The sequence below is a fragment of the Tupaia chinensis genome, unplaced genomic scaffold (genome assembly GCF_000334495.1).
Source record: "Tupaia chinensis unplaced genomic scaffold, TupChi_1.0 Scaffold000702_1, whole genome shotgun sequence".
Taxonomy (NCBI): Eukaryota; Metazoa; Chordata; class Mammalia; order Scandentia; family Tupaiidae; genus Tupaia; species Tupaia belangeri.
The window spans coordinates 2870077-2930867 of record NW_006160225.1 but is presented as its reverse complement, the minus strand read 5'-3'; the positions used below and the strand labels follow the sequence as shown (position 1 = coordinate 2930867).

The window sequence follows — 60791 nt, the reverse complement described above, 5'->3', positions numbered from 1 at the left end:
GACTACATGGGAATCTAGCAACATAGCCATTACGCTAACTGCTGGTCCCCTCCTCTGTACGTTTCATCAACAGTTTTATAGTGTGAGATTTTATGTTTAGATCTTTGATCCATTTTGAGTTGATTTTGGTTAATGGTGAGAGATAGGATCCAGTTTCATTCTTCTGCAGGTGGATCTCTAGTTTTCCCAGCACCACTTGCTGAAGAAAATAATTTTCCCATTGGATTAACTTGTGCTCTTAGTCAAAAATCAGTTGGCTGTATGTTTTGGGCTTTATATTTGGGTTCGCCATTCTGGTCCATTGATCTACATGCCTGTTTTTTACCACTACCATGCAGTTCGGATTATCACAATTTTGTACTACATTTGGAATCAGACAGTGAGATGCTTCCTACTTTTTTTTTTTCACAGAATTGCTTTGGTAATATAGGGCCTTTTATGACTCCCAACAAATTTTATGATCATTTTTTTCTATTTCTTTAAAGAATAGCTCTGGTAATTTTGCATAAGATTGCATCAAATTTGCACATTAATTTAGATATAGTGGACAGTTATTCTGACTATGCTAATTTTCCAATCTAGCAACATGGAATGTCTTTCCACATTTTTATATCATTTCCAATTTTTAAAAAATTTTTCATAGTTTTCCTTGTAGAGATGTTATACTTCTTTGGTTAGATTTATATTTAGGTATCTTATGTTTTGTGGCTCTTGTAAATGGGATTGTATTCCTCAGTTCTACCTCAGTCTGTTCATTGTTGCTGTATAGAAATGCTATTGATTTCTGAACATTGATTTTGTATCATACCACTTTACTGTATTCATGTATCACTTTCTGGATTTTTGTGGATTTTTTGGGGTTTCCTATGTATATAATCATGTCATCTGCAAATAGACATAATTTCACTTCTTTCTCTATTTTAATGTCTTTTATTTATTCTCTTTCCTGATTGCATTGGTTATACTTCTAGTACTATATTGAAGTGGGTAGCCTTGTCTTGCTCCAGTTTTATTATCATTCAGTACAGAATTAGCTGTAGGTTTGTCATATATGCCTTTTATTGTGTTGAGAAAAGTCCCTTCTATACCAATTTTGCTGACAGTCTTAATCATGAAGGGATGTTGTATTTTATCTAATACTTTAGTAGTTTTCAAAGGAAGAATATTTCAACAAAAGTAAATTTGCCTATGTGGATTACAAGGGAAAGGAAGCCCAAGAGTCCTAATTCGAATATCTGTAGTTCTCCACTAGCTTCCAGAGGCATAAGTTTCCTGAGCATTCCAGCTCTTCATTTATCTTTTATTGACTTTTAGTTTTGGTTATATGGTGTGTGTACTCACCAGGGATAGACAGAGAGAGAGAGAGGAAGAAAGAGAGAGAAAGTAAGAAATCAATCCCCAGGGGTACTGATGGCACCACAATCCCTTCTCTAGTTTCCTCTTGGGATTTTGGGTACACACATGGGATCTAACCCTTTAACTTCCACATTACCTCCTGACTTACCAGCTCTTCTGTTAAATATTTGTTTTCTGTGCTAAAAATTGTGAGACTGGGTTATATATTTGTCCTAATTGTCAGCATTAATATTTTAGTAGTTTTTTGTTTTATTATTATTATTATTTTTGTAGAGGTTTTTGCTATAGGGCGCGTGCGCTCGTCAGACAGACAGAGAGAGACATAGAGACAGAAAGCGAGAAATCACCCCCCAGAGGGGATGGTCACGCCACAAACCCTTCTCCTCTATTCTCCTCTTGGGATCTTGGGCACGCACGCACACGCGCCCGGCGTGAGTTTTAAGCCACTGAGTCCGGGACGTGAACCGCAGTCGACTACGTGGGAATCCAGAGACATAGCCATTACGTTAACTGCTGGTTCCCTGTTTGTTTTAGTTTTTTAAAACTTGCCACTTTTACTAGGTTGGTAAACCATAAAACTACTGACTACTTAAAATTAAATATCATAAAATTAAATATAGTTTATGCCACAAGTGACAGTAGAATACTTCACTTCATTCTTGTGGTTGATTTATGACATTTTTAAAGAACTAAATGCCTGCCATTGCTCTATGTGATATGCAAGCATTAACCCAGATACTTTGCAGCGCAATGCAGTGAATTTTATTTTTTTATCACTAGTTTACAGATTGAATAAACTAAAACACTGAAGAAGAAGAATTTCACACAGCCTCACACATGCTAAGTAATGGCACAAGAACTTAAATGAAGACATTCTAGTTCTAGAGTCTATTCTCTTAAGTACTATGCTTTCAAATTATTTTTTAAAATTTGCAGTATGATATGTTATATACATTTTTACATTTTTAAGCAACTTTAATCATGGTCTGTTTTTTTTTTATTTCAAAAAATATTTAAGGACCATAAGTATGTCTTGTTGTTAGATCTGTAGCAATAATATTAGGAAATTTTTAAATGTATTAGTAGCTATCCATTCAATTACTTTATTTGTTGCACTTGTGTATTGAAAAAAACTGAGTGATTAAGCATGATAACATGAAAAACCTGGAAATTAATTAATTTGTGGGCAAATTACTTCCTTTTTTACTCTAACCAAATTACATTTTTAGATATTGGTCATATCCCTAGTTCTTAACTTCTTCCTTTCTCTGTTCTTTTTATCCAGTCCACCTCATTCATCCCATGGGCTTTACTTGTTTGGCTGCATTCAGAGCACAATTGGTGCTCACATGAAGTTAGTAACTATTATTTTTCTGTGGCTACTATAACAAATTACAGCAAAGTAGGTGGCTTGAAACAATTTGAATGTATTCTCTCCCATTTCCAGACACCGGGAGTAAGATACTGGTAGGAATCAAGTTGTCAGCTGTGTTGAGCTCCCTCTGGAGAGAATCCATGCCTGGCCTCTCCTGACCTCTGGGTTCAGCTTGTGCTCACGTCACACCATGCTCTGCCCCTGCCTTCACATCCTCCTTTCCCATGTGTGTCAGTCAGATCTCCTTCCATCTCACTCTTAGAAGGACACTCATGATTTCACTTAGGGCTCACCAGGATTAGTGAAGACAATCACTTTATCTCAAAATCCTCATTTGATCACATCTTAAAAACCCCATTTTTTTAAAACAAGTAACATTTAAGGGATTAGGGCTTGACATATTTGCAAAATCTTATTTAGTTTATTGTAGTAACAAAGAAGAAATTGTGAGAGGATCAACATTTTTTTTTTCTTCTAAACAGAAAGATTGAATTTATGGGGACCAGCATTTGGCATAATGGCTATGTCGCTGGATTCTCACATAGTAGACCGCAGTTCAAGTCCCAGACCTGGTGACTTAAACTCATACTGGGCATGTGTGTGTGCACTCCCAAGATCTCAAGAGGAGAATGGAGGAGAAGGGACTGCAGCATAGTCATCCCCCAATCTCTCTCTCTCTCTTTCTTGCGAGTGCACATGCTCTATAGCAAAAACTTCTCCAAAAAAAAGAAAAGACTGGATTTATGAATATAGGTGTAGTGTCTAAGCGTTTCTTACCTCTATCAAAATAAAGTATTCAAATAAAATTAGTATTACCATTACTTGGCTACTCTTGGCTGTCTGGATAGATAAAATATATATGTTAACATGAATATACTTTTTGGTTAATCATTTATTTCCATAGTATTTAGGTTTTCATTTATTCAGCCAAACATTTTAAACTGTGATAAAAAGGAGAACATATAACATAGTTTACCATCTTAACAACTTTTCCGTGTGCAGTTCATGGGTATTAATACACTCATATTGTTGAGTAGCAGCTAGCTCTCTAGAACTTTTTCATACTGCAAAACTAATGCTCTATTTCCATTAAACACTAATCCGCTCCCTCACCCCCTACTCTGGGCAACTACTTTCCCACTTCCTATTTCTATGATATTGACTACTTTAGATACTTTATATGAGTAGAATAATACAGTATTTGTCCTTATGTGACTTGCTTATTTTTATTAGCATAACATACTCAAAGTTCATTCATGTTATAACACGAGACAGAAATTCTTTCTTTCTTTCTTTTTTCTTTAAAAGGCTGGGGACCAGCAGTTAGAGTAATAGCTATGTCACTGGACTCCCATGTAGTCGACCACGGTTCGCATCCCAGACCCGGTGGCTTACACTCATGCCCGGTGGGTGTGCGTGCGTGCCCAAGATTTTGACAGGAGAATGGAGGAGAAGGGATTGCGACGTGGCCATCCCCCCTGGGGGGTGATTTCTTGCTTTCTATCTCTCTGTCTCTTTCTGTCTGTCTGGCGAGTGCACACACCCTATAGTAAAAAAAAACTCTCAAAAAGAAAAAAAAAAAAACGCTGGATAATATCCCATTGTATTTACAAACTAGATTTTCTTTGTTAATCCATTGCTAGATATTTGGCATGCTTCACTGTTTGGCTATTGTATTAATAAATAATGTTATAATTAACACTGATGTGCAAATATTTCTTTGAGATCTGGCTTTTGGTAATTTTGAATATATAAAAGAAATAGAATTTCTGGATCATATGATTATTCTATGTTTAGTTTTTTTAATTAACTAATTTATTTATTTTTACATTTTTCTCACATTTACTGTACATATCAAAAAATTTTTATTCATACTCCATAGTTCTTGACAGTTAATAAACAAGTTCAAAAATTTCAAAAACCTTGGGGCCAGCAGGTGGCGTGGTAGTTAAGGGTATTGGACTCCTACATGGTGGCAATGGTTTGAGTCCTGGACCTGGGTGGGTGGCGTGTGCTCTCTCTCTCTCTCTCTCTCTCTCTCTCTCTCTCTCTCTCTCTCTCTCTCCCCCTGTCCCCGATCAAATTAAAATAAATAAATAAAATTAAATAAAAATAATTTTTAAAAAAGAATACTTCTTATCTTTTAAAAAATTTTCAGAAAACTGAATTTTAAAGATAACTTTCAAAATATTTGTTATATTTCGTTTGTGACTATAACAACAGAAAAAGTATGTTTTTAAATATTTTTGAGAAAATATTTACAAATCAACTATTCAAACTGTCATAAAGCAAACACCCAGCACACAATTCACATATGAACTTTATCAGCTCAGCCCTGCCTACCAAGTATTCTGTAATATACCATCTCATCTGCTAGCAAAGATCAGTCTCTTTTTCTTCCTTCAAAGTCTTCCTCAAGGTAATCCTCTGGTTGTGGCTCCTCTTTTGCAATCTCTACTGATTACAGTGCTGGACTGGACAAATCCAGGTTATTTTATGGTATGAATTCTTTTATATGGCTTCTCTAATCCTCTCTGCCAAGCAGAACTGTTTATGGTGCCAAGAGATCTTTCTAAGAGCTTCTGTTGGTTTTCTTGAGATATACCTTAGTTCTCTAGTTTTTTGGTTATATCTTCAGATATGGAATTCCAGTCAAATCTGTTAATAATGAGTATTTCCAATTTCAAGGCAACAAGTAAAATTGAACTTATGCAAATAATCCTTCTGCCACAAAATAAGAGTATTCACAAATATTTTCCAATTCAAGAGAAATCAAAAGTGAGAAATGTTTATGCTTTAATTTAAATAAACAAATAAATAAAACATTTTAAATCAATGAACCTATCAACAGCTCAAAAGAAAGCAAAAGTCCTTAAATCTGTAAAATAAAGCATAGTAAAAAAAACAAAATCAGTAATCTTTTAGTCAAAAGTCATAAAATTCTATTTCACTAGTTCATTCTCATGTAATCAATCTTTCTTCTGTTGAATTTGAAGTGTTACTGTGGTTCGATCTTTCTGTTTAAATCCTGGAAATTAACATTCGAGATATATATATAGAGAGAGAGAGAGAGTGAGAGAGAGAGAGAGAGAGAGAGAAGTTTTTGCTATAGGGCACATGCGCTCGCCAGACAGACAGAGAGAGACAGAGAGACAGAAAGCGAGAAATCACCCCCCAGGAGGGATGGTCACGCTGCAATCTCTTCTCCTCCATCTTCCTCCTCCTCTCGGGATCTTGGGCACGCACGCACATGCGCCCGGCGTGAGTTTTAAGCCACCGGGTCCGGGACGCGAACCGCGGTCGACTACATGGGAATCCAGTGACATAGCCATTACACTAACTGCTGGTCCCAACATTCAATGTTAATATTGATATTTCCGGACTTGGCCCTAGCATTTTCTTAGTTGCTCTTTGTTCTCTTATTTCTATCTGTGTGTCTGAAGAGCTGGTCTGGTGTTGGTAAAATCTTTCAGGTTTTGTTTATCTGAGAATGTTCTTTTCCTTTCTTCTCATATGTAGGATAATCTTGCCAGATATAGTATTCTTGGTTGAAATTGGTTTTCACTTAACACTGAATATTTTTCCCCATTCTTTCTTCGTTTATATTGTTTCCTATGAGAGATCTGATGTTAGCCTAATGGGGTATCTTTGTAAGTAACCTGACATTTCTCTCTTGCCAATTTTAGTATCTCATCTATGTGGATTTGGCCAGTCTGGCTATGATGTGTCTTGGAGAAGATCTTGGGTTGATTCTATTACAGGTCCTTTATATTTCTTGGGTCTGTATATTAGAATGACTCACTAGATTTGGAAAGATTTCTTCTAGGATTTCAAGGAATAGATTATCAATGCCCTTATTAGTTTCTTTACCTGCTGGGATACCAATTATCTGGCTGTTTGGGCACTTAATGCTAGCTAGTATTTCTTGTATATTATTCTCATTATTTTGGAGTTATTTTCTCAGTCTTTTTGGTGATTTTTCTAGGTCAGAGGTTATGTCTTCAGTGTCTGAGATTTTATTTTCTGCATGGTTTAATCTGCTTTTAATACTTTCAAGGGAGGTTTTGGTTTCCTATATTACAGACTTCATCTCAACAAGCTCCATTTGATTCTTTTTTATGGTGTGCATCTCCTCTTTCAGATCGTGCAAGAGCTTCCTCACCTCCTGGAACTCGTCGTCTCTTCTCTCTTGTACTGTCTGGAGTTCGCTGTCGCTCACCTCTAGCATTTCATTTAGTTTTGTCTCTATGAATATTCTTAATTCTTTATTGAACATTTCCAGGAGTTCCATTATACTCTCTATGGATGATGAAGGGTTTGTATTTTTCCCTTGGGGGAGAGATAGTTTCTTGGTTTCTCTTATTTCTTGTGCCTCTGTGGTTGTTTCTGATCATCTGATGGATTATATAATTCTTCCTACTTTATTTTTTTTGAGATTACTTATTTAACATATTGGTCATTCATTCAGTTATTTTAATTTGACCGGAGAGAGAGAGAGAGAGAAAGTGAGAAAGAAAGCCACCAGCTATGGGACTCAAATAGCGGTCTGCCATGTGGGAGTGATCAGTGCCTTAACCACTGTGCTCCCTGCTGGTCCCTCTTCCTACTTTATTGGAGCTAATTATGAGCATTCAGAGGTGTGCGGGAGTTTTTTAATTTTTTTTACTACTACTTTCCATAATGACGGTATCATTTGACATTTCCATAAGGTTTCCAATTGTATGGATCCTGATCAACAATGATATTGGTATTTTTGCTTTGTTTCATTTTGTTTTGTGACCATCCTAATCAATGTGAGATGAAATCTGATTATAATGTTAATTGTACTTCTCTTGTGATTAAAGAAGTTAAGAATAAACATTTTTTAAATTTATGAATATTTGGAACAATAAAGATGAATGTTTTTCACTTTTGTATATTAATGTTTAATTAGCTTTGAGTTTAGAAAAGTCATGTACTTATTGCTGATATCATTGGCTGCTGACCATTTGTATATCTTCTTTAGAGGACTATATACTTGAGTACTTTGGTTAATTTTTTAATCCATTATTTATCTTGTCCATAATCTCAAGAAGTTTATCATATGTCTTGGGTATTAACCTCTTATAAGGTAAATGACTAGAAATTATATTTTTCCATTCTTTTTTTTCCTATAGGGTGCGTGCTCTTGCCAGAAAGACAGAGAGAGACAGAGAGACAGAAAGCAAAAAATCATGCCCCCCAGGAAAGATGGCCACGCCGCAATCCCTTCTTCTCCATTCTCCTCTCGAGATCTTGGACATGCATGCACACGCGCCTGGTGTGAGTTTAAGCCACCGTGTCTGAGACTTGAACCACGGTTGACTACATGGGACTCCAGTGACATAGCCATTATGCCAATTGCTGGTCCCAATTTCTTCCATTCTATATACCTTTTCCTTTCATTGTTTTCTTTAATGTACAGACTTTATTTTTTTAAGTTGGATTTCTTCCCATTCACTTATTTTTTCTCTTATGGTTTGTGCTTTTGATTTCATAGCCAAAAAATATCATTATTAAATCCAATGTTCTAGATTTACAGATTTCTTCTATCAGTTTTATAGTTGTCTGTCTTACATTAATAGTTACAATTTATTCTCAATTAACTTTTTAAAGTTTGCCCTAGGGCATGTGTACTTTCTGGAGAGGGACAGAGACAGAGAGGGAGAGGGAAAAAAGAAAGCATACCTAAAGTGAATAGCCACACCACAATTCCTTCTTTTCCATTCTCCTCACTGGATTTTGGTCCTGTATGCACTCATGCCCGACATGTTTTCCAAGCCACCAGGCCTAGCACTCAAACCATTCAGTCATCCATGTAAGATCTATCTGCTTTAGTCACCATGGCACTGGCTGACCCTGAATTAATTTTGGTATATGGTGTAATATAAGGATTCAAGCCCTTATTTTGGATGTGTATATCCAGTTTTTCCAACACCTGGTTGAAGAGACTGTCCTTTCTCCATCAGATGTTCTTAGCAGCCATGTTAAAGATCACTTGACCATAGGCCTAGTTGTAGTGACATTTCTTACTAAAACAATGTGCTCTGTAGGGTAGCTCCACATGGGAGATAGGGCATTGATCATGGTATATCCAAAAGTCTAAGTATGATGATATGTAGTTGTAGTCCTCACGACCCAGGAGACTGAGACAGGAGGATCACGGTCTGTACAACAAAGCAAAACCTCATCTAGAAAGCCAGACATGATGATGCTTGTATTCCCAGCTGAGAGTGTGAGGCAGGAGGATCATGACACAGTGAGATCCTATCCAAAAATATCATTTTATCACATATATGAGGGTTTATTTACTGGCTCTATCATATCCCATTAGTGTCTATGACTGTCTTTATGCTGGAACCACATCGTTTTGATTATCGAAGTTTCGTAATACATTTGGAAATCAGGAAGTACAAGGCTTCCAACTTTTTCTTATTTTCAAGATTTTATTGACTATTTGGGACAAGTTGCATATAAGTTTTAAGATTTTTTTTTCTATTTCTGCAAAAAAATGATATTAGGATTTTAATAGGGGACATTTTGACATACTAATCTTTCCTTCTTTTTTTTTTAATTTTAAGGGAGAGATTTTTTCTATAGGGCATATGTGCTTACCGGAGAAACAGAGAGACAGTGAAAAATCACCCTTCCAGGGAATTGGACTTACCACAATCCCTTCTTCTCCATTCTCTTCTTGGGATTTTGGGCATGAACGCACATACACCAGTGTGAGTTTGAAACACTGAGTTTGGGACTCACATCATGGTCAACTATGTGGGAGCCCAACGACAACCATTAAATTTTCTGTTGGACCCTGAAAATATTAATTGTTCAATTCAGGAATACAGGCATCTATTTATTTGCATCTTCCTTTTTAAAGCAATATTTTATAGTCTCTGAAGAGTGTCTTTTCTACTTAGTTAAGTTTATTTTTAATAATTTTATCTATTTTGATGGTATTATAAATGATATTGGTTTATTTTTATTTTTATGTTGGTTATTATTCGTGTATAGAAAGACAACTAACTGTTGCGAGTTGACTTTGTATCCTGGACCTTGAATAGTTCACTAAGTTTCATAGTTTTTTAATGGTGTATTTAGGAATTTTTTGTATATTATATTATGTATTATATCAATTGAATTCATTTTACTTTTTTTGTCAGTTTGAATGTATTTTATTTCTTTTCTTGCCCAATTGCTCTGGCTAGGACAGTTGTACTATGTTGAATGGAAGTGGTAAAAATAAGCATCCTTGCCTTATTCCTGATGATCTTAGAGGAATAGCTTTTAGTCTTTCTGCATTGAGTACAATGTTTTTCACATGCTTTTCATGCATGTGTTTTATTATGTTGAGGTAATTTTCTTCTATTCCTGGATTGTTAAGTGTTTCTATTTCAAGAGAATGTTGAATGTTGTTTGTCAAACGCTTTTTCTTTATCAATTGAGATAAGTATGGGCTTTTTGCCCTTTGTTCAGTTTATGTAATATACTAAATTGATTCATTTTTGCATGTGAAACCATCTTTCGATTCTAAATATAAATCCAATTTGGTTATTGTGTATAATCCTTCTAACATGACGTTGTATTTGGTTTGCTAGTTTTTTCTTTAGAGTTTTTGCATCAATATTTATCACAAAAATTGACCTGTATTTATATCTTTGCCTTTCTTCATATCAGGATAGTGTAGCCCTCACAGAAAGAGTATGAAGGAAATCAGTGCTAATTCTTCTTTAACTATTTTTGTACTTTCCTCATGAAGTCACATAGCCCTGATTTTTCTTTTCCTTTTTGTTTTTGTTTTTGCCACAGGGTGCATGCACTCACCAGAGTGAGACAGAGAGGAGGAAAGTGAGAAATCAACCCACAGAGGTGATGGCCACACCACAATCCTTTCTCTTCCATTCTCCTTTTTGGGATCATGGGCCTGTATGTGCATGAGGTTAGCCTGACTTTCAAGTCTCCAGGTTTAGGGCTCAAACTGTGGTCTACTATGTGGGACTCGGATACTTTAACTATCATGACACCCGCAGGCCCTTGGTTCTGATTTTTAAAACAATTTTAACTTTAATTTGATTACTGATTCAGTCTTCTTACTAGTTTTATATTTGTTCAAATTATTTATGTTGTCATCATTTAGATTTTGCAGGTTCAATGATTTTTAAAAGTTGAGCATTCCATTTAGGTTATTTTATATGTGTGCATACAATTATTATAGTATTTTCCTATAATCTTTTAAAAATTTATTTGGCACTAGTTATAATGTTTCAATTTTACTTTTTTTTTTTTTTGAGAGGTTTTTGCTATAGGGCACGTGTGCTCGCCAGACAGAGAGAGACAGAGAGACGGAAAGCAAGAAATCACCCCCCAGGGGGGATGGCCATGCCGCAACCCCTTCTCCTCCATTCTCCTCTCGGGATCTTGGGCACGCACGCACACGCACCCGGCGTGAGTTTAAGCCACTGGGTCCGGGACTCGAACCGCAGTCGACTACATGGAAGTCCAGAGACATAGCCATTACACCAACTGCTGGTCCTTCAATTTTACTTTTAATTTAAGTATTTGAGTATTGTCTTTTTTCCTTTTTTCAATTCAGCAATTTTCCAATTTTGTTGATCTTTTCAAAAGCTAATTCTTTATGTTTACAAAGTTTTTTCCTATTTTTTATTTATCTCCACTCTAATCTTTACTATTTTCTACATTTTGCTAACTTTTGTTTTAGTTTATTATTTTTCTTGTTCTTTTGAGAATCAAGTAAAATTGTTGATTAATAACTTTCTTCTTAATGTAGGTTTTATTGCTATAAATTTACCTCTTAGTCTTGCTCTTCCCGTGCCCCACAAATTTTTGTATGTTATGTTGTTCTTGTCCAAAGACATTTTCTAAATTCCTCTGTGATTTTGGCACATTGGTAGTTTAAGAGTGAGTTGATTAACTTTTACATACATGTGAACGTCCCTGCTTTCTTCCTTTTTTTTCTTTCTTTTTCTTTTTTTTTTTTTGAGAGGTTTTTGCTATAGGGCGCATGCACTAACCAGAGAGGCAGAGAGACATAAAGCGAGAAATCACCCCCCAGAGGAGATGGCCACGCATCCTCAATTCTCCTCTTGGGATCTTGGGCATGCACACACACATGCCCAGCATGAATTTAAGCCACTGGGTCCAGAACTTGAACAGCAGTTGAACTACATGGGAGTCCAGCAACATAGCCATTATGCTAACTGCTGGTCTCTCTGTTACTGATCTCTAATTTCATTCCATTATGGCAGAAATGATACTTTGTATAATTTCAGTACTATTAAATTTAAAGTGGTTATTTTGTATTCCTTGTCTGGTGATCGGTTTATAGAGGCCTAATTTGTTCCTTTGACTGTGCTATATTTCCCTTTTTCTTTGTCTGCTCAGTTTTCTTCTCTTGAAACTTGAGAATTTTAAGTAAAATAGATATATATCTCCCAGTGTTTATTGTCTAATTTTGTACAGGAAGGACACTTTCCAGTCAGCTCAGCTAGATATTCTGCATGCCTCTTAAACTTTTTCTGGTGATTTTTCTTCTCTGGGTTTGTGCATATTATCTCCTAGTTGAAGAGATTTTACTTGTTCTATCCAAAATAGTCCTTAATATTTGTCTGTGATATTGTAGGTATTCTGATTATACTCAAATCAGAGTCATTTTCTTTGTTCTGAGTTTTCTATAAATTCTAACTCTTTTCTGTTGACGTTTAGATTAAGGCAAGATGGTAATCAGTCAATCAAATAGCCCTGTGAAAAGTCAGAGCACTAAGTATACATTCCATTCTTTTCTTACCTTCCCCTGATTGTACCACACTGTGCTAAGGGCAAAGGCTATACAGAGTACATGCTTCAGACTTTTCTTCCAGAGTCAGTGTGGTTCTTCTTGGTTCTATCTCACTTGAGGTATAGAGAACTCTTACCTAACTTCTGGGGTTTTTCACCCAGACAATTGGTCCATGTATTGCCATTTCAGTTGTCTCCATGTGGGGACAAGGGTTTATCATGTCCTGTTACCCCATCTTCTCAATGTCATTCTCCTAACATTCTTGGGTTTGAAGCCTGTGTATGTCAAGCCATGTTCTTCAAGTTGAAGACACAAGTTCAAATGACATAATTGTATCCTTCAGGTCCAAATACTAATCAAGAAAATGGAAATAAATTCAAATTGCACTACAGTGTGTTCTGTATAATGATACAGATGGAAACTTGATAAACAGTACTATTGTAGTGAAAAATGTCAGATTAAGTAACTAAGGTTTTTCAGCAAAGAAAATTATTAGACCTGAGTCTGAAATGCTCAGCATATCATTCTCAGTTTATGGATGGTACATAATATAGAAGGTAACATATAAAAAGTGAGATAGGCATTAAGTTGTATTTGACATTTTAGAAACAGTAGTTCATATTAGCCTGTGGATTGAAATTTGCTTGCATACATAAACATGGGCCAGTTGTTAGCAATAAAATAAGATAAAATAATTAGACTCGTCTTTTCTCAGTCAAGAAGAAGAGATAGTAGGTAGAGACTTGATTTTTAAAAATAAGAAATTAATGGAGTAAAGAGATTAAAAATGTAAGAGGTGATGAAATGAAAGAGTTCATCTTAAATTAGTGATAGGAACAAGGAGTTTTGTATTTCTATTTTTGACTAGCTAATCAAAAGTTACGTAGACAGTATGGGTAATATCACTACAGAAGCAGGTTTAGCAAAAAATGATAAGAAACTTTCAAGTGAAATTGTCTGAGGAGCATCAGGATATATGGATCTGTAGCTCAACCTGTGCTGGAAGTATATTTTAGATGTCTTCTATATATCACCAGGACTAGAGCCAAGAGCATGGGAAAAAATTACAGCCTGAACGTGCATCATCAGAAATCTGTCACAGATGGAACCCTGACACTAGGCCCTATAGAAAGAGAAACTAGAAGGAGGAACCAAAACGGTTGTCAAAAATATTTTTATAAATGAAAAACTGATTTCTTCTTATAAAACAAAAGACCTACAAAGAGAGACAGGTTCTCTGGTGCGGTGACAATGTGCTGCTCAAGAGAAGCTGGACCCACAGGGCAAAGACGGTTCAGATTTTGAGTCCGGTTAGCCCTGAAGCATACCCAGCATACGGGACAGGCAGGAGGAGTGGAGGATGGGGGTCACAGCGTGACCAAATTCTGTGGAAGTTGTTCCACTCTCTTCATTTTTTCCTGTTTCTCTCTCTCTCTCTCATGCATGCATGTGCTTTACCCTGAATTTTAAAAACTAAATAAATAAATAAAAGGAGAGAGTACGCAACAGGGCCATAAAACATAGTGGCTAGAAGGAAGACTAGTAATAACTTGGTTATAGAAATTCTGCAACCTAACCTGAATATACCAGAAGTATATTCTTAAATAAGGAGAGGATAAGCGGTAGAACGGTGAAGGTTAGAAATCACAGAAGTTTAAAAGAAGCTTGGCTGTGTTGTCTAGGCTAGTGATTGGTCTACAGAGGTCTCATAATGTTTCTGCATATGCTCTCAGAAGTATTCAATGTAATCTTCAGACTTCTTTTTTAATATTTATTTATTTAATCCCACTTATTATTATTATTTTTTAATTTGACCAGAGAGAGACCGAGAAAACGAGAAAAGGAAAGTGTAAAAACAAACCACCCAGTTCAGGGGTTTGAACCACCATCAGCCATAAGGAAATCCAGCACATTTAACCACCACACCACCTACCAGCTTCAGACAATTGTAAATACATTCCTGCAAAATACAGGACTAGCAGGACATAAGACTAAACATATGAGTGTCTGCACATCGTCTACCATAAGTCTATTCATATTACAGTTACTTTCACTTTGTGTAAAATAAATGCCTTTTTTGGTTTTTCAATTCCATGGCATGGCCCCTTTGACTCTCAGCCTTTTGAGAAAATATAGAAAATACAAGACAAAGTGAAGTGTTTGTCCTTAAGAATTCCTTATAAAGGAATGAGATGGATCCCATATATATATATTCATCTGGGAAGGCATGATGTATTGATGTATTTTTTTCTGTTTTTCTATTCAAAAACATATCATGACTTTTCTGACAACCCAATAGTGTGTTTATATATATATATATATATTTCACACACACACACACACAGAGTCTGGCCCAGCTATGTCGGTGTGCCCTGCTAAGATGCTATGTATGCTCACAGGCTGGGGCTACATGGGAAGGCCAGATATGATCCATGACCCAACCTAATAGCCAGTTATGGTGACATATACCTGCAACCCCAGTGATCTGGAAAGGCTGGGGCAAGAGGATCACAACAGCAAAATTCTGAGGGGGGATAAAAAGGAGCAAACCATAGTAAAACAGCAATTATAAGTTCCATTTTATACTGAAAAGTTCATGGTTGCTACACTGAAATAAGGAACTAATAGAGAAGATAAGAGAATATAAGAAAAGTCAAAGAAAACTGAGAGATTGTCGGAAATGAGGGGAAGACACAACATTTATAGTTTAATTCAACAGCTACAAAAGTTAAAAAGAACAGATAGTAAAATTATAAAACTGTCCAGGATATCCTTAAAATAAAAGTGGGTACCTAAAAGGTATATCCTGAGTGATCCGAAGAAGAAAAAAAGGGTTAACCCAAGTTCCATGTTGTTAACAAGCAGGCCTGAACTTAGGAGAGGCACTTCATTATTATCAAAGTGTATTTGGTGATTCTTGACTTTGAACTAGCCTCAGGCCATCTGTGATAGGAAATCATTTCTCTTGGAATGATGGTAAGAGAAAAAAGTTACAATGGAACAGAAAGAATTTTTTAAAAGCTTGAATTGCATTTCTCCACAGTCAAATATTGTTAAGAGATTTATCAATAATTCAACACAATGTTAGAAAGTGCATACATTTCATGATAAATAAACATAAAAATTGTATGATGGTTTATATTTTCACAAGGATTACATTTTGAACCCAAAAGATTGAATTTATTTTCTCAGAGTCATAAATATGCCTCTTCACAAAAACTAGGAAAGTCTTTAAATTCCCAATTAGTATTGTATGCTAAGTTCAAAAAAGATGCAGAAATGAAAATGAGTTTATTTTACTTGCTTAAGAATTTTCCATTTTTTATAAATTTACTTATTTTTCAGTTCATGTTAAACAACACAACTCTAAAAAGGAATCACAGAAAATCTACCCGTTTTCTTTTGGTCCATAGTACATATTACCTTTTAGACTGAGGAAATTATTATACTATCAGTGGATGGCCATCTACTAGTGATTTTAAGTTAATATTTACATGAATACACGAAGACCAATACATATTCATACTTCTTAACTGCAGATAAAAGGAAGTCCCTCTTGGAATCTTTTTTTTTTTTTTTTTTTTACCATCTACTATACTACTGGACTTCCTAACAAAGCTTAAAATATGATATAAGGATGTCACTCTTTGTCCATATTGAGTTATTTATTTATTTATGTATTTATTTATTATCATCATAATCTTGTTTATATGACATTGAATCACATAGAACTTTACATTTCTTTTACCAGAAGGAATACCATCCATATCAGTCAATGCAGAGGCATTAAAATCCCCATTTCATCATCCAATAGCTTTTGTCCATATTGAGTTTTAAAGTATTTAAAAGGTTCAGAATGCAAAAAGTGATATGATCTTATCTACAGATTTTCTGCAGAGTATAAACATTCAAAATTGGTAGGAAGCAGGCTAAATAAAGCACCTTCCTCCAGCCAATGCAACTGTGATGTTTCACAGACAGTAACTTTGACATTTGAATTACTCTGGACTACTTAGGGATGAAAACTTAGGATTTTGCTTGAATGGCAAATAACTTCAAAGGAAATTCCAATAGGAAAAAGAGAAAAATAGAGTAAACTAGTAGACAATGATATTACTTGAAGTCAAGGTGCAATTAAGTGGAACTAAATTTCAACTGTAGATAAGTGATTTGCTTTTGTGAAGTAAAGTTCATGATATTATTTTAGTTGGTAGAGGTCATGAGGTAGTAATTCTTTCTAATTCGTGTTATAATTTAAGGTGGAGGTATATTTATAATTTTTTAAAATAAGTGTAAGAATAATATATTTGAGATGAGAACAGTCATTACCAACAAACTGTTTTTGCTACTCAACATACTTCTGACATGGGAACCAGCAGTTAGCGTAATGGCTATGTTGCTGGACTCCCACGAAGTCGACCGCGGTTCGTGTCCTGGACACGTGGCTTAAAACTCATGCCGGGTGCATGTGCGTGCGTGCCCAGGATCCCGAGAGGAGAATGGAGAAGGGATTGTGGCGTGACCATCCCGTCTGTGGGGTGATTTCTCGCTTTCTGTTTCTATGTCTCTCTCTGTCTGTCTGGTGAGCGCACACGCCCTATAGCAAAAAAAAAACTCTCAAAAAAAAAACAAACATACTTCTGGCAGCATCTATTAGAACTTCAGACATAAAGTTGCAAAACCATGGATGAGAAGGCCAGCCACTATTTGATATATCTGTAACAAGTATATATACGTTTTTTTCTTTGTTTAAATTTATAAGCTATATTTTTTTGAAGAACGTGCCTCAGTCAGGGCCAGCAAGGGGCATAGTGGTTAAGGTGTGAGACCCCCAAAGGGCAGCAGCTGCTTGAACCCCAGACTTGGCAACTTGCTTTCTCACTTTCTCTCTCTCTCTCCCTCTGGTGAGCACATGTGCCTTATAGCAAATTTAAAATTAATAATAATAATAATTAATAAATAGTTATATAAAATTAAATAATTCCTAGGAAAAAACTAATGTGCCTCAATCAAAGAAAAATGAAAACTTTGATAAAGGATCATATGAGTTATGGCAACACTAACTGTTGTAATATATAACAACATTTTAATTGCTTAAATAAACAGATGAGAATTTAACTCTCCTTATGAAACATACATACGGATGTCTTCTGTCAGTTGAGAGCTTTCCTCCAAGCCACCCAAACGCCTTGTTCATCAGCACCTAGGCCTTGAAATGCTTTGGATCGAGTTGGTGAGCAGGATATGAGTGTGGAGAAGACACATATGCTTCTTAAATTCCTTAGCTAGAAAGTGACTGTAAAGTTAGAGAAAAGAGCACAAAATCATGTTCACTTCTGACAACACCTGCAGAGTCTGGTGGTCTTCAATTCCACCCTCAGGTTTGATCATTTACCAAAAGAATTTATGTAACTCATTGACACTATCATTGAAAGGTCTTGTATCCAGCTACGGTTTATCACAGTGAAAAAATAAAGATTAAATGCAGCCATATTTTATCTCTATATAAAGATTATATATGCATGGAGCTGAATCTAGGAACATTCTGTTTCTGTTGTCCTCTTACAGTTCCATCACAGGCAGTGCTCAGACAGAACATGCATGTAGTCACTAGCCAACAGGGATGTTCACACAAGCCTTGGCATGTAGAGTTTCTATTTGGGTTTGGTCGCATTGAACTGATTCACTTCCCATATGGCTGACCTGCGTCCCTAGACTCTCTAAAGGTCAAACTGACACCATGTGACCTAAAGTCCACTCCCTGTATCAACCACTATCTTGCCTTATTGTTAGACTATCTGGGACCCAGAACCTCCAGATAGACAAAGGAATATTTGCAGAACATTCCAAGGATTTGAACATGACCTCCCAGAAGCCCAGGGGGAAAGGCCAGCCTTCTCTTTGGACAAGGCTAAAATTTTGACTCTCAAGTGACACATATTTTCTACAACTGTTTCTTGGGTGAGAAATGAACACACACTATCCTCAAAACCTAAGGCACGTTGGGATGTGGAGTCTGCTGAATGGCCTAGTCTCAGCAACAGCTGTATATAATGGGTCAAGGAACACAGGTGAGCCAGCTATTCTGGCTCAAGGTAACTTTTTGTAAACCAGCGACTATCAAATTATGACTTGTATCAACTTGTGGTGACTTTATGGAAATAATGCTAAATATGTATCATTTTTTATGAAAATGTACATAATACTTACCCATCTTTTTATGATAATCTTAGAAAGAGTATGTATACTCTTAACCATCATAATAAAAAATAACTAGTATACATCTTGAGTGCATGCTACATGGCAAGCAATGCTCTATAAGCTTTACAGGTAATATTTAATGTAATGCTCAGAATAAGTTTAAGAGACAAGAACTCTTGGGCCAGCCTATGATGTGGTGGTTATGGTGGCTGGATCCCCCATGACTGACAGTGCGGTCTCATTCCCAGACCTGGAGACTTTGTACTGGGTCCATGTGCATGACTGTCCAAAATCCTGAAAGGAGAGAGAAATGGAGGAGAAGGGATTATGGTGTGACCAAGCCTCATGGGGGATGCTTTCTTCCCCTCTCCCCTTCCATCTCTCTCCAATGAGTGTACGCCCACTGGTAAAATTTAAAAAACAGAAAGAGAGAGTGTGAGAGAAGATAATCCACGAGAATATTAATCTGGATAGCAGCCCAGGCACTTGTCTCCCAAGGTCATGCTGTGAGAAGTCTTTTTTGTTCTTGAAGATTATGTTTTGAGTAAACCTGGAAGACTATATTTTGCACCCAGGATTACTTATGTTTGCCTTCATATACAATTAATGATTATAACAGAATTAGTATTTTTAATTCCTGAAATGCTATTGCCCTGGAGATTGTTTTGGTTACTCATGGGTGATAGAACAAACCCAGTTATAAACAATAAACCCATTTTAAAGTTCACTTACCAGGAATTATAGTGCTAGTCAAGATTTCAGGACTCTTTTTTTCTTTTTTTTTTTTTTAAGAGGGTTTTGCTATAGGGCGTGCACTTGCCAGAAAGACAGAGACAGAAAGTGAGAAATCACCCACCAGGGGGGATGTCACTGCCCAATCCCTTCTTCTCCATTCTCCTCTCGGGATCTTGGGCATGTACACACACGTGCCTGGCATGAGTTTTAGCCACCGGGTCCAGGACTCCAACCACAGTTGACTACATGGGAGTCCAGTGACATAACCATTATGCTAATTGCTGGTCCCAAATTTCAGGACTCTTGTAATCCAATGGCATTGGTTCCATTTCCCTGAAGATTGCTCCTCAGGGCATTAGCCCACCCTCAGGCTATTAGTAAAATGACAAAAGCAATTTTAAACCTCACATTCTGATACAGCGATGGCCACAGGACTCATTCCTCAATCTCTCACTAAAGAATTAAAAAAAGAGGACCAGCAGAAGGTTCATAAAATTAATCATGTTTTTTCATATTTTAGATTATTTTAAGTGGCTATTTTAATCGGGTGGTCCTTATTTTTTGTAATTAAATTTTAAGATAATTTTTGTAATTTCTAATTTATCTCAGTTTATCTCTAATTTATCTAATTTATCTCTACTATCTCAAACACTCACTAAGTTGTGTCATTTTAAAATCTACTCTTCTAACCCTTTTGACAATTCAGTGTTGCCAACTATCATTCCTCTACTGTGTTAGACCTCATTCCACTGACCTAACTGTGTTCTTGTACCTGTTAAACAAGATCTCTTCATCTTTTCCATCCTCTTCCCCTTTCCTACTTCTGGTATACCTTTATGGCTCAAGGTGAGATCACTCTTGAGCACATAGTTTCTATGAAAAGTATTTCTTTCCAAAAAGTAAAGGGAATGGGAAAGAATGGCAATTGGGAAATCAGCACATCCATCTCACCTGGACTTATCAGGAAAGGCATTTGTCAGTTCAGCTGAAAATGCCTAGTACAGTCATCTTTGTTCACTTGGAGATTTGGCTTTCTATCAGAACCACCCTAAAGACAAGACCCTTGGAAGATCAGGTTTTAGTGAGAATGTTAAAGATGTTTATAAATGCTGAATCTTTCCTCATATCCACTCGTGAGTAGCATGTCTAGTGGGTTTGTTTAGTTAATTTATTTATTAACCTTGAATTCTAGTTTCTGTGTTTGTGTAAGTATGCAAGAGGAGAAACATCAACCCTTGGTCATCATCGACCTCATTTTACATTTATTTTATTTATACTATAATGTCCTTAGATATTTCTTATGTTAGGTAGGATGGGCTAGCTTGACTTTTCGTCAAAATGGATGTTATAGAGGAGTGGCATGGTATAATCAGTCCTAACCAGTCAGGTCTAATGCCAGACATAGACTGAAGCAGGCCTTGGAGGCCCTGATTGAAGTCACTTGCTGGGCAATAGGGTGGCCAGGAAATTCTGAAGATGTTGGAAAGCTGGGAAATTTTCAGGGGATCTCAGAAATGGTCAGTAAGGAACGTGTAAGTCAGTTCATTGGCTGAACATTATGGACATTTTGAAATAGCTGAATAGCACTGGGTAACTGAGAAAATTGAACCTGTTATGGATTAAACTGAGTTTCCCCAAAACTCCTATGTTTAAACCCAAACCTTTCAGTACAACTCCAATATAAAGACTTTATTAATGTTAAATGAGCTCATAAAGACGAAGGACTATTTGATATGACTAGGAATGGGAGTTTCAAAAATGTCATAGAAAAATGAATTTAAAGAATGAATTTAGGGGCCAGCAGGAGGCATAGTTGTTAAGGTGTTAGATTTCTACATGGCTAACCATAGTTCGAGTACTGAACCCAATGGCCTGAAAATCATGGCAGGTTCATGTGCACTATGCTCAAAATCCTGAGAGGAGGGAACCAGCAGTTCACATAATGGCTATGTCACTGGACTCCCACGTAGTCGACTGCGGTTCGCGTCCCAGACCCGGTGGCTTAAAACTCACACCAGACGCATGTGCATGCCTGCCCAAGATCCCAAGGGGAGACTGGAGGAGAAGGGATTGTGGCGTGACCATTCTCCCTGGGGGGTGATTTCTCGCTTTCTGTCTCTATGTCTCTCTCTGTCTGTCTGGTGAATGCACGTGCCCTATAGCGAAAACCTCTCCAAAAAAAAAAAAAGAAATCCTGAGAGGAGAATGAATGAGAATGGATTGCAGCATGACCACCTCCCATCGGGGGTGATTTCTCATTCTCTCTCTCTCTCTCTCTCTCTCTCTCTTTCTCTCTCTCTCTCTTTCTCTGTGTCTCTCACTGGTGAGTCATGTGCCCTATGGCTAAAACCTAAAAAATAAATAAATAAATAAATAAAATAAGAGTTGAAATATGAGTTCATTTTGGTGTAAAAATTTTTAAAATTCTTGCATAGTTTTTACATAAAACAAATTTTCCATGAACTTGTTGAACGCTCCTTCGTAAAGAAGAGGAAGAAACATCAGGAAAGTGTGCACAGAAAAAGGCCACGTGAGGAACATTGAGAAGGCAGCCACCTAGATCCCAAGGAAAAAGAGTGCAGGAGAACTCAAACACACCAACCCCGTGACCTTGGACTTCTGGCTTCCAGATTGAAAAAATGTTTAGGCCATCCAGCCTGTGATGTTTTATTGTGGCAGCCCTAGAAAACTAATGTAATAATAGAACCTGTCCCTCCACTTTGTGACATCAACTTTGAAACTCCCATGCTTCTCTGACTGGTCCTGAGTCAATGTGGGCATAGACAGATTGAAGTAGAAACAGCTGGGTTGGTTATATCGCTGGACTCCCATATAGTAGACTGTAGTTCAAGTCCTGGACCGGGTGACTTCAAATTCACGCCAGGCGTGTGTGTGTGTGTGTGTGTGCCCAAGATCCTGAGAGGAGAATGGAGAAGAGACTGGGGTGCAACCATCCCACCTGGGGGGTGATTTCTCTCTCTCTGTCTCTCTGTCTCTCTGGGTAGCACAAGTGTCATGTAGCAAAATCTCTCTTAAAAAAAAAAAGAAAGAAAGAAAAGAAGAGAAAAAAAGAAACAACTAGGTTATACATAGGGCAGAGAAGACTTAATCCAGCTTCCTTCTTGTTCCAATGATACTCATTGATGTGAAAAGATGTATTAACTCTCCAGGAAGCCTTTGAGAAAGAGCAGATATTTGAGGAGAAAATTTCAGGGCCTGCCGTCAGTCTCTGAGACAGAGGGTGAAGAGGTGGTGCAGTGGATCACTAGGGTGGATCTCTATGGTTCTGTACTAGGAGATGAACCTGAGTTGGGACACGTCATCCGCAACACAAGATGGCCAAGCAATCACTTTCAATACCTTTTCCTGTGAAAATAAATCACTGATCACACCAGCCAACACTCAAAGCCCATCCAGATGATCTGTAGTGAGAGCACTGAAACACCTGTGGAATAAATATAAAATGCAGTTCAGGATAACCAAGAACCCCTCTTATCATTTCCCACATAGGCAGGATAATACAATTTAGTCTTACTCCAGCATACTGAGACAAAGGCTTCAAGTAGACTTCAAAGCTAATTTACTGCTTAAACAAACCCGAAATTGTTCCTTGCCTGAGTGACTATTACCTAGAATAAACTAATGCAGAACAAATATCTTAAAAATTTTACCTTGAAATAAAGCTCAGCATTAAATCTTCTCAAGTTTTAATTTACATTATCTGAAAGAATTTTACGTGGGAGTTTGTAAAGAGTATCAAATGATTCATAAGAATAAATGACACTTGGGCTAACAGATGGTGTGGTGGGCGGTTAAGACACTAGACTCCCACATGGCTGACTATGATTAGTGTCTTGAACTCGGTGGCTTGAAAATCGACTAAGATGTGTGGTTACATGCCCAAAATTCTGAGAGAAGAATAAAAGAGAAGGGACTGTGGCCTGGCCAAATCCCCATGGGTGGGTGGGGGCGTGATTTCTCATTTTCTCTCTCTCTCTGTCTCTTTTGAGCATATGCACATGCCCTATGGCAAAAATCTAAAAGACAAATACATGAATAAGAATGAATGACATTGGGACCAGCAAATGGCGAAATAGCTACGTCACTGGACTCCCATGTAGTCAACTGCTGTTCTAGTCTCAGACATGGTGGCTTAAACTCATGCTGGGTGTGTGTGTGCGTGTGTGCCCAAGATCTCAAGAGGAGAATGGAGGAGAAGGGATTGCTGCATGGCCATCCTTCTTGGGGGTGGGGGATGGGTGGGGGGCTTGATTTCTCGCTTTCTGTCTCTCTGTCGCTGTCTGTCTTTCTGGTGAGTGTATGCATCCTATAGCAAAATCTTCTCCAAAAAAAAAATGGAATGAATGACATTATATAGAGGAGTCTTTTAAAAATTTATAAAAAGTGGATATTCTCTAAAATACTATGTGCCATGTGGTTCTATGGTTCATTTTAATTCATATTTTTCTAGTAGTTTCTGTCCGGACATCTTGCCTTATAAACACGGGTTTTGCCGAGCCTGTGCTTTGTGCCCCACACTGGATTGTTCAGAAGCGACTTCTGTCCAACTGGTTTAATTAAATGTGAAGAATTCTACCCCTACATCTGAAGTTGATCAAAGCTGACATGATCTCTGAGGAAATTTGTATCCAAAATTGTGTGATGTCATTGCGATGCTCAGTCTCTCTTTCTGCAACCGTACATCTTTATGTCTACGGTTCTGAAATTTCAAAGCAATTTTTCTGCATCGTTGTGCTAGGCACTTAATAATTTTATACAATATCCAAATATTCAGATGCATAGTATTCACTCTCGCAAATTTACTTTGTTTTCGATCATTTACTCATCTCTGATTTTTCTTTTCTTACATTTTCCCGCTACTTGCTTCAGCTGGGAAACTGAGTGGAATTAGCGTGAGGTAAGATTGAGAAGATGTTGATAGCAATATTTCCGGATGTCTCTAATGTGGCCATAGACATCTGTAGAACAGAATGATCTGTTTTGGGATAAGGAAACTTGAGCGATGTTAAAATTTTTTAAATGTACACTTTAAATAATGAAGATTATGTGTAATAGCCTTTGAGTAGATTTTAGAACCTGTATACTTAATTTGTAAGGTTATACAATTTTCTACCCTAAAAGCACTTAGAAGGGGTGGTTAGGCTAAGAGACTGCTGCTGTACATTCATGTAGCTGGCAGGTAGAAATACATGCAGCCAGTGTCCCAGGAACTAGGTAACAGAAACAAATAGTGACCATGACCGGAGAGGGTATTAACCGAAAAAGTCAGTTTGATCCAATAATTGATAATTGCTTTATGGATAATAATTTTAATGTTATTTTTCCCAGATAACACATTTCATTGCTTTTGGGACACAGTCTATCTACTGTACTTATTCTAAAGTAACAGTTGGACAGATTGCTTTGAACTTAGAGGTATTTTACCTGAGCAAACAATTGTAGTCTAGTATGTGAGATTTTAAATAACACTCTCTTTAGAAAAAAACCTGTCCTGGGCCAGCAGTTGGCATGGTGGTTAAGGCATTGGATTCCCTCATGACTACCTGTGGTTCAAGTCCCACAAATGGTGGCTTGAAAATCACTCTGGGTATGTGTGCGTACATGTCCAAAAGCCCAAGAGGAGAATGAAGGGTAAGGAAATGTGGTGTGGCCATCCCCCGTGGGGGGATGATTTCTCACTTTCCCTCTCTCTCTCTCTCCAGTGAGCTCACTGCCCTCAAACAAAAATCTAAAAAAAAAAAAAAAAGTGTTATTCTGTTGCCAGAGTTAAAAAAATGTTGTAAAATGACTATGTGATATATTATTAATTACTACATGCCCCATATTGATTCGTCTTTTTTTATTATAGTACTGACATGATAAAAATTCTCAAGGAAACTTTTTATGTATTTTAAATTATTTTATCAAAATATATTTTGAGAACAGGATTAGCTACCTCAAAATGTATGACTAAATTTTATGGCTTTGGATATGGAGCAAAAATCATCCTCCAGAAATATGATATCAATTTATTTTTAGCACTCAATAACATTTGCATAGAAACTTAAAAATATTTTTTACTTTGAATTAAAAATTTGAAATGAAATAGAAGCAAAAATGTTAAGGAAACCCTAACTTTCTAGAATCTAAATAAACTGAGTAATGAGTGTGATCACTTAATTTTGTTGATGTGGTGACTAGAGTCAGAAGCAATTAATTGAAATGAGTAGCTGTAAATTACTGAAGACACAGAGGCATGTCTGAAATCTAGATTATTTGATAAACCCGAAATTCCAGTATTTCCTCCGTATCAATCTTTTAGAGCATTGCAAATGTCAAGTGATTTCTGGTAGCTATCTTAGAATTACAAATGAAGTAAGTGCTAACCTAGGCCACTGCCAAGATGGAACTGTATTTTCACAGCTAAAATTGATTTTTTATTACATCTAGCCTACCTGACAACTTTAGTGAACATCTTTCTCAAGCTGAGGAAACAATGAGGTTATCTTTCCAAAAGTGACTAATAGTTGGAAATAGGCTATACTTGAAACACTAATAAATTTAGTTCGATAAGATTTATGATTATATTCAACATGAAATTATTTAATAAGATGTTTGAACATGTTCTGTATGCAGAAGCTAAGAAGTAATTTGACTCTATTTCTTTACAAAGGTAACAGTTTACTGTGCACACTCTATTAAGATCGTAAATCTAATACTTGATTGTCCACACTCCCAGATTGATTGAATCAAATCAAGCTTTTTATCTATCTCAACTTGTAGCCCTTGTCCATACTCATATTCAGTTTATGTATTTTAACATTGTTTTCTTTTTTTTAAGTATTATTTATTTAATTTTATTTATTTTTTTTTTTTTTTTTTTAGTTTGACCAGACACACACACACACACACACACACACAGAGAGAGAGAAAGTGAGAAAGTGAGCCACCAGGTCTGGTACTCAAACCATGGTCTGCTATGTGGGAGTTTCCACTATCTTAACCACCATGCCACCTACTGGTCCGGACGTTGTTCTCAATTAACATTAATCAAGATTAACTTTAACATTTGTTATAATTGTTTTGTTTTTCTCATTCTCCTTTGCCAATGTCTTCCCTATCTCCTATTACTCTAAATTATCAATACGCTTCATGTTCATAAACAGGTGTGCATTCATACACACACACACACACACACACACACACACATACTTAATTTTTGTTTTCCTTTGGTATGTTGCAAATATTATGTCAGCCTATATATGACATTTATTTTGCTCTAAAAAATGTAACATAAAAATTCTTACCATTTAATAGAAAAAGGCCTATCTCATTCTTACTAGATGGAATTGATCTTTGTCTAAATCTTGTACATATATCGTCCTTAGATTAAAGTAAGTTATATTTTATTTTTTGATGTAGAGTTCACCAGGTGATATATATAGCAGATAGATAAATATTTCTAATAAGCAGAAATGTTTAAACATCTTTGAATATATTGTTGTTATGTTTATTTTGTGAATGGACTTGTCAAATCTCTTTGCATGATTTTTCTTTTGACACAATTGTTTTTCTTGTTTTTTTTTTTTTTTTTGGAGAGGTTTTCTTTGCTACAGGATGCATGCAGTAGCCAAAAAGACAGAGACAGAAAGAGAGAAATCACCCCCAGGGAGGATGACCATGCTGCAATCCCTTCTCCTCCATTCTCCTCTTCGGATCTTGGGCACATACACACACACACACGTGCCTGGAGTGAGTTTTAGCCACCAGGTCCGGGGCTCAAACCACAGTCGACTACATGGGAGTCAAGCGACCTAGCCATTATGCCAAACTGCTGATCCCTCTATTTTTTTCTTTAAAAGTTACTTCTATTTACTGAATAGAAACTCCTAATCTTTAGTATACATTTTAAACAGATCTCACTATTAAGTTTTCATCTATTTTTTATTTTCTCATACAACAGTTAAAAATACATATAAATCTTAATGTGTCTCAGGAATATCAACAATATGGCTGACAGGAAGCTCCTAGTACTCCATAAACCAACATACAAGAATCTCAAACAATAAATAGACAATTAACACTTCAAAAACACTAAGGAAGGCTCTCAGGAGAATAGCAAAGTAGTAGAAATCCTGAAGCACGTAGACTCCCAGTAGGGCCGCACAGGGAAGGCAAGGAATCGCCCTGCACCTGTTGCCCTCCCCCTAGTTAGGATGGACTTGGCCGCAGAAGGAACCCCTTCCTTTAGGAAAAAGGGATCCAGAAGCTCTGCTGACATGTGCAGTCACATTTTCTGGGGCCAAGCAGAAGCAGTGCTGCGTGTGTCAGTGGATCAGAGCCTAGGCTGGGCCGTACCACCCTAAGGTCAGACGGAACAGTAACAAGGGCCCAAGCTGTTAGGGTATGCCCTAGAGCAGCAGACCCCATCTTAGCAGGGGCACTGCATCCACCCATGCTTTAAAAGGTGTTACAGATAGAAGGAAAAAACACTATCTACTATTACGTAATATTGTGGGGGAATATAGTTAACAAGAACTTACTGTATACAATATTACAGATGATTGAGAAAATGTGTATAGTAATTACTCTGATTTAATCATTACATAATTGTATTACTGTTTTAATGTATTTTTAAAAAACACATTATAACCATTGTTATGTCAATAAAATAGTAATTAAAAAAGAAAGATGAGAGGCCAGCAGGTGGAAGAGTGGCTAAGGCACCAGATTTATACCTGGCTGCCTGCAGTTTGAGCTCCAGACCTGATGGCTTAAACATCACACAAGGCACCTGTGCATGCTCTCACCCAAATCGCTGTCATTCTGTCTCTCTCTGGTAAGATCACACACCCTTTGGAAAAATCTTAAGAAAAAAAACCTAAAATCAAAAACCAAAAAGCAGAGAAAAGTGAATCAGTATCTCCAGACAGTCATTTTACAAGATGCCAAACTTAGGAACCTGGCTTTCAAACTCCTACGGTTATTTGTGTCCTGGCCCCTAGGACTTCTGCAGGTGTTTGTGTCAGACCTAGCACTAAGGGCTATGTCCTCACTAAGATTCCTTGCTGTGCAGAAGAAACAAAACAAAAGGACCTCTAAAGCCATGCCCCCTAGGTAGCCACCAGCACTGCCACGTATTTCTGCAGCCTACACCACTGAGGCCCACAGTCATCTCAGACATTAATCTCAGCTGAGACCCTCCCACCAGGCCCACTCGAAACAGTTCACTGCACCCTGCCCATCCGGAACCCTGCTGCCCATCTGCAGTTGAAATCTTCCCATAGGAAAACACCCTGCAAAGTTTACAAGATGTGACGGCACCACTAGATGTGCCGACACCAAACAGGCATGACAAACATGAAATGGCAAAGAGAGTTGGCACCACCAAAAGAACACAATGATTCTACAGCAATTAACTCCAACGAAAAGAAGTTGTAGAGTTGCCTGAAATGGAATTCAAAATAATGATTTTAAGGAAATTCAAGGATACATAGAATAAAAGAAAAAATTCAAAATAATAAAAGAGCAATGATTTAGAAAAACAAAAGCGACGAAACCCAAATAGTTATTTCAGTGAAATCAAGAAAACAATTTATGAACTGAAAGAGAAACTCAAAAAAGAGATACATGTCATGAAAAAGAACCAAAAGGAAGTATTGAAACTAAAGAATGTAATCAATGGAATTTAAAAAGTACAAGAGAGAACCTGAACAGCACATAAAGCAGACAAAAAAATCTACACACTTAAAAAATTGGTCTTTTGAAATGATTCAGTCAGAGGAAACAGAAGAAGAAAGAACGAAGAAGACTTGTGGGATAGCATTAAGCAAGCAAAAATTTTCATTATGGCGATTCCAGAAGAAGAGGAGGCAGAGAAAGAGACAAAAGGCTTATTTTGTGAAATAATGGTTGAAATGTTTTCAGTCTTAGGAGAAATATGGGCATCTAGATCCATGAAGCTGAACAGTTTCAAAAGATACAACTCAAAGAGCTCCTCCCAAGGTATGCAATAATCAAACTGTCAAATGTCAAAGACAAAGAAAAATTTTAAAGTAACAAGAGAGAAGTATCAAGTCACATTAAAGGAATCACTTTTAGACTATCAATAGATTTCTCAGCAGAGACTTTGGAAACATAGAGAAAATAAGATGATATATTTAAAGAGATGAATAGAGACAAAAACAAAAAACTGCCAGCCAAAACCTGCCCCACAAATCTATCCTTCAGAAATAAAAAAGAGACAAAACAATTCTGAGAAAGATAAAACAAAGTGGGAGTTACCATATTTCTTGTATCAAAATTGTATTACAAAATTATAGTAGTCAAGAAAGTAGGTACTAGCATGAGAAGAGACACATAGATCAGTGGTATACAATAGAGAGTCCAGAAATAAATTCAAACATATACTTTCAACTAATTTTCAACAAAAGCACAGATAAGGCACAGTGGAGAAAGAAGAGTCTCTTTATTAAATTTTTTTGGGAAAACTGGATTTCTGTATATAAAATAATAAAGCTGAAGACAGGAAGGGGGTGGTGGGTGAGTAAAGCAGACAGGGATGCAACAGTAAAACATGATGTTCTGTAAGGCTGACCCACGTGGAAAAGTTCCAAGTTCATGTCTGAAGCTCCCCTGAATATATTAGGCGTGTGCACATAGTCGAGGGCCGTCTGCAGCTGTTGGGGGATCATGATATGAAGACCCTGTCGGGGGGTCTTCTTTCTCTCTCTCTCACTCCTGGAATAAATTTTTAAAAATGAACTTCAAAAGAATGAACTTGGGCTCTTTTTTATATCATATGCAAAAAATGACCTCAAAAATCAATAAACAACCCAAGTATAAGATCAGAGACTGTAAATCTACTAGAAGAGAACATGGCGGGAAACTCTGGACATTGATCTTGGCAATGATGTTTTTGGACAGCATACCAAAACCTCAGGCCACACACACAATAAAGCACATAAATAGGACTGCATCAAATTAAAAAACTTCTATAGCAAAATAAATGATTTTTAAAAATAAAATAGCAGCACCTGGTAGTAACAGCATTCTAAGGTAGAAAAATGAATAACCACATTTAAAAATGGGTAAAAGAAGGCCAGTCAGTGATGTGGTGATTAAGGAAGCTGGATCCCCATGGTTGATTACACATTGCAATTCCTGGACCTTCCAATTGAAAAACTTGCTAGGCACGTGTGTATGTGTCCCCAAAATCCCCCGAGAAGGAAGAGATGGAGGAGAAGAGATTGTGGCATGACCATCTCCCATGGGGGGTGGGCAGTTTATTTCTTTTTCTCTCTCACTTTCTGTCTTTTACATGACTTCTGGCCAAAAATATTTTACAAACAGGCAAAACACCTGAACAAATATTTTTTTCAAAGAAGACATACAAGTAGCCAGCAAATAGATGAAAATATACTCAGCATTAAGGGAAATACAAAGCAAATTTACTGTGAGATACCACACAATGGGAAAAGAAGAGTCTCTTTAATAAATTGTTTGGGGAAAACTGGATTTCCACGTTCAAAATAGAACAACTGGAGACAGGAAGTGGGTGGTGGGTGTGCAAAGTGGGCAATGATGCACTGGTAAAACATGATGTTGGGTTGGGATGACTATGACCAAACTGTCAAAAGAGAAACATTCTCGAGGGTGTAGAGGAAAGGGAACTATGGAACATTGTTGAGGAGAGTTTAATTTAGTATGGCCATTGTGGAAAACAGTATGGAGGTTTCTTTTCTTTTTCTTTTCTTTTTTTTTTTAAATTGTGTTTTCCTTTCTAAAGGAAGATAAAGAGAGATCTCTAACATCATCTTCATGCTGCAATTCATTCCCCCCCAGCATCAGCCAACCCTGGGTCATGGGCAGGCAGGCACACCCAGACCATGTAAGGAGGTCTCTGAAAGTGAAATCAAAACTCTCCCATGGAGTTAGCCTTGGGGAATGTTGCGTTAGCATTGTCCCTGTGTCTGGCTCCATAGAGGTTTATAAAGAAGTTAAAAGCGGGGTTACCATAAGACCCAGCAATCTGTTTTCTGGGCATGTTTTCCAAGAAAATAAAATCTTCACTTTGTAAAGCTATCTTCACTTCTGTGTTCATTTCAGCATTATCTACAATTGCCAAAATAATATGGGTTTAGGTGAGAACCATTCAACGAACTTTGCTTTTGGTAAACATTTTAGAAACTTGTAAACCCATGAAGCTGATCAATGAAAGCAGATCTCTAGATTGGCAGGAAATTCATACACGTGAATTAGTTTAGTGGATCAGTTGAGCCCAAAGAATACGGGTTTCTTGCAGGAAACTTTTTAAAATAAACCTGATATTTTAGTGTTTATACAAATTTTATGCTCTGAATTACAATTCTTTTCTAAAATTTTAACAATATATTATAACCTTTCTAATTTCAATAGTTTTTTCTTTCCTAGTACATGATGAAAAAGTAAAAATTCAATGCATATCTATCTATCTATCTATCTATCTATCTATCTATATATCTTTCATTATTTTTCGTTTTTTTAGAGAGATTTTTGCTATCATGTACCCACTGTGGCCGGAGAGACAGACAGAAAATGAGAAATCAGCCCTCAGTGGGGATGGCCACACCACAATCGCTTCTCCTCCATTCTCCTCTCAGGATCTTGGGCATGCATGCACATATACCAGTGTGAGTTTGAAGCTGCCAGGTCCAGGACTCGAAATGCAGTTGACCATGTGGGAGTCCAGTACTCTAGATTGGCAGGAAATTCATACACGTGAATTAGTTTAGTGGATCAGTTGAGCCCAAAGAATATGGGTTTCTTGCAGGAAACTTTTTAAAATAAACCTGATATTTTAGTGTTTATACAAATTTTATGCTCTGAATTACAATTCTTTTCTAAAATTTTAACAATATATTATAACCTTTCTAATTTCAATAGTTTTTTCTTTCCTAGTACATGATGAAAAAGTAAAAATTCAATGCATATCTATCTATCTATCTATCTATCTATCTATCTATATATCTTTCATTATTTTTCGTTTTTTTAGAGAGATTTTTGCTATCATGTACCCACTGTGGCCGGAGAGACAGACAGAAAATGAGAAATCAGCCCTCAGTGGGGATGGCCACACCACAATCGCTTCTCCTCCATTCTCCTCTCAGGATCTTGGGCATGCATGCACATATACCAGTGTGAGTTTGAAGCTGCCAGGTCCAGGACTCGAAATGCAGTTGACCATGTGGGAGTCCAGTAACATAACCATCACGCCATCTGCTGGTCCCTCAACATAACTTTTTTAATCTGCTGGGATATTTTACAGGTAAGCGTTGTTCTTCTTTTGTTCTATTCTATCTCTTCCCTTGGTTATGAAACTTGCTTTTTATCCCTTTGCACCTCTGTGATCATTCTTTCCTGTGACTCAACTTCTTGAGACACAAGCTGGATTTGTCATTTCTCACGAGTAACTCCTTTCTACCACATCAGACTAACATCCGGCGATAGGGCTAGGAGCAGAGGAAGACATTTATAGTTCTTTCACATGGGTGTAATAGATCCCTCTGGCTTCTACCCAAATGTTTGACCCCAGTCCCACTCCTGTGCCCTAGACAGTAGTTCCCATGATGGTATTATCACCACAGTCCCAAAGAATGCACCTGATCTTCAACCCTTTGAGATAAACTGACAACTCCTGATAACCACTCTGCCGTGGTCCAGCTATTAATTTCAGATATCTGGAATTCTTTCCTTCTTTTACGAAGATTTTACAGAGTAAACTTAGTAGTTGAATCCAGCATTTCTATGTATTTGGAAATAAGAATGTAACCACCAGTCATTGTAATTGTTTATTAACAATCTGAACATAGAGATTACATTTGCCACCAATATTATCAGGGTGCAACTCTTAAATTTTAAATTGGAATTGTAAAAGTTTGTGTGGTGGATTAAAAAAAAGAAAACTAGTATGTACTTTTGGTTATGTTTAACTTATTTATTTACTAATTCAAATTTTTCTTTGTAGACTTCCTGAAAAATATACATATGACATTGGCAATTGAAGGGCATATACTTTCTTTACATGGGTTCAGGAAAACATGTAGATATTAAATGATCCCTAAATTGCATCCAACTTTTCAAAGACAGTCAATATAAGCTCCAAAAGTTTTGAGAATTTAGAGAAGGGCAAAATACAGTAATCTGTAAAGACGCTAGAAACATTTTATATTCTAAATGTGCATATTCCAAAAATATTAAGCCTTTAAAGGTAAAATAAACATCTATTACACTGACAATACTGTACAAAGTTTTTAGCTAATAAAAAGTGTTATTCTGATTCCAATTCTGATGTCTGCTAGCTCCTGAGTATTTTTAATAACTATTTTTTGCAGCTAATAGGTTGAGACTCACACTCTGCTTCAAGTTTTTCAATTACAGTGCATATACGTCTTCAAAAGGAGTGCTCTTGACAGAACTCACTGTGTTTCCCCAGACTCCACTGGTATGTCAAACCGGTTTGAGCTCACAATTAGGCTACTTTCCTAGAGGCATTCAGAGGCTGGTTATACGGGGACCTATAGGAACGGCCAGAGTTCTCCAGCTGAGAATAAATGGGTCCTAGGGATCTAAATTAACCAGACCAAGTCATATTGGTGGGATAAGATAGAGCCATTAAAATATTTAATCTGGCCCTTTGCTGACCTCAGGTATGCTTTTTTTTTCCCCATTTAAAGTTTAACTGCTCAGTGAATTGATATATATCATTGATTAAAAGAAAAAGATCAGAAAAATGCAAAAGTAGGCTAGTTTTATAAGGAGACAAACAGTTTTTCTTTGTATTTATCATACTCTGAAATGCATGTATATATAAAAAAAGTATTAGGTTGAATTAGAAAAAAAGTCAAAAGCATGACATTGCTAAGTTTCTAGAGGGTGTGGAGGAAAGGGGGCAGACAGACTAAGGAGGAGGATATGTGCAGGTTTACCCAGCTCCATTAGCTTAACGGGGTAAGCTGTAATCTAAAAGCCAGAGTGTCCATTTGAGCTTAAATGGGCAGTACTCCTGTTTGTCCAGGACCAGGGTGCCCAACAGATGTTAACAAACTATCATTTAGAAAAAGTAATAAAAAGAGCATACAAGTGAAGCAAGTAATAGTTAAACGCACAACACATGTTGCTGGGGATGGTTTTTGCAGGGGAATTTAGGAAAGATTTGTACAGCGCTCAAAGACGAAAGTCACGAGATGAAGACTGAGTGAAATGAAAATGAATCTGTGTACTAGGGAACTGCACGGGTGCTGAAAACCCCTGAAATGAAGGTAGCACATACACACACACACACAGATGTACACACACACATGCACACACACACACAGGCACACTGCATGTGCCTATATGTGTATATATTATATATATTATATATACATTGTGTATTATGTATTATTTATTAGATCATAATTCCTGGGTTACTTGAGCTGTTCTATCTGGTGGTATGAGAGATAATCTGATGGGGGACACTGCAGATCTTACTTCATTGATGTCCTTTCTGGCAATAATTCTGGTTGCTTTACAAATGTGGAATTGGTCTGAGTGAGTTTTCTGCTGTTATAACCGAATACCACAGACTGGGTGCATTCTGAACATGAGCAGTATCCGGCTTACTGTTCAGGGGTTCTAGAAGTCCAAGAATGCAGCACCAGCATCTGCTGAGGGAGGTCTCTCTGCACCATAACATGGCAGAATGGCGAGTGAGTGTGTGAGACAGAAAACTGCGGCACAACTCATTCTTTCTTCAGGAGTCCACAGCTGTGAGGACCAACCCACTCCCACCATCACGGCATCATCTGTCGAGGGCAGGGCCCGCACAGCCTACTCACCTCTTAACAACCCCACCTCCTACTACTGTTACCAGGGAGGGATTAAGTTTTCAACATGTAAAATTTGAGAGAGACATCCAAATCGGAACAAGGACTTTTATGCCTTCATGTCCACATTGTTACTTCTTTTTCTTTTTTAGAGTTACTGAATTTTATTTATTCATCCACTTATTTTAATTTGACCAGAGAAAGGCAGAAAGAGAGAGAAGGAAAGTGAGAAAGCAAACCACCAAGTTTAGGACTCGAACTGTGTTCAGCTACATGGGAATATCCAGTGCCTTAACCACCATGCCACCTGCTGGTGTTTCTAAAGAGAACTGACTCCCCCTAAATGAGTCAGAATAATTCTTAGAAAATTAGAGAAGCCAACAATTCTTTTTTTAATTTTTAAAAATAATTCTAACTCATGTTCTAATGACACCATTAGAATGGAAGAGTATGGAATATTATTATTACATAATATATTATTTTTAGCTCATGAAGATCTATATGAATCTTTAAAGAGAGGTATTGAACCAAGATGCATGTGTCAAAAAGGGCCATTTGTGTAACCTAAAAGATTATTTTTTTTTGCTTATACTATACCAAAGATTAGGGAATTACTTGCATTTACAATACCTTAAAATTTCTGAGAAAACTCTTATGTTCAAAATCACAAAATGAGAATGAAATTATTTTGAATATCTTGATGTTATATTCTTCAAAAAATAAAAAGCCATATGTAGTTGGGCTTCAAATCCTCCACCTGTGAAAACACGGCCAATATACAGGTACGGCGAAACTGACCGAAGAAAACATTTTGGCAAGTTATTTGGTGCTCTGTATATATGACTTGAATTTCTGTTTCACTGTATGAAAAACAAACAAACAAAACCTAACGCTATTTCATGGGCAGTAACAGTAATAGGCTTTTGTCCCTAACAGTGGACTGGCTCTGTTACTTTTTTCTGCAAAGTGGCAGTTACTCTCTCAGCTTAATGAGGTTAATAAAACTTAATGAAACAGCTTCAAACCTAATGAAGTCCTTTAAAATGTAAAACAAAGCAACATAAAGATAGGCTCACTACAACAGGAAACAGACAAAAATAAGGGGAAAAAAAAGGTTTGAGGGATGGAGCATAAATAGATAAAACATAAACTTATCAGAGTAAAGATTTCAAAGAAAGTTGAAGCTTAATTGACATATACGTAGCATTTCCTCCCCTTAATTAGGAGAAAATAGTTCTGTAATATAATGATTTTTTTAGAGGTTTTTGCTATAGGGCATGTGTGTTAGCCAGAAAGAGAGAGACAGAGAGATAGAAAGTGAGAAATCATCCTCCAGGGAGGATGGTCATGCCACAATCTCTTCTCCTCCATTCTCCTCTTGGGATCCTGGACACACATGCGCCCAGCGTGAATTTAAGCCATCAGGTCCAGGACTTGAACCATTGTCAACTACATGGGAGTGCAGCAACATAGCCATTACGCTAACTGCTGGTTCCATATAATTTGAACAGTATGTACACAGAAAGGCTCTTCTGCACGAGCTTTCTTTCTATTTATAGCATGGATATTTAGCAAAGGAAAAGATGAATCATCTTCGTTGAAAATGAAATGTAACCTTTAAAAATGTTAGGATTGATTGGAAATGTATTAAAAAATAATCTTTTAACACCTTCCTCTGTTGGGGAAGTATACATCCTGTCTACATGCATTTGCGCTTGGCCGTGCAATTTGCATCAAGTAACAGAATGAGGGAGAACAAGGTATGACAAAGGGTCAAACTGCACTTAAATAATGTGGCTGGGTATTGAGCTCTGGTCATCCAAAGATCCTCCTGGCAATAGCTGCTACTTCAACCTGGGACCAGACGGGGACACCCAGAGCAGACTATCACCACCCAACAAAAACTTGGGACTATCATTGACAACAGAGCCCGAAGCTGAACTATCCAGACAGCCTTAGCGAACATCAATCAAAGAGCAGAAGGGGACTTGCAGACTCTTGGAGACAAGCAAGAAGTAAACACTTGGTGCTTGAAGACACTGAGTCATTTTTTTTAAATCATTATTTTATTTAACCTTATTTTATTTATTTATCTATCTATTTATTTATTTATTTATTTATTTTAATTTGACCAGAAAAGGACAGAGTGAGAGCAAGAGAGAGAAATTGAGAAAGCAAGCCAACATGCTGGGACACGAACTGTAGTCGGCCATGTGGGAGTCCAGCACCCTTAACCACCAAGTCACCTCCCAGCCCCAAGACACTGAGTTTTACAATGATGTTATTCCACATCACTCTGACCGTGGCTGGTTGACACAAGTAAATTCGTAAACACGTTTAATTTTAGCATGAAGAAGACAGGAACTATGTATTAATATATGTGTGGGTCTACTGTTTTGCACCTCTTATAAACAGAGGCATTCAGACCTTCTGCTCCAGATTAGATTCCCAAGGCTGTTCTGAGAGTAAATAACCTTGGAAGATAAAGAGAAAAGTTTTATACCCAAGCAGAAGAGGAAGTTTTGTCTACAGACCAGTGAGATAATGAGAACATCTTCATGAACCAAAGGTGAGGCAGACTTTCTGCCCATTGCAAACTACTTGGGTTCTCTTAGCTCAGAGCTCTTTTCCTGTGTCCTGTGACCTTTGTGTGCAAGACTTATGGGGCCCATGTCAAGGACCTTACTGAAAATTTGGGCTCCAGAAAGCAGTACATGAAAGCACGAATACTGTGGATACTGCTATCACTTTAAATAATAACCATCCATTGGCCCTGACTAAAAGTGCAGCATCTAAGAAACTGTGGCAGGCCTGGGGTCAGCAGATTGCATAGCAGTTATGTCACTAGACTCACATGACAGACCATGGTTAGAGTCCTAAACCTGGTGGCTTCAAACTTATGCTAGGTGCCTGGCGTGCATGCCTAAGATCCTAGGAAGAGGGTGGAGGAGAAGGGATTGCGGCACGGCCACCCCCCTTGGGAGGTGATTTCTCACTTTCCTTCTCACTGTCTCTCCCTAGAGAGCACATGAGCCTTAAAGTGAAAACTTCTCGGAAAAAAAAAAAAAAAAAGTGGCACGCTAACTTGTTATCTTGCAAGTAGAATAAATTCTTGGACCCTTCATAATCTTGACAATTTGACCAAGATTTGGCAATTACAGAAAGAGTCTCCTCTAGATGCCAGATCTCATAAATCTGCTAATTGCAGAAGGAATAAGAAGCATAATTGTCATAACTGACAATTGAATTAGGACAATTATTACTATTATTGTTCATAATTCTCTCTTTGCAGTTAATCAATGTGTTGAGAATAACTGAAATGTCATCTAGTACAATAAATTGAATCTTAAATGTAAACGTTCATTCATTTCAGAATTATAGAAAATATTTTAAAGGTTAGTCCTGTTGTACAGTGTTTAAATCCTGTGCTTAGAGAGCTGAAACCCAAATGGGGTTTGAATCCTGGCCACAGTGACTTGAAACACATACTGGGCACATGTGCACGTGTGCCCCAAATTCTGATGTGACAGAGAAATGGAGGAAAAAGGATCGAAGGTTGATCATGCCACATTATGGGGTGTTTCTCTGTCTTTCACTCTCTCTGGTGAGTGTATGCATTCCCTCATAATTAAAAAAAAAGTTTTAAAAATAGTACACTTTGAAATTTTTTAAGTACTCATTGTTTAAGGAGAATTCTAATTTGATCTTTCTTAGTAACCTAACATTTGATGCTAATAAATGGTGTCAGAGTAAGGATTTATGGGAACCAGCAGTTAGCGTAATGGCTATGTTGCTGAACTCCCACGTAGTCGACCGCGGTTCGCGTCCCAGACCTGGTGACTTAAAACTCACACAGGGCGCGTGTGCGTGTGTGCCCAAGATCCTGAGAGGAGAATGGAGGAGAAGGGATTGTGGCTTGACCATCCCCCCTAGGGGGTGATTTCTCACTTTCTATCTCTCTGTCTCTGTCTGGCGAGCACACGTGCCCTATAGCGAGAAAACCTCTCTAAAAAAAAAAAAAAAAGGGTAAGGATTTATTATATTTTTAAATTTTGATACAAATACATTATTTGTCAATTTGTATGTATTTGCTAAGATTTTGGAGTGAGACAGACAATATTTCATTAAAAATAAGTTTCAACAGCAATTTATAAATTATGTGTTAAAGTATTATATTCCACTATACATCTAGTCTGAAAGGTTTAAAGGCTGCATATTGAGGCCAGCAGGTGGTGCGGTGGTTAAGGTGATGGACTCCTACATGGTGACAGTGGTTTGAATCCCAGACAGGGTGGCTGGAAATACACAGGGCATGTCATGCACGTACCCCAAATCCCAAGAGGAGACTAGAAGAGAAGGAATTGTGCCATCATCATCCCCCTGGAGGAGATTTCTTACTTTCCCTCTTTTCTCTGGGGAGCAAATGCACTCCATGGCAAAAATCTAAAAAAAAATAAAAGCTATATACTGAAAAACAAACAAACAAACAAACAAGTAAAAATATTGTGTAACTGTGTATATTTATTGGCAAAAGTAAGTATATTGAATAGCTGGCATTGCCATATGGCTAGCTAAAGATTTTCTCTTGTATCTAATTTAAAGCTGCAGCTGCTATTTTAAAAATTTATTTATTTATTTATTTATTTATTTATTTATTTACTTTGGACTGTTCTGTCTGTTGGAATACAGCTTTTCTACCCTTGGAATGCCATATCTGACAACTTAAGATCCTATTTTGTGTTAGACACAAATAACTAACTTTACTGCCAATGCCATCAAGGAAGAGAGATGGGCGTGGTGTACCTGCTCAAAAGTTTGGAGATGAAAAAAGTAATGGTATTTTGTGTTTTCATGCCCTGCTTATAACAATAACTACATGTTCTCACTGATCACGGCTCTATCAGATAAGCGGATTGACTGGTTTGATGATTTCAAACTCGCCACAGCTAAATCCACATGTCAGTCCTTGATCCACCAATTACTGACCAGGACTAAAGCACAAGCTTTGTTAAAGAGGCAGTGAATATACATAGAAAACATGTTAATACTTAAGATTAAGTAACATCTTATACTTACCTGGCAGGGGAGATACCATGATCACGAAGGTGGTTTTCCCAGGGCGAGGCTTATCCATTGCACTCCGGATGTGCTGACCCCTGCGATTTCCCCAAGTGTGGGAAACTCGACTGCATAATTTGTGGTAGTGGGGGACTGTGTTCGCGCTCTCCCCTGGTATTTGGCTGTTTTATAAATGTTAGAATTTGTGGGTTTCTGGGGAACCAGCAGTTAGCGTAATGGCTATGTCGCTGGACTCCCACGTAGTCGACCGCGGTTCGCGTCCCGGACTGGGTGGCTTAGAACTCACGCCGGGCGTGTGTGCGTGAGTGCCCAAGATCCTGAGAGGAGAATGAAGGAGAAGGGATTACAGCGTGACCATCCCCTCTGGGGGGTGATTTCTCGCTTTCTGTCTCTCTGTCTCTATCTGTCTGGCAAGTGCACGCGCCCTATAACAAAAACCTCTCCAAAAAAAAAAAAAGGAGATGTCTCAAGAATAAAGAATATAACATAGAACCTTCTTATTCCTTTCTTCATTTCTTCATGTATTCATTCACTTATTTATATATTCACAAATTCTTTCATCAAAAATTTATTGAATGTTTATTAGATGTCAAAGACTATTTTTGATGATAAAAAAATAATGGCAAACAAGAAAGAAAATGTTCTCCTCCTTAGGGAACAGGCTTTCTAAAGGAAGAGACGAATCATAAGCAGATTACCGAGATTAATACACGATTGTGAGAAGAGACATAAGACAATTTTAAGCCAAGTAGAGAGCTGTTGTGTGAAGGACAGCTGATGAGTGGAAGGACTAAGATGTCGATCTTTTGATGTAGATCTGCATTTCGTCATGAGTCACTGTGAAAATCTCTGGATCAAGAAGCCTTCTGGCCCAAGGCCTTGCTGCTGTCCTTGAGGAAGAGTTAGAGGCGTGGTCTGACTACAGGGGAGCACATGCAAGAGTTCAAGCCAAGAAATGTCATTTGTGGTAGAAAACACTTAAATTCTTGTAGAGGAATAGCAAACCACAGTTTTGCTTCCATTCTGTGTAGTCAAGTGTTCCTTGTGGGTATTATTCTGAGAGTGTCATAGGCAAAGTTTGTCCACTTTGAATATCAGAAGATGCTGACAATGTTTCTCCTATCACAGAGCCTGAAAATTTATAGACACGTAATATCTTCTTCTTTTGTATTTTAATGGCCCAAAGATGTATGTGCTTTCTAGAGAGAGATAGAGAGAGATAGAGAGACAGAAAGAGAGAGAGAGGGAGAGAGCACTTTCTAGTGCAACTTGGTCATGCCACAGTCCCTTCTCCTCCATCTCTCCATCCTGCTGGGACTCCATCCTGTCAAGATTTGCCTAGCATATTTGCTTGTTTCTTTTTTCTTTTTAGAGAAATTTTTACAATATGGCACGTGCACTCACTGGAGACACAGAGAGACAGAAAGCTAGAAATATCCCCGCAAGGGGGATGGTCATGATGCAATCCCTTCCCCTCCATTCTCCTCTTGGTATCTTGGGCATACACACATGAATTGAAAGTCACTGTGTCTGGCACTCAAACCGTGGTGGACTACATGGGATTCCAAAGACATAACCACGATACCATCTGCTGATTCCTTGCCTTGCATATTTTATAAGCTACCAGCACTGTTGGCCATGTGGAATCCAGTTCTCTTAACTACTAGGCTATAGGGTCACCCCACTATTTTTTTTTAAGTGAGATTTTTGCTATAGGGCACATGAGCTCACTGGAGAGAAAGAGAGAGACAGAGAGACAGAAATCAAGAAATCACCCCCCTGGGGGATGGCCACATCACAATCCCTTCTCCTCCTCTCTCCTCTCGGGATCTTGGGCATGCACACACATGTGCCCAGTGTGAGATTTAAACTACCAGGTCTGGAACGCAAACTATGGTCGACTATGTAGGAATCCAGTGACATAACCATTATGCCATCTGCTGGTCCCAATATTTGTTTTTTTTTTAATGACTGACTATATCATGTAATAATGGAAAGGGTATAAGTAATAGATAAAAAATAATAATAAAGTAACTTTAAAAAATTATTAAAAATTGTTTTTAGAATATTGCTTTGTAGTAAACAGAGCACCTTCTTGCATATTTTACATAAAAATGCTTTTTAATTTATGAATACATGAATGAATAAATGTTTATTCAAAATGCTTCTTAAATTTTAATCATACATTCTTTATTTGCATACTTATTGAGAAGTCAGAAAAGGCTAGAGTTAAGGGACTCTAGGGGCCAGAAAGGTATAATTTATACGTGAACAGATAGATCCCATAAAGACCCGTTTCTTGATATTGTTCAGGAAGCCATAACATTGTACCTGCTCAATGCAAATATAATAGATTACATTTCACACTCCAGTCTTCCTACCTCTAGTTAGTCAAAATATTTCTTTAAAAATTATATAAAAATCTGAAAACATAATCCGGCAAACATTTTCACTGGCAATATTGGGTTGTTGGAAAAGTCATGACCTACTTTTTCTATTAAAAAATGTATTATGACTTTCTGACAATCCCATATAATCATTGCAAAACACAATCATTTTTATGTTTTCTAAGAATAGTTCCACATCTGTTGTCCATTCCCAGCATCCAACAGCAGAGGGTTGTGGGAAGCCAGCAGTGACATTCCCACTTAAAGAGGAAGAAATAGGGCTCAGAGAATGTCATGGGATTTCCCAAGGCTTCCACAGTTAGTAAATGGTGTACTTGAAACTGGAAGCCTCATTTCAATATTCTAGGAAACAATATTGTTTCTACTTAATCTACTGTGGGTACTGTTGCTCACTGTCTATATTAAAACACTGCTTTAGTTTAGAATAAAACTAAGTGTTCATGAGAAAGTCATCAATTCATAATATTGTGTATACTTCAGAAACTGAAGGATTGGAAGATATGAAAAAGCATTTAAAGCAACTGTGGATACTAGAGAAGTGTGAGAAGAGGATGGGAAATGGGGAAATTGGGGGGTAGTGGGGGGGAATTAAAGGAAAAAAGAGCAAAACATTCAACGGACATAATAATGAAGTTATCTGATGATGATGTATATGGTAATATCTTTGACTGGACTGATTAATACACACTGTATTCATGGTAAGGAAATTCGTTTTTTATATTGTAAAGATAACAGTAAAAGAATGTAAAAAATAATAAAAAATAAAATATAATGCATTAAATAATAATGAACCCTCAAAATAAACAATACATTAATTATAAAAATAAGATTGCCAGATCATATCAAGATATATTTGCAGGAAAACATCACAGAGATAACAGTGAAGTGGCTTCCAAGATTTGCAAAATGTGGAAAGCGAAGCATGTATTCAGTGTCTTAAAACAATGAATCAATACAATAAATTTGATCAGATGTAGAAAAAAATCAACAAGCAATAAGGGCTCCAAGTACTAAAATCTGTTTGTAAAAAATGATCATATTAAGTAATTGTCATTTAGTTTGAAACTTACTCTTGACTTTAGAAATACCTAGAAAGCTCTTACTACAAGCCAACCTTCACCACAGCTACATGTAGAATAGAGAAATCTCACGAGGAAGAGGCAAGCAGAGAGAAATCGAGGTGCACAATAAGCTCTTTAGAGCCTGGGAAATTAAAATGCAGAGTGATGATCAAAATAAAGCTGTGAAACCCATGAAGCTGTGTTTCAGTCACAGGTAGAAAAACTGCAGCAGAAAGTAGTAAACACACAAGAGTTAAATACATTGAATGGCAAACTATGAAACACTAAAAATGAAGGACATGAACAATAATACCAGCAGCTCTGAATATTTTCCATGTACACACAAAGCTAACCTAAAGGTAATACTCTCGGGATTAGCATCAACAGCAGGGTAGTTTAGTGACCAAGGACGTCGGGATTCAATGGCTGCAAATATAAATAGGACATCCTGGATATAACTTACTCTAACATATCAGAAAACAGAAAACAAAATGCTCACATCTTGGTGGCATACTTCGTAAAGCTGTTAATTTTGGCGTCAGGATGAACAGAAACACATACACGAATGCACGCGCACACACAGCACAGTAAGACGGGAGCAAGATGATAGACACCATGGTAAAGGCAAGAGGGCCAACCAGAAGAACATGCAGAAAACTCCCTGTAGTACTCTAAAACAGTGAATGTAGAGAAATCCGAGGATTGGAATATAGTGCAAGAAAAATGCTATTTTAAGCTCCAAGGAGCTTTTCCTTTTCTCTTTTTCTTTTTTGAATCTCAATATTGGTGAGATCTTTGAGATGTATTTTATGCTTAAATAAAATGAAAGCAGGGACCAGCAATTGGCGTAATGGCTATGTCACTGGACTCCCATGTATTCGACTGTGGTTCGAGTCCTGAACCCGGTGGCTTAAAATCACACTGGACATGTGTGCATGTGTGCCCAAGATCCCAAGAGGAGAACAGAGGAGAAGGGTTTGCGGTGTGGCCATCCCCCTTGAGGGTGATTTCTTGCTTTCTGCCTCTCTGAATCTCTCTGTTTTTCTGGTGAGCACACACACCTTATATATAGCAAAAAACTCTCCATTAAATAAATAACTAATAAAAACATGGTGATACTGAGCAAAGCCCCGATTCATGATGCAATGGTTTCAGAAGCCTATCTGTGTGGTAGAAACACAGACCATGGGCTCTTTCTGCTCATTACTTTTTTAAACCTTAAATATATAACCTTTTTTCCATGTCACAGAGCACGTCTTCTAAAATACTATTGTATACTTATCAATATTCCTATCATTATGAAATATCTTTGAAAGCAGGGAACATGTGTTTCTTTTTAAATATTGAACGCCCTGTGCATAGCATGTAGTAGGTACCTGGTAAGTATTTGTTGACATCCTTTTCAATGAATAGAGTGCTTGCCAAATGACACAAATCCCTTGAAAATTGCATTTTCCTTTTAAATTGGTCTTCTTGTTTATCTATAATACAATCAGTTTAGTTGTAAGTCAATTTTGCTGAATCTGATCAATCCAGAGCTCTAACAAAATAAATGTTGTGGACTTACAAGGTTGACTACAGATTCTGGATAACACTCAATTCACCAAAACTCTTCTAGGATGCTCCCTAACACCCATCTTGACTTCTCATGGCAACAGCTCACTTTCCTTAAAATACTACTTTTAAATACTTCCTGGCTTGCACAATCCAATTTCAAGAAAGGATAAGTATGCACTTAGAAAGTATTAGCAAGTTATTTATAAGCTAATTTTTACTGGCAACTTTGGACTTGGTAATGGCCATGATTAGTAAATGAATTTATTCAATCAGTATTCATACTAAAAAAAAAACTAATCTATCTTTAAGAGAAAAAAATAAGAAAATGAAAAATTAAATCAATACTGGAACTTACCCAACAAAGTTAGTCACGTACACAAGATAGATGCAAACGTCTTTCTGACTGTGATCTCCATAAAAAAGATTCACTGAGCAATTCTGTCAAACACACATTTAGTAACAGGTTAACGACTAGCAAATTTCATCAGAATGGCTAAACTGATTTGCAAATATAGACACCATTAATAATTGAACGACTTTAGATTTTTAAAATAAATTGAACAGGACTCATCTGAATAAACAGAGTTGACATTATATGCATTCAACAGGATTTACAGAACTATTAAGAGAAAACTCTCATTAGCGGTTTGATTAGGAAACAAAGGAACCAAAAACCATTTGGAAAAGTTTACTTTAAAGAAGACTTTAAGAGAGTTTAGGAAAACTTGATTGAACAGAATAACTGTCCCATATCAACCGTAAGAAATAACACTTCAAAGATTTTTTTCAAGCTAATTAGTAAAAGGTTTTGCATGCACATAAATTTTACATGACATAGTTTAAAAAATAGCATATATGAGGAATTAGAAGCCAGTTACGATAGTGCCTGCTTACTTTTTGGAAAAAAAAAAAAGTGGCAAACGATATTTAATTGTACTAATGATGTTTAAATGATATTATGAACTCTCCTTAGATGCAAACGTCTTTCTGACTGTGATCTCCATAAAAAAGATTCACTGAGCAATTCTGTCAAACACACATTTAGTAACAGGTTAACGACTAGCAAATTTCATCAGAATGGCTAAACTGATTTGCAAATATAGACACCATTAATAATTGAACGACTTTAGATTTTTAAAATAAATTGAACAGGACTCATCTGAATAAACAGAGTTGACATTATATGCATTCAACAGGATTTACAGAACTATTAAGAGAAAACTCTCATTAGCGGTTTGATTAGGAAACAAAGGAACCAAAAACCATTTGGAAAAGTTTACTTTAAAGAAGACTTTAAGAGAGTTTAGGAAAACTTGATTGAACAGAATAACTGTCCCATATCAACCGTAAGAAATAACACTTCAAAGATTTTTTTCAAGCTAATTAGTAAAAGGTTTTGCATGCACATAAATTTTACATGACATAGTTTAAAAAATAGCATATATGAGGAATTAGAAGCCAGTTACGATAGTGCCTGCTTACTTTTTGGAAAAAAAAAAAAAAAGTGGCAAACGATATTTAATTGTACTAATGATGTTTAAATGATATTATGAACTCTCCTGAGAATGTCTTTATTTACAATATGTGCTGGAAATCTAGGTACAACATGTTAGTCCATGCATTCTCACCTGGGTAGCTCCAATCTGTGTGCTTCACTTAAAACAATGTTATGCTTAGGAAGATCTACTGCAGAGAGAAGCAAGAAAAATGTTACTATCTTGAGTGCTATAACCCGAAAAGGACTCATTGTTTTAAAATTCCTATTGTTTCAGGAATTTTGCTTGGCAAACAATTCAATAAATATCTAAAAGATCTACACATATATTGACATAAATACTATATACTGTGTTCAAAATGAGCACATTTATTAAACGCCTATGTGCAGTTTAGTTTTAAATGCTGCTATAAAAATCTGATTGTACCTTGTTAGGATGAATTGACAGTGTTGAGTGATATAAGTATAAGAAATGTTTGTAATACACAAAAAAATACAAGAAATTCAGAATTTTTTTTGTGTTGAAGCTGCTCTAAAGATTTTACAACTATTATCTCACCTTTCAGTAGTGACTTTATAAACTTCATGAGCGAGACATCACTATACACTTATTCTTTGAAAGTTTATTTATAGATTTCTGCCAAGGGAGAGAGAGTCGTAGAGAGAAAGCAGGAAAGAGACAGGCAGGCACCATAGCAGTGTCTTCATGCTTTGATCTTCCCTGACTTAAGTCAGCCGGGTTCATGGGCACACGTATGTGCACCAGCCGTGTACAAAGAGACCTCCACACATGAACACGAGAGCCTCCCAAGTGTGTTTGGCATCAAGGAATGGTGCAGTACTACTGCTACATCGCTGTGGCTTGCTATTGATTTTATTTTGTAGATAGAAAAGTTGTGGTAGGGAGAGGTGAGCTCACTTATCCAAGTCACATGGAGAAGGGACCAAGCTGTTATGCGCACCGTAGGCTCAAAGTCTACACTGTAAAATAGGCCAGGAACCAGGCTATCTGTAGGCACTTAAGGAAATAGTAGAACAAAGAGGATAGGCCAGAACACAGCAGTGAGTTATTCTCTTATTCTCAAGTTCACTTATCTCTCTGCACCTCAAAGATACTCAGCTTCAACAGTTCCCCCTGCCTCCCTCTCGCCCACTGAAACCAACTAAGAATTTTTTTTAGGATGGTCACAGCCATTACATCCTTTTATTTCCATTGTTAACATCCTAGAAAATCAATTCCCAGAAATAAAGCTGGAGTTTATATAGGTCACTTCAAATATGGAATGCCACAGTTAAAGAGGGGTGAAACTGAAGTTTAGTAACAATATAGGCAGAGATGTGTAGGCTGCATGTGCTTTTCAAATCAAGAGACCTAACCCCATACTATTGACTGCCTCATGTTATTCAGAAATAAAATGCAAACTGAAGATTCTTAGCAGGAAATGAAATAGGTCCTTTTTAGGGGAGCATATTCTAATAGATGTCTGAAAATATGCTATGTATACTTCATAGCCTGTAATACCTTGTCAGTAGGAAGGATTACTAGGCAGAGATGCATTTAGGAAGCGAGTATATCCATAGACCTGTTTACCAAAGACAGCAAGACTGAATAGTCCTCTAAGCAATTTACAGTCAAATAAACAAGGGAAATAAAAACTAAAATTAGAATGGGCATTATGGCATGCTTCCATAGCATAAAGAAATGAAAAGTAACTTTCAGATGATTACTACAAACTTGTTGTATTTTGGTACACATTTAATATTGAATGCAGAATATGAGGAAGGGTATTCAAACAGTTCATGGAAATGCATAGCATGAAAAAGATTTTTTAAAACATTTATACCAAGATAAAATTGTAGTGGGAATAGCAGTTGTTATGAAGGTTTTGTTGCTGGACTCCCACATGACTAACTGTGGTTCAAGTTTTGGACCTGATGGCTTGAAACACATGCCGGTCGTGTGTGTATGCATGTCCAAAATCCCAAGAGAATGGAGGAGAAGGGATTGCAGTATGGCCATTCCTCCTGGGGAGTGATTTCTTGCTTCATGTCTCTCTGTCTCTCCGGGGAGTACACACATCTTACAGCAAAAATCTCTCTAAAATAAATAAATGGATAACAAAATTGTACTAATTTGGGACAACACGTCTGAATAGGATCTAGTTTGAGGTATTAAGGATTTGACATCAGTTTGAAAGGGGCTCCTATGTGAGAAACATGAATTCTACTAAAATTGAAGCAAAAAAATACATCGAGTTTGTGGTAAAGCTTAAGTAGAAGGATGATAAATCATTGATGCTTTACAAGTTTATGGGGACAATCCTCTAAGGAAATTGGCAGTTTACAAATGGGTTACTCATTATAAGAAGAGAAACTACGATGTTCAAAATGACACCTGCAGTAGCAGATTATCCACATCAATGTGGGGGTGGGAGGAGTCGAGCTTGTGCATGCCCTAACTGAAGAGAACCAATATGTCACAGTAGAAACAAGAGTCCCTCACCATAAACATCTCAACTGGCTCAGTCCATGCAATTCTGATTGATGCATTATAGTTGAGCCAACTTTCTACTAGATGGTCACCAAAACTATCTCACCAAGATCAGCTGCAGATGAGATCAGAGCTTTCAATGGAAGTTTTAACCAAGCAGAATCGAGATACAGAAAAACAGAAGTATTTATTGTTTCTCTCTCTCTCTTTCTTTTCTTTTCATAGATTTTTGACATAGACATGATGCGCTTGTTGGAAACAGAGAAACAGTGAAAGGGAAAGTGAGAAACCACCTCGGCCGTGTGTGTGTTGGAGGGGGGGCGATGGCCATGCCGCAATCCCTTCTCCTCCATTCTCCTCCCACTCACATGAGCCTTGCGTGAATCTCAAGCCACTGGGTCCAGGACTCAGACTGCACTCAGCCATGTGGGAGTCCAGTAACATAAACACTCCACCACCTGCTGGCACCCGGAAGCATTTCTTTAAAGAACTATAATAGGAGGTGGCACAGGGCTTTACCAATATGATTTTGAAAACAAAGCAGAATGAACTCAATGGCTACCAAGAGGTGGAAATGATGCAGTCAAAGCAAAAGCAGATCAGTCAAGAGAAAAAGTCATGGCAATAGCTTTTTTGGATGCTCAAGATATTTTGCTTGTTGACTTTCAGCGGGGGGAAGAATGATAATGTCTGGTTATTAGAGCGATTTGAAAAGTTAACTTACGCTTTAGCAGAAATATGCCTGAGAAAGATTCTCCAGAGAGTCCTTCCATACCACGATAATGCTCCTGCTCATTTGACTTATCAAACAAGAGCAATTGCGGCCAGCAGTTGGTGTAGTCATTAAGGCGCTGGACTCCACATAGTTGACCTTGGTTCAAGTCCTGAACCTGGTGGCTTGAGAATCAGGCTGGGCATGCATGCCTTTAATCCCAGGAGGAGAATGGAGGAGAAGAGATTGTGAAATGGCCACCCCACACCTTGCAGGATGATTTAACACTTTCCCTCTCTCCGTTTTTCTCTCTTTCTCTCTACTACCTATGGAAAATAATAATAATAGTAACTAGCAAAAGTACAAAAGCAGTTTTGTGGCAGATATGGAAGGAAATCATCAGGCCTCTACCTTACTGATTAGGTGCCTTTTGACTTTTTTCTATTTCTTAAGCTTAAAAAAAAAATTAAGGATGCCCATTTTTCTTTAGTTAACAATATAACAAGGTCTACATTGGCATGATCAGGACCCTCAATTTTTTAGGGGTCAACTAAATGGCTAGTATCATTGCTTACAAAAGCATCTTGAACTTGATGGAGTCTGTGTTGAAAAATAAGATTTATATTTTTTATCATTTAATTCCACTTTTTAATAAAGCTGAAATCCCTTCATATGTGTTAAAAGCCATCTACTTTTCACGTTATTAAATGAGACACCATGAGTATATAAAATAATAGAAAAAAAATAGTAATACTAAAACATGAAATAAAATAGATACTTTTTGAGACAGGAACAAAATAGTATATATGTTTAAAGGAAAAATTCTTTGAGCAAGAATGTTAATATTAGAAGTTCAGATCACAAACAACATTATAGACAAAATAATTCTGAATTTAGAGAAAGCAATAGATTAAAACAACCAGTGAGAGAATGGTGGAAACAGATGTTGAAATGGGATACTATAAATCATTTTCTGTATTATTGATCCAAAAAAATAATTATAAAATAAAGGCTAGCAGGTGGTGAGATGGTTAAGACAATTGTATCCCCATAGCCAAATCAGCAGTTTGAATCCAGGGCCCAATGGCTTAAAAAATACTCGATGTGTGTGTGCATGCTCAAAAATCCCAAGCAGAGAATGGAGAAGGGATTGTGGCATGGCCATCTTTCTTGGAGGTGGGTTGTGGATTTCTAACTTTCCTTCTTTCTCAGTCTCGCTGGTGAGCACATGCACTTTCTAACAAATTTTTAAATAAATAAATAAATAAAATAGAAGTTTAAGTACAACAGAAAAATAAACCTGAACTAAAAAAATATTCGGTTGTATAATTCTAAATATCCCATTGTCTACAAAATAGTACAATACACAGAGACACACGTAAACACATACACAAAGTCAAAGGACATGCCATGTTTTGTTGATTGCCCTGCCCAGGCAACAAATCAGCTTTGCTTTAAAACTGATCAACGGTTCAGTGTGGAATTGCCCAAAATGGCTAACTTTTAAGATCACATATTGATAAAATAAAGATGTGCACACAGTTGCCGAATTGTTCATGCTCCTTCTACAACCCCAGGCTAATTTAATAAAACATTTAGTGATGTCAGGGTTCTATCTAAAATGATCGTTTTCTTACGGAAGTGGTGGAACCCGTTCTCCCTTGTTGCAAATCAACCGTAATAAGGAGTCAGTTCACTTCTGCAGAGGAAGAAATATGCAAAGATCCTGCCTGAAGATGGAACACGGTAAGTGGCAGTAGCAGAATTTTAGATCCAAGAAACTCAGCGTCCTTTAAAACTGGATGCTGGTAGACAGAAACAGTGGATTCCAAACCAGAAAGCAAAGATAAGGCTCAGAAAATCCCATGACCGTGCATTAAGGGCCTCTGAAAGATTATTATTCCAATTATGGACTCTCAGAAAGAATGAGGCAATTATTTTATTTGAAAGGTTTTATAGCTCAGCTTTCTTTAGACTTGCAATGACCTGAAGAGGATTCAGTTGAAGTTAGACAGTGGCAGGCAATTTCTGTACCAGCTGGGTGGGTACCCAGGATCTTCCTGACTATTCCCGGAAAAGGCTGTGCTTGACTGTGCATGGCATCTTTGTACCTCCTCATTCAGGCCTCTCCTCCTCTTCCTCTCCCCCCAACCAACCCCCTACAGATAACCTTTTCCTTGCATTTTGGAAATGAACATCCTAGCAAAGGACTTTAAACAGTAATTAGTTTAAAAGTTAGAAAACAAGAACCTAACAGTTCTCTTAAAATAACTACGCATCCTATCTTTAGAGAAGAATTTATACAAGAACAAAAAGAAAGTTAGGGATGAAATTCTAAATCATATGAAATCCACTGGAGAAAACCAAAACTTGGAAAACTTTTGCAGGATTCCAAGAAAGGGTTGTCTAAGGATGGCCATTTATACAGCTTTAAGATTATTGCTTCCTGATTTCTTAACAATGTCTGGTTCCTTCACTCTTTGGTTCTTCTTCCTGCCTCCCCACCCTGCAGTTCGTGGGCATCAGCTTAGACCTCCGGGCTTTGGTTGAAAGAACCCACATTAATTACTGCTCATCAGCATTCATCATGGTGACAGGTCCTGTTAGCAGTGCTGTTTATTTTGTTCTCACCTTTTCTGCTTGGCTGTCAAAGGGAAGAATTTTATGGTCCTTCAGGGAGCAATTCTTCTCTATGACCAGCTGCTTGGAGGAAATGTCTTCAGTGTTGCACTGGCTTTGGTAATTCCTAGTAAATAAAATGGCACAAATACAACAATTAATAGTCTTCTTTAATTGAGTTCATTTATAACACAGCAGAGTTAAATCAACCAAAAAACTGTTGAACAAAATCTTGAACTGTAACAGTATTTCAAGTGCTTTGCAAAGCTGATTAAAAAAAGAACTTTACATTGACTAGGGAAGATCCTATTGCTTGACTTAAGTTTTGTAACAATATGCCATTACTTTTAATACTGACTTACATTTCTTTTGTATTATATGCCAGTAAGTGATGCTTTGAGTTCCTTTGATTAATACATTTTTATTACTGTAGTCTTCCTTAATTGAGTGTTAAACTTAGTATTTAATACAGAATCTTGCATACTTTGCCAGGCTTTTGAAGTGACTTGAGTCAACTTCTTCTGTATAAAAATGATGATTATGGGACCAACAGCTGTTGTAGTGGTTAAGGCACCATACTTCTTTGTGGCTGACTGTGGTTCGAATCCCAGACCTGTGGTTTGAAAGTCATGCTGGGTGCGTGTGTGTGCATACCCACAATCCCAAGAGCAGAGTAGAGGAGAAGGGACTGTGGCTTGGTCATCCCCTCTACAGAGCGATTTCTCAATTTCTGTCTCTCTGGCAAGTGCACATGCCCCATAGCAAAACTCTCTCCAAGATAAATAAATAAATATGATAAGTTTATTGTAAAAGTGAATACTGAGCTTTAAATAATTAGGTACCCTTAAAAAATACTGCAGTGATATTAAGAGAGGTCTTTGACTTTCAATAATGATAAATTCAGTAGTTTTAGAAACACATTTCACTGAAAACAACTTAAAAATATGGGACAAAAACCTTTTTAAAAAATCTTTTAAAGTAATAGGTAATAAAAGTGGTGGAAAATTACTGACCACAGTATATAAAGAGACAGATACTTAAGAAATTTATTAGCAGTAATGGGGACATCTTTTGTCAAGGAGATTATTTGGGTGTCCCACAAAAGGCTAACAGAGACTAGGGAGATTTGACAGCTAATAGGGCAAAAGGAATGAATTTTGGGGACCCCGAATACAGTAAGAACAAATCAGAAGTAAATGAGCACTCGTAAGGGACTTCAGTCACACTTGAAGTCATTGTTCCTACTTAGAAAATCTCAAGATGTGAAGTTGAATTAAAGTGATGGGTATAGACAAGTGCCATCCAAAAAGATACATAAATAATTTCTGTTTAAAAAAAAAACATGTTTTACATTTAAATGTATTCTGTAAGTATTTTATTTTTCAAATAAACTATCTAACATATAATCAAAGAAACTTAGGCAAGAGACAGCACAAAATATGGACCAGTGCTATAGCAGACTAGCATACACACACTATAAAATGAATATGATTAATATGCTTATGGAAATAAAAGACCAGACTTTAATACTTTTCAAAAGAACCCCTGGGAAAAAACTCTTAACTGAGTATTTCAGTGACTGAAATTAGAAGTCAATAGTTTGGTGGTAGATTGGACATAGCTTAATCAAGAATGAGTGTATCGGAAGATAGAGTAGAAGAAAATATCCAGAATGAAGAATAGGGGACAATAAAATTGTAAATACAGATGAGAATGTAATAAATTTAGAAGATGCAGAAAAAAAGTCTAGTATACATTTAGTTGGAATCCAAGGGAAGGAGATACAGGTGACACAAGTAATATTTGGGGTGTGGGGGGGAAACAGATGTTTAAAAACTAATAAAGAAATAAATCCACAGATTTAAGGAGCCAAATAAATCCAATAAGGAAAAATTATTTTAAAAAATCCATACCTTTATATAACTACCATGTCTATAAGGAAGTTAAAGCCAATTTAAGAACAAGAAGAACGGATTATGGTTAGAAACAGAATTTTCCATAGAATAGAGCAGAAAAGATTCAAAACGACTAACAGATTAATAGTCAGTGTTTGGGAGATGTTGAAGTTAGAGTAAGTGAATCATATCTTTAAAATGTTGAGAGAAAATAACCACCAATGCATAATTCCATAACTAGCTAAAGTGACATTCTTCCATGGCCAATAGCTTATTGTTTTCTTTTTGGTTTTTCTAATAGTGTTTAGTTATCTTTATTGTTCTGAAGTTTCATGATGAGGTCTTAAGTGTAGATTTCCTTTTATTGTTTGTTTGCTTCTTAAAACTTATTTACTTATTTCTTCTAGGTAAGAGAGACAGAAAGAGGGACAGAGAGGTCGCTAACAGGGTCTTCATGCCGTGATCCACTCCCTGTATCAACCATCTGAGTCATAGGCACCTCATGTGCTCAGGGTGATCACATGGGGAAGTGAGTGCAGGACCTTTCCCATGTGGGCCCAGCTGTGTTAACCACTGTGTCACTACCTGGACATGTCTAGTTCTTGTCTCAATGTGTCCTGCTTAAAATGTATTCATTTTCTGACTTTTTCTTCTACTGTGTAAGCTTCACACTCATTACAATTGCAAGATGCCACTCTATTCAAAGGAATTTTATATTATATATTAACATATGTATATTTTATATAATATATTCATATATAATATGCTATATTGTATATTCATATATGTATGAAATTTTATATTTTACGTTCATATATATATACACACACACACACACACATACATATGTCTTCTATACTTTATGTCTCTCACAGTTTCCTTGTTCAGATAGTCTTCAATTCATCTTTCTTCACCACCATTCAGATATCTAGTTTGCTAATTTTCTATTCAGTTGTTTAAATACCCCCCCACACACATTTCTATTAAAAATAATTGTATGTTTCCTTTTTATCATTTTTATTTGGTTCCTTTTAAGAATCAGCTTAAGCATCAGTAGGTAGTGTGGTAATTAGGGGTGCTGGATTCCCACATGGCTGACTGCAGTTCAAGTCCCAGACCTGGCAGCTTGCTCTCTCACTTTCTCTCTCCCTCTCTCTGTCTATCTCTCTCTGGTCAAGTTAAAATAACTTAAAATGTTAAATAAAATAATTCTTCAAAAAATAAAAAGAATCAGCTTAGTTGATCTAGCTAGTTTCAAGTGCTTTTCTTAGACATTAAATGCTCTTTTTCTTTTCTTGTTTTTTAATTACTAGAGGACACATATGCTCATCAGACAGAGAAAAAGGGAGAAAGCACCCCTTCTAGTAGGGTGTGGTCATATCAGAATCCCTTCTCCATCCTGTCAGAACTTTGGGTCCACATAGACATGTCCCCTGTGTGTTTTTCAACCCACAAGGACCAGGATGCGAACTGTAGTTGGCCTTGTGGGATCCTACTTCCTTAGCCACTTGGCTGTGGGGCCAGCCCCTCATGCTTTTTTTCTTTTTAAAAAAATCGACTTACCTATTTTGTGCTCTGCACGTGCTAATTCCAGATCTCCCAGCTTTGCAGACAGGAGGGCTCATTTCTTGATTTCCTCTCCTAATGATTCCTTTCGACAAATTTTTTCTTCTATTTTATTTATTTCATTTTTACTTTGTTTTGTTTCAACTTCATGGCCCTTTGAACATTAAAAGTAGGCAATTTTTTGTGACTCAGATTTTTCATGTTTATTTCTCTGGAAATGATACTTCATGAGTTTAAATTAATATATACTTTTTTATTCAATACTTATATCGGGAATTATTGCTCCAAATCTGTGTTTACCAAACTTGTGCTTAGAAATTATCATGGGTAAATTTACTTCTCTCTGATCTCTTTTATTAGTTCTTTCTATTTGACCTAAATCTAAAGTGAAATTTTTATAAATGTCATTTTTTTCCTAACTCAAATGTTGAGGAACTTACTTTCTCAGAGTTTTGGGTTTATGTGGTGATCTCTGACCTAACCTTCTTTCATAGTTGATTCCCAATCTCTGCTCTTTTTGTTCCACTGGAAATCTTCTAAGCTCAGCAATGGACCCGTACAAATGATCAGATCCACTGTAAGTAAATTTTGATTTTATTTTACTGTTAAAATAATTATTTAATTTTATTTATCATTATTATCATCATTATTATTATTTTTAATTTGCTACAGGTACGTGCACTCACCAGAGAGAGAGAGAGAGAGAGAAAGAGTGAAAAAGCAAGCCAGCAGGACTTGGTGGCTTGGATCGTGGTCAGCCATGTGGGAGTCCCACGCCTCAATCACCACACCACCTGCTGGCCCCCAAACGGTGACTTTATTCATTGCATGACATTTGGCCTCTAAATTTTTCTCTCGACCATATTCTCAAAAATTTCTTTCACATAAAGCTTTAGTCAATATTATATGTATTCACTATTACGAAAGATTTTCTGACCCCTAGCCCAGAAATAGAATTGTTCTTTGTTTCTTTGAATGGACTTTCATATATTAATACCATTTGTTAAAGTCTATAATATAATAGTTTGTTTTATGTGTACGTGTATATTTAGCATTCCAAGAGATATATAGAGTAGCCACTGAAGAAAACTGTACACCATTTTTTATTATATTTCTTAGTAATTTTTAAATTTGTCTTCATATATAATCTGTACACTTATTCCAATTTTAAAGTATATTCATTTTGTCAAGTAGAAATATAGGTCTCTCTACCTTCTTCAACCTTTAACATTAAGCTTGTTGTGACATTCAGTAATGGTTTTACTAGGTGACTTTTTTTTGGAAGGATGCATTGAATTTCCAGCATTTTTAATTCTGCTCTGATACACCGCCTGGTGATCTATTCCACTAATTTATGCTCACTCTTATAGCCCTGATCATGTGATCTCATTCATCTCCATCTCCTCCCCTAGGCAGTTTCTTATATCAACCCCGTTATTATTCTCCCCCAAGATTTAGAGAGAGAGAGAGGTTTTTGCTATAGGGCGCGTGCACTCGCCAGACAGACAGACAGAGAGAGACAGAGAGACAGAAAGTGAGAAATCACCCCCCAGGGGGGATGGCCACGCCACAATCCCTTCTCCTCCATGCTCCTCTCGGGATCTTGGGCACGCACGCACACGCGCCCGGCGTGAGTTTTAAGCCAGTGGGTCTGGAACATGACCCGCGGTCGACTACATGGGAGTCCAGTGACATAGCCATTACGCTAACTGCTGGTCCCCCCAAGATTTTTTTTTAAGGATGTTTAAAAAATTGTGTTACTTTGGTAAATGTGAATTATATTCAATAACAATATATGTAATTATTTTTCTTTTTATAATGTTTCTATTAGGCTCAGACTGTGTATGAATAAACGGCTCATAACACTCTTCAGTGACTAGTTCTGTCCTTTGTCTTGGTTGTGAGTCACAAACATTCACATGACCTAACCAGAATCACAGTGCTGGGCTCCTTTGGACCCGGGAGCACACCTCATCAGTTAATTTAAGACACATTAGGGACCAGCAGTTGGCATAATGGCTATGTCGCTGGACTCTCATGCAGTTGACCGTGATTCAAGTCCTGGACCTGGTGGCTTAAACTCATGCCAGGTGCGTTGGCATGGGTGCCCAAGATCCCATGAGAAGAATGGAGGAGGAGGGATTGTGGTGTGGCCACACTCCCTTGGGGGGGGGGTGATTTCTCGCTTTCTGTCTGCCTGAGAAAATAAAGAAAATATGTTAAAGAGATGCGAGATACAGATTTCCATGATGATCATCCTTTTGACGAATTTCATTCTTGTTCGGCCTAAAATTTAATTATGTGAGACAAAAAAGGAATTTAAATTAATTATGTTATTTACTCACTCACTCATTTTGCTCCAGCTAGTTTATTTCTCTGTTGCTTGAAGACAGGCTTATGAGAAGAATAGCTGTGCTTTTAGAAAATGACCCATTTGACCATAATAATAAAAATAAAATAAAGAAAACCTTAACCTGAAATATATGAACCTAAATGCATTGTTCTTTTGAAAATAAGAACCATCAGTTATGATTGTCATGTTCAGTCATACATACTCTGTCGGTTACCCAAGTATTGATTCTTGCCTCCCAATTCACCTTTCTTTGCCCCGCTTTGCCTCACTGGACGTAGAAACTGTGACCTTTCTCCTGTCCAAGTGGCACAAAGCTGGGTTTTGCCAGTAAAGGACACAGGAAGGACACTGCAAGGCGAACTGGAGAGGCTATTTTTCTCTCTGATTATCTCTCTCTCTTTTTAAATCGGTTTTTCCTTTTTTCTTTCCATTTTCAGAGGTTTTTGCTATAGGGTGTGTGCGCTCGCCAGACAGACAGAGAGAGACAGAGAGACAGAAAGCGAGAAATCACCTCCCGGGGGGATGGTCACGCCGCAATCCCTTCTCCTCCATTCTCCTCTCGGGATCTTGGGCACACACGCACACGCACCCGGTGTGAGTTTTAAGTCACCGAGTCTGGGATGAGAACCGCCAGCGACATAGCCATGATGCTAACTGCTGGTCCCCCCGATAGAAGATTTTTTTAAAAAAAATATTTTAAAGTCTTTGCTAGCTCCCAAATCTGAGTCAGCTATAAACCAACTTCTATTCTTTCTTTATTTATTTTTTAATTGGTTAGAGGTTTTTGCCTTGGGGTATGTGCTCTAGCTGGGAAGAGAGTGACATGGCGAGAAGGTTTTCATCCCTGTGCTGAGAACAAACTGGAATCTGAGCCTGTCCCCAGCACCACCAATCACTTCTCAGGGGACACGCAGGTTGACAACCACCTGGAAAAGACTCTTCTCCACAGATTTCTAATAGGATTTTTGTAGTGTAGCTACCTTTTCTTATCACTTTTTGTGGGACTTTTGGAATCTCAGTCTACCCCATCCTACCTGAACAAGCAGTTATAGAAAAGATGCTGTCCAATTTAAGGAAAAACTCTGCCAAGTGTTGGTAGTGGTTTATAGTCATGGACCCATCAGTACAGCTGAGATTTCCCTGACTTAACATTTGTCCTGCACCTCATCAAAGGTGATCTCCTTGGCATGCTCTGATTTTGATTTACTCTTTGAGATAACGTATTCTTATTTCAATTATTGCCTGGATACTGTCAACTCTTACTTCACAACCTTTTGTTGTTGTTGTATATTTCTAAGTTTCTGAATGCTGACTTGTGGTATCTTGTCATCTCTCTCATTGATTATTTAATGCTATTGAATTATTATTATTTTTTTTTTTTGGAGAGGATTTTCGCTATAGGGCACGTGCGCTCGCCAGACAGACAGAGAGAGACATAGAGACAGAAAGCGAGAAATCACCCCCCAGAGGGGATGGTCACGCCACAATCCCTTCTCCTCTATTCTCCTCTCGGGATCTTGGGCACGCACGCACACGCGCCCGGCATGAGTTCCAAGCCACCGGGTCCGGGACTCAAACCGCAGTCGACTACGTGGGAGTCCAGCGACATAGCCATTACGCTAACTGCTGGTTCCCACTATTGAATTAATTTTGAAGTGGCGTGTTCTAAGTGTTCTTCCCCTTGTGGCTGGATATTTGGGTAGTGTTTTTTCTTACCAAATTAGTGTTGATTATTTCCTTCTGTTTTACTCTTACATCTTTTTTTAAAGAGAGACCTCTTTTTATTTATGCTATTATGTGCTCGCCAGACATACAGAGAGATAGAAATCACCCCCCATGGGGGAGGGCCACGATGCAATCCCTTCTCCTTCATTCTTCTCTTGGAATTTTGGGCATGCACAAATTCAGGCCCCTGGCATAAATTTCAGGCCTGTGAGTCCAGGACTCAAACCGCAGTTGGCCACGTGGGAGTCCAGCACCTTAACAACTGTACCACCTTCTGATCCCAGTCTCTTTTTATAGACGATGCCTGCTTCTGTCCATTTAATTTTAATGTGTTCTACTGCTTTTCTGGATCAAATATTATAAGTATCTCCAAGAAGAGGTTGCATTCAAAGTATCCCTTTCCTTGAGTAACATTAAATGATGTTTCTTTAACACAAAGTACTTCTTCTTTTTTTTTTTTTTTTTTTTTTTGGGGGGGGTTTTGCTATAAGGGGGGTGTACTCA

The 60791-nt window shown here is 37.2% G+C and overlaps 1 non-coding gene across 1 annotated transcript; it reads left to right on the top strand.

The window, feature by feature from the left end:
* The first annotated feature begins 40394 nt into the window (after positions 1–40394).
* LOC114010062 (U1 spliceosomal RNA) lies at positions 40395–40558 on the top strand. The gene has a single exon (XR_003551451.1). It is a non-coding gene; the product is annotated as a U1 spliceosomal RNA (small nuclear RNA).
* Positions 40559–60791: the final 20233 nt, after the last annotated feature.